The following is a 56,099-nucleotide window of genomic DNA, read 5'->3' as shown; positions in this document are numbered from 1 at the left end:
TATCTTCATCAGTATTAGCTGAAACCGGAGAAGAGCAGAGCTGCCCAGCTTCCCTCTGCAGACACTGCTGTCACCAGGAACCTATACAACGGTATTACAAGACCCACACAGCGATGCTCAAGAAATCCTAGGAGGACCATCTGTGGCTCCACACACTAAACACTTTCTATATATGCACAATACAGCAGGCAAGTCAACACCCTCATATGCCTAAGTGCCATTCCCCTAAAGGGCAAAGAAGTGCTTCCAGTCACTGAAGAGAAGGGGGTATCAGTCAGGTCTGTCTTCTGGGTCATATTCACATCTGGAACATGTAGGATTGGAAATATTCAGTGTTTGTAGTTTTATGAACAAAACTGTTCTAGGCTGTTCTCAGGTAGCAACAGAAAGCGTCCTTTCCAAGGGGTTTCGGGTTTCCAACTGTTCCACGATAGGTTTAGGAAATCCTAAGGAAGAGAGGAAAAAGCCATGGCAGGCAGCCAAGGACTGATTTGCAATGACCATCCCAACAGCCATGGCATCCAGGTGCTCGGAAGGAAGAGGAGGAGGCATCATGTGAAGGGGGCTGCATCGCCTCAGGCGTTGAGGGCTTTCCAGCGGTCGCTGTCCATGCTGTTGATGCTGCCCACATGATAGGGCATCGAGGCCACATCATCCAGGTAGGCTGCAGTGTCGATCTGAGTGCTCGAGTAGAACGCGGAATCCATCCCTTCTTTCTTGGCAACGGCGTAGGGGTGGGGTAGGTGCACGTCTACATCATCAGGTTCATCCACTTGACATTTGTAGGAGAAAAGGATCTTCGGCTCAGACCTGGAGGCATTAAAGATTTAAAATCCTTGTTTAAGCAAGGCAGTATCCCATTGCAGCCACCCATCCTTAATTGCAACTCAATAGCAGAATAAGAAACCCTACACACAGGCCCCAGAGAAGTCTCTGCACTTCATGGCAATTATTGCACTAGGTAAATTTCAGGATTAGCTAATGCCATCTGTGGCTTCAGACCAGGCTACCTGGGCAAAATAAAAATAGAAGAGTCCCGACTCCTTTGTGGGAAGATTAGCTCATCCTTGGTAGTTCTCAATTACCAAATACATCCAAACACCACTGGACATCATGACAGCCTTGCTACAAGGGAACAGGATTTTGCCTCAACCACCAGCCATAGGCATCATGAAAACCAAACCACAAACATCTGAGCATCAGCAGTTCCCATCTTTTAACACCTGAAATCAGAAGGGAACTGTGTCTGCAGACTGTAAGGCACATTTGGACAGGCTAGAGGTACTTCATGTTCCAGCCTATTTTAAAGCCTACTGTTTCTTGCTCATCATCAATAAAAGTTAAAGCTTCCTACACTGAAACACTTTCTCCTATGAAGATGCCTCTCTCCTGAGTAGCCACACGGTGGCACTTCGGACCCAAGGAATCTTGCTTCCTATTTACCAATTTGACACTTTCACAATGTGTCAGAAACCCACACATTATTTAGAGAAGCCTCCAGCCAAAGGGCTGGTAACAGCCACTGGGCTACCCAACTGCCAGAGCTGTCACAAACCCTCCCAGGAGACCACTTAATCATCCAGAACTCAGTGTCTCACTAACCATTTACTTACCAATTTCAGCAGCCAAACCTTTGCTTAACAAATGCAGATACCTGAGCACTGATCCTCCTGAACATTCAGGAGGAATAGCTACCAGTGCTACTTCACATACAAAGGAGTCATGTAGAATTGATCAGCCCTAGGTCACACAAGGAAAACAGCAAGGAGAGAAAAAAAATGGTTCTCCAAGTGGCCTTCTAGTCACTGTTTTACTCTATAAAGGGGAAAGACTCAGGTGCAGCATAGTTAAACAATATATACTTCACAAACTCCCGTTCCTGGCTACTTACCCAAAGAAGCCTTTCAGGAAGGCCACATAGATAAGAGGTGCAAAGAAGCTGAAGTAAAGGAATGTGGTAACATCAACACAGCTGGCAAAGGCAAAAGAGAATATGAAGGAATTCAGCATTCACACATAGTACGGCTAGATAACCCCAGCCACATCCACCCAAAGGACATCATCCCAATTCCCTCTAGAGGCTCTAAGGACAGCAGAAAAGTATTTTGCTAAAGAAATGTAGAGAACACAAAATAATAAGCGCTGCTATCAATGTGTTGCTGCTCGCTCCTAGATAGTTTGGGAGGAGACCATGTCAATCCCAAGGTTTGATCAAGAACAGCCTCAGTGCTTCCAATTTAGACCACAAAATGTGATGTTGGTCCCTGCAGATTCCAGATACAGCAAGAGGCATCCACACTATTTCTAGGAATAGAAATCCACCTCCTGCATTACTAACTATAAAACTTGAACCAATAAAACCAATGGTCAAGTTATCCCCCTCCCTCACCACCTCAAGGGTAGAGTATGCAGCTCCACAGACCTCCCCACTCTAAGTTTCCCAAGCACTTTAAAGTCTTTAGGCATAAGAAAAAATAAGACCCAATAGCTTTATTCCTCCATAGGAACAGCCCCGATTGTTTCCCTGGGAGAGGCAGTGCTGAGGAGCACTGTGTTCCATGGGCACTCCTCCCCCAGCACACCTACCACAGGCCCTCTATGATATCCACACAGAGGAGGGCACTGCCCAGGCCCTGCAGCAGGTTCAGCAGAGCCAAGATTCCAGCATAAACATAGAAGCTCTTCCTGGCTGCAAAAAAAGACACAGACACAAGGATGAAGCTCAACTTCACCAGCATCAGCCCAGCACAAGGTCCTGTTTAATGGAGATGGCAAACACAGTAAAAGCATCTTGCCATCTGGGCTGCTGAGACATTCCTGAGGAGACAGGACTGCATGTTTGTCCCATGTGGCCAGAACAGATATAATGGGCTCCGTCGTGCTCCCCTGTACACGTGGGCATATGTGCACATACATAAGGCACAGAGATGGGTCTTAAGGGCATCATGCCAGTAGAGGCAAAGATGTTACAGGCAAATGTCTGGAGCCATTGCCAGCCACATGCTCAGATAAAGGGTGGTGCTATCCCCCAGCTGTACTCCAGAACACCGTACAGTCACTTACAGGGCAAAGAAATCCGGTCTTTCAGAGGAGTTTTTGGAAGAATCACCACCAAGGAATAGACCTGTTGAGAAAAATGACCAAGCGTTCCACGGCTGTTTGGTAACTCAACTCAACAAGCCTTGCAGGATGGCCTGGGCTGCCAGGCCCTCCCGCGTGCTCTGGAGGAGCGCAGACACCCGAGATCGCACCCAGTGAGAATACGAAGGCCCCGCACCTCAACCCCATAGCATAAAGGCTGATCACCAAGAAACTAGAAAGTGAAAGATACCTAAAGTTCAGCTGGAATTCAATTGCCAAAGTTCCCATCACCCCCCAGTACTAATCTGCTTCAGCTTCCCTGCCCCATGAGAAGCATCAACGCTCCAGGAACAGAGCATGTGCAAGGGGGGAAAAATCTATGCCCTTATCACGCACAAATCATTCTTTGTTCCATTTACAAATTCTAAGAGTCAGTGTGACACATGCTTGGTATTCACCAGAAAGAAGAAACAAGAGCTGGCAAGCCAGAAATGTCTCCCTCCGTGGCCATAGATGTTGAAGTCTTCTGCTGAGAGGTGGGAATCGGGGTACAGGATTTCCAAGGTCCCCTAGGAAAGAAGTACCACCATCAGGAGTCTGTTACAGCCAGCACCCTCCCTACCATGGGCAACTGCACAAAGGCGACTACGTTTAAAGAAGTTCTGATGACCATTGTCTCGGCCTTCTCACTAAGGTACCATTTTCCTGCCTAGGTCATGTCAAGTTCATGTAGAAAAAGTGCAAGAAACTTCAGAAGTATGTGGGAAAAGTGACAGGAAGCTGTCTGTGGGGAATGAGCATCACTGATATCCCGAAAGGGAGATGGAAAAGAACAGAGCAGATAGAAGCAGCCATCCTGCTTTGTCTGGAAGGGTTAGAGATTTCCAACACTCCATCGCCAGCTCTAAATTAGAATTTTCATATTTGCAAGTCTGGAATATAAACACTAGAATTCATACAAAAATTAAGGAAATCATTTCATTCACCTGTTACCTGAAAAAAATGCATGAACAGAAGCTAAGATACAGTGTAACAAGAAATGCCCTTGTATGCAATTACTGCATATATGGCTCACACGTTTGCTGTTTAATTAGACTCTTCCAGAGCATCGTGTGCTAAGAATCAGCTCGGCCCTGCGTGCAAGATCCTGGCCACTGAACAATGATCTGTGTGTTATTCTGGTGCTGCTTCAGATAGAGGCCCAGGGCTGGCCACTGACATAGCAAGAATAAAGCCAGACATCCACTGCATTGTTTGTGGAGAGCTGGAGACAGGGCTAATAAATGAGCTAGCAGCCTGGCTGCTAGTCTGGAGGGAAACAAGAGCTCTCAGCTCAGAGAGGCTGCAGACAAGAGGCTGGAAGGGCTCACTGCACTGCCCTTCTCTGAAGAGGGCACTTGGTGTCTCGCCATCTGATTTTGGTGGAACCTGAGCTACAGTCAAACTCCTTGCTCAGATATGAGCAATTCTCACTTCCGTTTAAAACTCAAAATGGGCAATTTGCCTAAACCTCATCTCACTTCTGAACCCTGGCTGGGCTAAGTCATACCATGAAGAGGACAGCTCTAGTCTTGTGCATGTTCTGGGGATCCAGCAGCATCCTGTCATTGCCCAAAACCTTCTCCAAAGAAGAAAGCTGCCATTTGTCCCAATTCCAGGCAGGAATCCTGCACCTAAACATCTAATTCTGAGTAAAGCTCTTCTTTGCGAAGACCAACTTCTCTGCTCCAGTTTACTCACCTGGGTGACAGAATATGCCAGGGACAGCACTGTAGTGATTGCCAGAACACGCTTCACACTGGACTTGCTCTCCAGATGACCTGGAAGTAAGGAATATAGGAGTGAATCAGAATGTGAACTCAAGCCTAGTAAAAAAAAAAAAAAAAAAAGTGAAAAATCAAAAATGTCTCTAAAACCAACATAGAGGAAAAGAGAAAAAATGCACATACAAACTCTGAAACTACTCAAGTCAGAAGAACTGTGAAGATTAGAAATGGCTGTCAGCCATTTAACAAACATCTGTTGAATTTGTCCTCTGGATTTGTTCTAGAGATTTTCCACTTTATAGGATCAGCACTCGCACACACTTACAGACACAGCCTCTGTGGAAAGCAGGGGAACAGGAAACATGCAAAGCACTCAGCAGCTTCCTGACACGTACCAAAGGCAAGGCCTAGAATCACCACGCTCAGCTCGATCGCCAACAGGAAGAACCTTGTGATCTCCCACAGGATCTGCAGGGTAAGAGAAACCAAAGAGGTGATCACAAGGACTGTGGCATCAGCTGGAAGTTAATACAACAAAACTCCACTCTCTGCTCCAGGAGATGGCAGCCCCTGAATGGAGCAGGACATTTCCACACATGGTGCTTGTGTTTTGTAGGGTGCCAGCTGTGTGCTCGCCTGTCTGCCCCAGCCTATGAAAACTGCATGGCAGCGAGGGGACAGCACAGTCCTGGAGAGGGGACGTCACCCACGTCCCTTTCTGCTCTCCTCCCAAGCACCACCAGCCCAGGAGGATCTCAAACGTAAATGGGGACAGTTTCTAACATGGCAAGTTCTGCAGTAAAGTCATGACTGAGAAAAGCCAGTACATTGCCACAGTCAGTACTTCCAAAATGTAAAGCAAGCTACAAAGCATTTCCTACTCCCAGTTGGACATTTTCATTCTCATGTTTCATTTAGTGAACAAAAGCCAGTAAACAGCAAGTTAGGTGATTTTTCTGAAAGTTACACAATAAACTAATGGCAAACTCAGGGTAAGATCCCCAAAAACTTGGCTCATCAATCCTTTTGCTCTGAACAGCACTCTTAAGGATATACAGTATTTTAAAAAGCATTTGATGGGATACTTAAGAAAACATAATCACACTTTTAACATATTAAAAACAAATAGTGCAGTAAAATATTTTGAAAGGTAACATGAAAGAAGAGGGCATCACACTGACCCAATCAAATAAAGACTAGAAAACTCTGAGGGTGCCCCCAGCAGCTCAAGAATGACAAAGCTTTTCGTTTTAGGTGATATTCTGCTACAAGTCAAATGCCTACAAAAGAGAACAGCACGTACAAAACTATTTCCTGTTTGCTAAAAGGTTTGCCCTGTGCTCAGAGTGGCTGCAAGGACATTCTGCTATCAGGCTCACAGTGGAATTCAGTTCTATTTGCTTTCAGTAAGAAAAAAATATTTTTGCAAAGGCCACAGAAATACATGCAAGAATGACAGAGACCAGGTGTTGCTTCTCCTCTTAAGGTATCTGAATGTTTAGTTTGTGCTAAGAGCCATTTTCCAGCTTCACAGGAGAAAGTTTCACTGCTGCTACTGCTGCTATTTCCATGTCTACTTTTGGAAGTTCATTGTTTTACAGCCTTGGACATTATGATCATTTAGACACAGTTATCAGGGCAGGATTCCACAGTACACATATAGCTATGAGCAATGCAAGCGAAATGTTCCTCCTGAGTTCCCATAAAAAGGAAGCAGGAGCAGATTGCTGTGACTGAACTGCACGAAGCAGAGCTGCTGGAGTCAGGGTTGCACCTACCTTATCAGCAACCGTGGCAGCATCCGAGGCGCTGACAGTCATGGAGACGACGGCCCGGGCAATGCCAACCAAAGCCACCACAAATACCTACATGAAAAGATACCCAAGTGAGATGTCAACAGGCAGATAGGCAGCACTTACCAGAAATTCCTTTGGAAAACGATTTCTAGGCCAGCTTTGAAACCTGATAGCAGGGACTGGGGACTTCAAGCCACAGATTCAAGCTAATTTGCTGGAACTCAAGAAGATTCCTCAGGCCTGCTAAGTGTAGTAGCACCGACTTAAGAGTCTAAGAGGGAACAAATTCCCTCAAGTGTCAGATAAAACAGCTCTGAAGAGGTCTCACCCATTCCTCATAATAATGTTGTGAAGGGCAAAGAGCCTACACACCCTTCAGCCCACTGTCTGGGGAAGGAGAAAGCTAAAGCAAAAATACATCCCTCAATTATAAGCTCAAATGCTCGGCATGACTGAATAAATCAAACGTATCAGAGCAGCAAAGCTACTTGACAGTAACTACCACACCTAGATCTGTAATAAGGGTCAAGTCTTCCTCTGCTCAGCACTGGCAAAGCTCAGGAATGCAAAGGATAAGTCAGCTGCAGCCACAAGCTTGAAAGCCTCTTGCCCTGCAGTGCAAAGATACCCCAGGCAGCTCATGCACCACTTAAACATGACAGCATGGAGCTCAATCAGGCTAACATACCAGCCCCTGTGCTGCCATAGCCACCCTAGCAATTAGCAGCTCAGGTGGATGCATCTTCCTTCTACTGTGCAAGAAAAACTTAGCCTCTGAAAAGAGTGATTTTTCCAGATAAAAATTGAAAAACCACCACACACCAGAGTCATGGAGTAGCTACATTTATCACATGTTCGAAGGAGTCTAGATTGACTCCAAGCAGTTAGAATATCTATAAAGAAACCACCTCCAGCAGAATGTTTCCCCTTAAAGGAAGAAGGAATGAAAACAGCTCGAGACAAGAACATGACATTCCTTTCCAGGGACTTGCACCCCAGAAGAAAGCACTTAAAAGTCCCTCAATACAACTCTATTCTATACTCATTGGTGAAGAAAACATACCTTTTTTGTTTCTTCTCTAAATAGGAAGAGACTCTTCCCAATCTATTTACTTAGTTTTAACCAACTGGCTCCACAGGAAAGCACTCCTTGAAGATGCGACAAACGGCTGTTTGAAAGGAAATGCTCACAGAACACATTTACATTCCCATCTCCCGATAACATACTCCAGAAGACCAAACTGAGTGAAGAGCATTTCCCTCCAAGACTGCTGCAGCACTTTCTGCTTCTCAGTCTGTTTGCAAAAGCCAGCAGCATACAGTCAGCTCACTTTTTCCTTTTAGTTTCTCAGGAGTTCAGCCTTCCAAAACTTTTGGCACTAACTTTTTACTTCATTATTGGAAGCATATTAGAAAATTCATATCCATTTGAAAATGACTAATAGTATTTCTTAAGAGTTTGAAACATTTTATGTGCCTGGTTATGCACAAGCCCAACACCAATGTTCTGGGAATGCAACAGCCAACAAAGACTTCTCACCAGCCTGGCACTGTTTTTGTTGTACCTTGGGTTTTACCCTGCACACAGGCTGCAGAAAGATACCACTTATCTATTCCAAGTCAGACACACATTTACTTTCACAATCTGCATTAATTTCCTTGAAAGACGAGGCACACTATGTTACAATAAGACAAACTGGGTCTAAAATACACCCTGATAAGGTTTCTGAAGGATATTTCTACGTAAAACCAGGTAGGTCTTTACCTTCACTCACTGCCTCCTGAGCAGTATCAGAATGAATGCTCAGATTACTATAGACATCATCTGAAGTGAACAGAGGCTACTTGCACCTTTTCAAAACTGGTAGAAGGGAACAAACAAGAGATCTTACATGTCCGAGAGCTGTGGCTGTACTGCCTACATATTCTGTTTCCATTTTAAGTAGCATTTGGAACATTAATGGGAAAGAAGCTAACAGGGCTTGGGTTCTATGTGCCTGGACTAGAATACAGCAGATGAACCAACTTGCCAAGAGCTTCACACAAATCCATATCCACTGTTTCACTTTCACTATCTCAGAAAGAAGCTGGTTTCGTTTCACATGCAGCTTCATTTTAAAGATTAACCAAAAGCAAAGCAAAGAAACACCACAGCAGAACAAAATCCACCCAATCCAGACAGACATTCCCAGAATCTATGAAAACTGGAGTTTAGACAGTGGACACTGGGGAGAACACAATGACCGTTTCTTATAAAACATCTACATCCAAAAACTGCCCTTTTTAAAATCCCTGTGGAGATCTGATCTATGAAGTGTCTTGCATTTCAGTGATACTGTTAGTGAGCAGTAACAAAAAACTGCCACTCCTCCAATCAGTGCAAAAGCACACAGTGGTACTCACTAGTATGTAGAACGTGGTGAAGATTGGGCTCGAAGTGGCACGGATTTTGGCCCTGGCAGAGGGCAGCTTCCACAGAAGAAATATAAAGAAAAGCACATTGGGAACCAGGAGCAAAAGATCCCAGTAGCGGACTCTGCAAAAAGTAAATAGATCAGTATTTTCCCCATCTTCCACATCTGAAAGACAAGGTACCAGCTCCAATCCCTTCTGACCCAAACTCAGAAAGTTCCTTCCCCCAGTCCAGGGTGAGTCTTGGGTCCCAACTCTCCCTTCTCACCTGGATTTCCCAATGTCTTCATAAAGCAAGAGCAGGCACTTGTGTGGCACAGTGATGTTGGTATCATTTATCGCCTGCGTCGTTGCTGGGGACAGCGTTGTCACGTTCTCCAGTGCTGTCACCAGGGCAGTAGTGTGTGTGACGTTGTCGTACATGGCGACCCTCATCGCAGACATCACGGACTAGAACATCCTGCCTTCTCTCTGGCCCAGGTCAAGCAGAGCACAAGCTAAGCAGAGACAAGAAAAGCAACATTAATTCAGTTGTGAGTCAGAGTTAAACACATCCCCTCCATCAGATCCCAGCACAACTGCTTCCTGCTCGTTACAGCAAATTACCATCATCAGAAAGACTGCATTATACAACGGAGCAAGTGGCACCTGCCCCTGCTCCACACAGAGCCATTAGAGCAGGCAAGACCAAAAACACTAGCTGGTACCAGGATAAGAAGCACTTTCAAAACGGTGCAGTACTAAACTACATAGATATCAGGATTTTGAGCTTTAGCAAAACCACAGAAGAAATCAAGACTCTGCAACAAGATCAGTGGATAAAGATAGAAAATCTGTACAAGAGCATTAATCACCTTTCTAGCTTTCTAGGCCAACAGAAATTATGGTCAATGATTTAATTTCAACTATCCCCAAGAAAAAGATTGAAGGTCCCTACCTAAAAACCGCACAGTCTAAGAGCGGGCAAAGCCTGACATATTTTTACATCAAGGGATTGTACAGACTTTGCCTTCAGAAACCAACAGCGACAAAAGACAATATTAAGCATCTTTTCCTCCTCATCCTCTGCAAGGCACAACTGTTCTGATCTTAGGCACAACAGTAAGACTGCAAAAAGGCAGCGCCTTTCTACAACCCTGCCTCTATAAGGCTCTCAAAGGTCTCTACATCCACCCATCTTGACAGCACAGCGCTTCGCGACCGTCACCTTCAAGATGCACATTGCCAGAGAGCACTTGAGCAGCCTGTGTGCTATAGCTAATCCTGGATTAACCTCAAAAAACCCACAGCCACTAACAAATAAATGGGAAAAGAAGCGACAAAAAATAATTTGAGCTTAGGCCAGGCTGGCATGGCATGGCAAAAATGACAGCTTCATTGAGAGGACTCCAAAGGTAGTTTTCCTGCTAGGCAGTGGATGACTCATAAGCAGCAAAATAAGCAGCACAGCCCTGTGTCATCTACGGAGCTTGTGCAGTTGAGCAGCACCTTCCCCACAAACCGCTCCCACCGGCAGCTACAGACTCAGGCTCTGCAGAGGCTGCGACTCTTCCCAGATGCACTGGGGTGGAGGGGACGGTCCCCCTCAGTGACACCCCTGTGCTTTGAGCCCTCCGTGCTGGCGCACACTCGCTGGGCCCAGCCTTTCCTTTGCGGCTGCCGAACGCAGCGCTGGGCTGGAGACGTCGCGTTGAACACACACACCTGGAAAGATCAGCTTCGTGCTGAGGTGCAGAAACCTGGGCCAAACCCCCCAGGATGAGTAGTGGATTCAGCAAACAGCCTTCCTACAGACTTCTCTTTCCTCCAGTTTCTCACTTCGAATTCTTATCCCTGATTTCCTAATGACTCTCCTCCACTCTCCTATCTGAAACTTTGCAAGGCTCTGCCTGAGCAGCAGCAGGAATATGTTCACACTCAGCAGCACAGAGGAAAAATCTATTGCTTTAAAAGAGGTGGGAAAGGATGGAGAAGCTCACAGGGACCACGTACAACATCAACAACTCTGAGCCATGGCACCTTCCCCCTGGAACATGGAATTTGTCCCACTGAAAAGAACTCAAATACAGAGCTCCTAGGGAATTCCATGGGAAAGAAAAACTCTTATGAGGGCAAACAGGTGCCTATTCCCTCCTGCCTCTAGAAGCCACTACTATCACAAAACAGCAGTAAATGGCTGATAAGGAGAGGAGTTGGCCACGTGTAACTGAGCTCCGGTCACAAGTTTTCAATGGGAAAAACAGTCAAGTTTGCCTCAGCCAGGCTGCTTGCTATGGCCTCGTGTGTCAACATGAAAGATAAAAAAGGCAGAGCAGCAGAACATGCAACGTGATTCTAAAGGCAGTCAGAGCCACCAGACAGGATAGTTTTCATGCTTTCCTAATAGTTAAAGCCTACAGGAAGGATGTGGGGAACTAATCGGTTCCTGTTGGAAAAGAAAATTAAAAAAAAAAATAAAAAAGATCACAGCACAAACTCCAGGGCAACGGGACCCCGAACGCGTGGCAAGGATCAGCTGGGTTCCACCATGCCCAGCAGCAGCGCTGCGCACACAGGGCGCATTATCCAAACGCACGTCCAGCCCCTGCCAGCCCCTCAGACCCAGTGCCACGATCCCGGCCGTCTTGTGACACCAGAGGGGTGGGAGAGAGAGAAAAACAGATTTCTTCCGCACGGAGCTGAATTACACACCTCGTCCGAGCGCCCGCTTTGAGAAAGATGGGGCAGTTTTCTTCCTTTCAGAAAGGCGCATCAGAAAACTTGTTGCTATTCCTATCAAGCTGAGCTTGGCACTGCTCCCGCGATAAACAACCAGGACCAGAAAACAACCCACACAGGGCTGTGCTCAGCAGAGAGCCGCACTGACCTGGCCCTGCTTAAACAGAACCCTTATCTCAGCAAGGAAGATTACGACCGACGCGCTTGTTTCTATCTTTTTTTTTTTCTCTCCTCTCCATTTCTCTTCTCTAACACAACTTTACAAGTCCCACACTTCACACGCCTTGGTTGAACCAGCTGCTTTTCCCCACTTTGCCCTTAGAACAAACTCACACGAGAGGGGTTTTCCAGCAACAGAGGACTCATCTCTCACTCTTCTCTCCAAGTTTCATTATCACTGACTTTAAAAGAAAGGAACCGCATAAATAAATAATTGACAGAAAGGAACCGAAAAGCAAAACCAGAAGCACAAGGACTAATAAAATAATAGTAATAAAAACACGGGGAAGGCCCCCTCGGGAGCAGTTCTCAAACACCCACCCGGGGTGTTTTGGGGGGTTTTGCAGGAAGATGGAGCCCGTGAGAGGAGGGCAAGCGACGCCCGACCCCAGGAGCCCGCAGAGGGGCACGAGGAGCCGCAGCAGAGCGGGGACCGCGACGCTGCCTCCACGCCGCCTCCTTCGGACCCGGCGGGTCCCGAGGCGACGCGGCCGCCGAGAGCAGCGGAGCCGTAAACGGAAGGAAGCGAAAGCGAGAGCAGCAAGGCGAGGCCTGCGGGGAGCGCGGCCCGGGCCCGCCGCTCGCCCCCCGCGCCGCCCCGGCCGCTCGTACCCGCCGCCCGGCCCGGCCCGGCCGCCGTCCCGCCGCTCAGGCGCGGGGGCCCGGCCCCGCCATGGCAGCCGCTGCCTCCGGCCAGGGAGCGTCGCGGAAGAGCGCGCCCGCGGGAGAGCCGCCGAGCGCGCGCGGAGAGCGGCCCCAAAGAGCGTGCGCGCGCCCGCCGCCTCGCTCTTGGGAAACGCTCCCTGGGAGGGGTGGCGCTTCGGCCAATCACAGGCCTCGCCAGGGAGGGGGCGCGTCAAAGAGGCCCGAAAAAACAGCAGCTCCTGCCAATGGGAAGCGGCGGGAGGCGGGACTTGCGGGGCAGCCCTGCCGGGTTTTAAAGGAGCCACGCGCCCGCGCGCGGTTTCCAGAGCCCGGCGCTGCAGGCCCCGCCGCCCCGCGTCGCCTATAGCCAAAGGCGCGCGGGCCGTGGCTGGGCCCGGCGGGCTCAGGGCCGCCCTTCCCCTGCTTCAGAATGGGTGCGAGGAGGAAAACCTCCTCCAGGGAGCTGGGGCTGTCCAGGGAGCAGGTCTGCCCCGGGCGTGGGGGACACCGCAGGGTAGACCTGGCCTCCGCCCCAGCCACCCTCTTGACCACCATCGCGGGCGGTTTATGGCCATATTGGCCTCCAACACGCAGACCCTTTTGTACAGCGTTACCTGCAGAGCTCCCAGGGGAGCCCGTGCCAGTTTTGGGGTGACCCGAACACAGGAGCAGGCACATCCATGACCCAGACGTCCACATCGACGAGCATTTCCACGGCCGAGAAAGCACAAATTTTGAACTGCCCCGTGGAGGAATCAGTTCCTGCGAGGTGGCGGGTTAATAATTGCCTTCCCGGACGGATCCTGCAGTCACCTCCCCGCCCGGGGAATGATTAAGAGCCCGAGAGCTTGACGTCCAAGGGAAGTTTCCTGTTGGCTGAACTAACTCGGCACAGCAAGGAGCAGCCCCAGGAAACGTGGCACCTAATCAGGGGCGTTGGGAAGCACAAATACCAGGCAGGGAGGAGAGATGTATAGGAAGGCAAAGAGGGGTGTAACTGGGGCAAATGAGGCAATATTGAGAAAGGAAATAACTAGCTGAATATCATCAGGTCACTCAGGGCAGTTAGGAGCTGTTTGGCTGTGAACACGGTGCAAGGGGATGATAGCTGCCTGAGTCATTTCAGAAACGGGAGGATAACTTCTGGCGTAGTTTTCTACCTGTAGTTCACCTGAGGCTCTAGGGGTGGCTTCTGCAGAGAAGCAAGGCTTCTGCTAAGCTGAAATGTGCTCTACGAGCTCCACACCTTTGGAGAAGATCCCCATATCGTGCAAGTTGGCATGTCCTGCTTTAAGATACAGGCAGCACGAGGTATCTTGGGATCTCCTCCAGCGTGTGGTCCCCAGCTGAAGTGTGGGTGATCCTCTCCTCAGGTTCAGCTTCCCAGCTTCGCTTCAGTAAGCCCCACAGACAGGAGCTACGCTTTGGTCCCTTCCATCACGTTTTCTGCTGAGTGGAAGCAGGTTTTTAGGTAGGTGTCATGCTATTGGAATGACAGCTGGAGAATCCGGTCCTTAGACCATCTTAGCCCTCTCCCATCATCATCCTGGTTAATCATATGTTGCGTGATTTTGGCAGGATCTATTCATGGATCCAAACTCAAAGGCTAGGCAGGTGTCACCATCTCTGAGCTACAGAAGGCACACTCCTGTTTAAAGAGAAGAGGAGCTCCTGCTTAGAAGCATAAGGTATCTCAGTAGCAGAACAGGGAGTAAAATCCATGTCTTCTCCCTGCCAGCCTCAGACTCAGACTGATTGAATGTGGTGCCTCCCATGTGACTGTGTCGGAAGGAAAGATCCTGCCCCCCAATCCACCTGCGCTTCCCATCTGATGCACTGTGGCTGGGACACTAGGGCTCACAACTGCCTCTTAGACAGAAGGCTGCTGAATGCCACCACAAGGACCTTGAGATTTTGATCCTGCCTTCCTCATTGCCTCTTTGAAACACAGAGATATTGGGGAATCCACCCACATCCCCAGCGTTAACAATCCCTGCCCCTCAGCACAAGTATGGGATGTGTTGGTAACCGCGTGGAGCCCCCGCAGCCCCACGTGCATCAGCACCAGCTCTTATTTTATGTGATTAAGATACTGCAGCATCCATCATATGAGGAAAGACTGAGCAAGCTGGGCCTGTTTAGCCTGAAGAAGAGAAGATTGAGAGGGGATTTGATCAATATGTACAAGTACCTGAGGGGTGAATGTAGGGAGGATAGGGCCAAACTCTCCTCGGTGGTGGCCAGTGACAGGACAAGGGGTGATGGGTACAAGTTGAAACCCAGGAGGCTCCATCTCCATGTGAGGAAGAACTTCTTTGCTGTGAGGGTACCAGAGCCCTGGCACAGGCTGCCCAGAGAGGCTGTGGAGGCTCCTTCTCTGGAGATCTTCAAACCCGCCTGGATGCCACCCTGTGCTCTGGGTGTCCCTGCTGGAGCAGGGGGTTGGACTAGATGGTCTCTAGAGGTCCCTTCCCACCTCAGCTATTCTGGGATTCTGTGATGTGCAAACACAGCTCTGCGCTTCCACGCTCGCAGCACTGCCCATCTCCTTGGTTGCGCAGCTGAGAACTGCCGCGCTCCGTAGCCTCTCCGTGCCCTGTGCTTGGTGCTGGCAGGGCTCTCAGTTCATCCTTGCTCTGTCACTCATGGTGTTGCTAGGCCGAAGCAAGACAAAAGATGATATTTGGCAGCAATAGTATCACACTGAGGACTCCAAGGAAAGGTGGCACTTGATGCTCTACCTGCTCCAGTCTGCCATCCCTTGGCAATCTCACCTGACTTGCACTCGTCAGAGGCAGAAAGTGCGATCACGTTTTCTAGGACAGTATTGTGCTTTCCTATCTTTGCCAAATTCCACTCTCCAAGGATACCTTATCTCTCTAAAATACTCTTCCTGTTTGTGTTGGATCAGGCTGCTGGACAGGATATTATTTCCTGGCCTGAACTGCTTTGCCGTGCAGGTGCCGAGCAACTGGAGAGACAGATGTGGTTGTGTTGTCTCTACTTAGCTACTGGTTTCTATTATTAGGCATAAATTTGTTCCACAGGATACAACATGGGCTGTATTCCTGTGTCTCTACCCTCTGCGCAGCAGGAATGCAGTCCCCGGTGCTCATGCTGTCCTCTCCTGCTGTAGCAGTGGGTTTGCAAAGTCCAAGTGTTTTGATACAGTCAGAATTTTGATGCTTAACGCACCAACAGCTCATGCAGGACCCTGGGTAGCTCCGCAGCAGAGTTCAGCCGTGTCCTGGCCAAGACTGCTCCTCAGCTGTCACCCGGAGCACGGCCTCGAACACAGCAGAAAGAGCCCTGCTCCGTGGATGGCAACTGTGTCCAGCAAGGGTTTTGGCTGCTCAGACGCAGCAAACCCAAGCTGAGCATCCCACCTCAAGCACAAAAGAGCCCAAAGAGCAGGGAAAACATGGACACAGTGTCCTGGGAAAGGAGGCTGGCAGGAGATGGGACAGAAAAGCTGTCCGTCCTGTGCCTGCAGAGACAGTGGCACCCCGCGGTGAGGCCATGTCATCGCAGTATGTCACCTGGGCCTTGCCAGCACCCGCCTCGCCAGCGCTCCGGTGTTATCCTTATGAGCCATGGGGATGCCCAGGAGCCGAGAGGCAGGGGCATTTCGGGGGTCACGGGGCCTCTGGTTCACCCTCGGCAGCCGCTGGCACGCGGCAGGTCCTGCCTCATGCGTCAGGGGACGGGGATGAGCTGCTCCCCTGTTTGTATCGTGAGGCTGCTGCTCTGCTAGGTTAGTACCAGGCTGAATCACCCAAGGGCGCCTGGAAGAGGCACTTCAGATCCACAATTGGCTCCTTAGTCACTTTAGCTCCTGGTGCCGCGTGTTCCAGTGTTGCTCTCCCACATTGAGTGCTGCCAGAGGCACCCCCTGATACTAAAAGGTTGTCAGATACCCTTCAGAGAAGACACATCTCCAAAATCCAAACCATCTGCAGTTGTGGAAGAGCCTGTAGCTGGAATGCAGGACTTTCCAGTCCATGCCCTTGCAGGCAGCAGCCCATTCGTATGTTTGGTGTCTTAAAATTGCTCCTTGGGACAGGTGCTCCTCTTTGCTTGCTGGCTGATCAGCATGGATCACCATGTGGGCACTCAACAGCTGTGCTATGCTGTCCCCTTGTGATTCCCATCCCTTGGAATTTCAGCGTGACTGTGCACGGAATACAGAGGATTCGAAGGGGTTTCACCACAGGAGCCAGGGCAATCCTGGCCAAGCCAGGCTGTTTTTGAAATAAAAGGGGCAAACGCTCAGCTATTTGCATGCTAACTCACATCGGCATTTATCCCTTGACTCAAATTCCTGGCATGACAGCCTGGCAGGAGCAGCCGGGCGGCACAATGCTGGATGCAACAGTGCACACCACACGGGAATGCCGGCACGTGGCCAGGCCCTGTCCCCAGAGCCTGGGAATGCGGCAGGGGAAGCAGGGAAGGTGCCAGCATCCCCCGGGGATGTGGCATCCCACATGGCCGCCCTGGAGGGCCAGCTGGGGCCGGGCTCACACTGCCCCTCAGGGCATGGAGACCCCAGCGCCCGGAGTCACTGGCTCCCTGTCGGGCGCATGAAGTGGCCATGGCCCTTGGCCGGGTGTCCCTAGGGAAGGGCTGCCACGGATGGTGTGTCCCTAGGGATGGGGTGTTCCGGGGTGGGGTGTCCCTAGGGATCGCGTGTCCCAGGATAGGGTGTCCCCGCGCGCCTCCTCCCGCCCGGCCAGCCTGGCGCCCCGCCTCGCCTCAGGCAAGCCCCGCCCTCCCGCCCCGGCGCGTCATGCATATTCATGAAAGGGGAGTGGCTTATTCATTATTAATGAGGTTTCGCGCGCTTTTTCTGATCACGTGGTTCACTTTCGCGCGGAATCTGGCTGGGGCAGGAAGAAGAAGAAGCAGCGGCGGCAGCAGCGACGATGGCGGTGAGTGGCCGGGCCGGATCGAGCCGGGTCGGGTTGGATCGGATCGGATCGGATCGGATCTCCGCGGGCTGCGCGCAGCTCCCGCTTCCCCCTCGCCTCGGGCGGCTTCGCACTGCGGCGCCGAGCACCATCGCGCGGGGTTCAGGGGGTGTTGGGGGGTCTCCACTGGGAACAGTCCAAACGCCCTGGAAAGGCCCCCCCGGTGCCCTGCAGCGGAGGCCAGCGGGGGCGGGTGGTGGTACCGGAGCCTTTCCCTCCCCGCTCCGGCTGTTTTAGACTTTGGGGATTCCCTCCCCCGACTCCGTGCATCTCCGTTGTCGTTTGCGAGGGGGGCAGACGTGGCAGCGCCGAGCCCCTGTCGCCCGCCCTCACGCGCTGCCCTTGCAGGACTCCTCCGAGTCGCAGGCCGCAGCCACCAGCCCCGTGCGCAGCTCGCGCCGCGGGGACCCCTTCACGTCCAGCCCCGGGCGCGACCTGCCGCCCTTCGAGGATGAGTCCGAAGGGCTCCTGGGCACCGAGGGGCTCCCCGAGGAGGAGGAGGAAGGCGAAGAGCTCATCGGTGATGGGATGGAGAGGTAAGAAACCCCCGGCGGTGGTGCCTGGGGGCGGGTGGGTTGTTAAAGGGGAGGTGGATGCAACTGCTGACATGGTCCGTAGTGTGGTGGGATGCCTGCGCTGTGCTGGTGCCTGCCCTGAAGAGCTGCAGGAGAGGGGAGAGGGACCAGGGTGACAGAACAACTGAGTCCTGGAAAAAAAACAATTTTCTGCTTGGGAGCAAAACACCATTTCCTTCAGTGTGGTTAAACTTGGATCTTCCCTGGGTGGGCCTGCGTGGGGCACATGCAGCCAGCGCCGTGCTCTTGCAGACGAAAATTTGGCTGTTTTGTTGCTGAACGTGTTCAGTCTGGCTGCAAAGCATGTGCTGTGACACCCGTGCAGTAGCATACAGAGAGGGGCAGGAAACCCGGAGCCCGACCTGACCGGGTGTTCTCTGTGTGTGCCAGGGACTACCGGCCCATCCCGGAGCTGGACGTCTACGAGGCCGAGGGCCTGGCCTTGGACGACGAGGACGTGGAGGAGCTGACCGCCAGCCAGCGCGAGGCCGCGGAGCGGGCCATGAGGCAGCGCGACCGCGAGCTGGAGCGCGGCATGGGCCGCATGAGGAGGGGGCTGCTCTACGGTGGGTACAGGAGCTTTTGCAGGTGGGCTGCTCCTCTGGGGCTCGCTGTAACCTGGGCGCTGGTCTCTCTCACCATCACAAAAGTGAGGAGGTCTCTGAACCTCCAGCATCTCAGAGTATGTTGGCTTCATAGATTCATTTCTGGCAGCAGACTTGGTTGGACTCCCTAGGACACTGCTTTATTTTGAGCTTCTTGTTGCTGCTGAAATCGAGTCAGGGTCCCCAGCCTGTATCAAGGGTTTGGGATGGTACCTAGTTGATGCTGGGGGGAGTGCAGGGGTTGCTGCTGCAGAGACTAATGTGGTTGCCTGAGAGGGCCTTTATTGCACCTGGAAGTCCAGGCCTTCCTCTTTCAACCTATTAATGAACCTTTGTGGATACTGTTGTGTAAGAATATTCTCCCCCCGCCCAGTAAGGTCTATAGCTACATTATGAAACGTGGGAGCCAGGCTAGAACTGAGCCTGAGTGTGGCTGAGCCTGGGATGGCCCCAGGTTTGTATCCCAGGCTTCGACCTACCTCTTTGCTCCCAAAGCCCGTGAAATTCAACTGTGACTAGACCAAGGGGTGGGAATGGGAATCCCAACTCTGACCAGCTTCTCCTCCCCACCCTCAGATAGCGACGATGAAGATGAAGACCGCCCCTCACGGAAGAGGCGGCTGGCAGAGCGGGCAGCCGATGGCATGGAAGAGGAGGATGAAGATATGATAGAGAGCATTGAGAATCTGGAAGACATGAAGGGGCACTCGGTGAGGGAGTGGGTTTCCATGGCAGCTCCCCGTCTCGAGATCTACCACCGTTTCAAGAACTTCCTGAAGACCCACGTGGATGACCATGGGCACAATGTTTTCAAGGAGAGGATCAGTGACATGTGCAAAGGTAGAGCTTGGTGATTACAGGCTCTCTTCTCTTTATGTGGGTTGCAATACTCTCCAGTGAACCGGTCTATAAATGGATTTTCTGCCTGCCCTGTTTATCCCAGACACTGAGTCAGCACTCTAAAAAAATTCTGATGCTGATGGATATAAATGAATAATGGAAGCATCTCTACTATCTTCTTTGGATCTGACTTACTAATTAGAAGGCTCTCGGCACCTGCTGCTCATTAATATTCATATCATACAAACGCTGGCAAAAAATATGTGGGGCAGCAGACAGGGTCTGCAAGCTCATGATCTGACAGAGACAACAATTACTTGCTGTCTGTGCCAGTTACTTTCTCACACCGGAATTACCCAGGGAGGGGACATTTTAAAATGATGTCACTGTTACAGCCATGTATTCTGACTAGGAACTGTCAAAAGCAGCAATCTTTAAGGTTGTCACTGATAAATTTTAAAAACAGAAATTGTCACATCTAAGAACTGTTCATGTAACTAGCTTCTTGTATTCTTTATATTGAGGCAGAAACTTCAGAAGCCTTAGTACCAGATCAAGATCAGTGCTGTACAGCAAGACAATAAAAGCTGTTTGTCTTGTTTCTCCCCAGGAACATAAGAGACCAAAGGTTTTTGCCAGCCATTCAGCACAGTTGTTTCTCCTGTTAATTTTTATTTATTGGAGGTCTGTGGTGGAATTATGAATTGGAGTGAAGCTTTTGAGTCTTAGAAACACTGAGCCCAGCAAATACCTGGTGAAGAATAATCAGAAGTTAGGTACTGCTACAGCATTTAGCAGAAAAAAAAAAAAACAGTTTTCCAACCATTTCTACTTCTTTACCTCTGAGATTTTTTTTCATGGAGGTCTAAACATCAGCAAAACCTGCAGAAAACAGGCTTGTATGTTCTGGTCTCCTGCAGACTGAGGGGTGTGCAGTTTACAAATAAAATTCACCTCCTCTTTTTTTCTCCAGAAAACAGAGAGAGCTTGGTGGTGAACTATGAAGATCTGGCTGCCCAGGAACATGTCCTTGCCTACTTCCTGCCTGAGGCCCCAGCAGAAATGCTGAAGATCTTTGACGAAGCAGCCAAGGAAGTGGTGCTGGCCATGTACCCCAAATATGATCGTATTGCTCAGGAGATCCATGTCCGTATCTCCCACCTTCCTCTTGTGGAAGAGCTGCGGTCACTCAGGTAAACAGGAGAGCTCAACTGCTGGTAAAGCCCTGGGTAGGTCCATCAAGGTGATGGACCATCAAGTCCAATACAGGAAAAAAAATCAGTTTAAGGATTAACTTCCAGTATCCCCAGAGGTAAAACATAAACCTCAGGAGAAAACTTACTGATGACTGTTACCTATTAAGCTTCTATTGGTCGTGCCTTGTAGCAAGAATGCCTTTTGAGTCTTCTGCCTTCCTCTATGCTCTGCAAGCATCCAGCATCTCTCTGCCTTTCCTTAGGCAACTGCACCTGAACCAGCTGATCCGGACCAGTGGGGTGGTGACGAGTTGCACAGGGGTCCTGCCTCAGCTCAGCATGGTCAAATACAACTGCAGCAAGTGCAGCTTCATCCTGGGACCCTTCTTCCAATCGCAGAACCAGGAGGTGAAACCTGGCTCCTGTCCAGAGTGTCAGTCTCTTGGTCCCTTTGAAATCAACATGGAAGAGGTAAGAGATGTGGGCACCTGGGAGCCTCTTGTCCAGACAGGGCTGTCTGCTTGTCCTGCTGAAGCTGCCGTGTTGCCTGTTCTTCCCACCTGGCCTTGGCTCTCTCCCTTTGAACAAGCATGGTGTTGAGAGCAGTAATGCTAAATGCAGAGCTTAAGTCCTGCCTGTTTGAGATAATGACCTGAATCTGCCTGATCTGGCACCCAAAGTCCTTTACTGTCTCTTCATAAGTGTTTGAGCTGAATATTTTGCCACATTCCTCTGTGGTACATAGTGACCTGTCAGTATGGTAGACATGCAGAAATGCAGAAAGAAAGCACACAGTTTTCCTCCTTCTCCAGCAGTCTGTATTCCCTGGCCTGTCAGTTAAGGAAACTAGAGAACAGTAATAAAATCATTGATGTTGTGATTCTGGCTTTCATTTTTTGCTGCGATGCTGTTGATCATTACAAGCATGGTGTCCCTCAGGAACCAGACCAACATTTGGGTAGAACTTGAAGGCTGACATGCTGAGGCCACGTGTGGCAAAGAACTTCACTGTCCTCACAGCTGTCCTCACACCCTAGATTTGCTCCTAATAACCTCCGTCCCTTCATGCCCTTAGTTAGTATCCAAGATCAGTCTTCAAAGGGATTGTTCACAGTGAGGTGCCTTTGAGAAGCACCAGCACTGCTGATGCCAGCCAGACTTGCTGGGTAACTTTCATTTTGTTGTTTCAGACAGTCTATCAGAACTATCAGCGCATCAAAATCCAGGAGAGCCCTGGGAAGGTAGCTGCTGGCAGGCTGCCCCGCTCCAAGGATGCCATTCTCCTCGCTGACCTGGTTGACAGCTGCAAGCCAGGGGATGAGATTGTGAGTAAATTGTTAAAAGTTATATATGAAGTGACTCAGAGCTTTTTCAAGCATGCTGTCAATGCAATAATATCACAGGGACCTGGATAGTTGTATCCAGAAGAGACGTGGGGAGGGGTTATCCTCAGACATGTTTGGACAGCCACTTTCAAGATTGGTATCTTAAAATGGAAAGAGGGGGCTGTTCTATTCTGTATGGGAACTGATACATCCTCTCCTGGTTCCAAGGAGCTAACAGGGATCTACCACAACAACTACGACGGCTCCTTGAACACTGCCAATGGGTTCCCAGTGTTTGCGACTGTTATCCTGGCCAACCACATTGCCAAGAAGGACAACAAGCTGGCCATCGGGGAGCTGACGGATGAGGACATGAAAGTGATTGTGGGTCTGTCCAAAGATGAGCAAATTGGGGAGAAGGTGAGTCAGCCTCAAACAGGCCTCTTCCTGCAGCCAGCCAGCCGTCACCTGGCAGCTGGACTGGAGAATGATGGAGGTATCAGCTGGTGAAACAGTGGTCAGAGGAACTTTCAGAAATCCCACTCCTAACTGAAAGCATCTGGTGTTTGTAGCTCTCAGCTCTTGAGGAGAGTGAGTTACAGGAAAGAGGTGCATAGGGCATCCTCTGGCTGGCATCTCCTTGTACTTTCTGGGGTCATAATCTGTGTGTCTCCTTTCTATGAGCAGGACAGAAGGCACTTGGACACTATTTATATATATGATTATTATTCTCTTCGCCCATATCCTGAAAGCAAAGGGAGAGGGGACCTCATTCTGTTATCTTGGTCACACACTTCAGTATTCACTGTGTAGTTCCTGTGGGTATAGCAGCTTCATCTGAGTCAAGACCAGTCTAAAATCAGTAGGCTCCAGCATCGGGTTATTAACAAAATACCCTCGAGAAAGCACATCAATTGTTTATAATAATGAATGCTTGACTCTGGTGGCAAATCATGTGCAGCTCAGAGCATCCAGCTACTCATGTGCAGGCAGCAAGTCTCCAACTGAATCAAGGTCTCCAGCTTAGCAACACCTGATAACAGGCACAGCCTCTCGGGTGAGCTCTGTGCACAACAGCAGTACGGAGGCAGTGTCAGGAGTTTCCAGCACCAGATCTCATAACCTCCAGTGGTCCCTACAGCACCATTTTTTGAAGCAGCTTTAGTAGGACACTGGATAGATAGTTAAATCTGAAATATCTCCCTTTCAGTGGTTAAAGGACCAGTTGGAAATAGCAGTATCTAAGGGGAACTGTAGGCACTGCCCCTTAGTGCTTTTCATGCCATATTCTGCCCAGATGGAGCATTGCTATTCTCTGGATAACTTAACTGTTTTCCTTTCAGATTTTTGCCAGCATTGCCCCATCTATTTATGGGCATGAAGATATCAAGAGAGGCTTGGCTTTAGCTCTGTTTGGTGGGGAGCCCAAAAACCCAGGTGGGTGTCACTTGTATTTGTTTGCAAATGGTGCTGTTTCACTCGGTTGAAAGCAAATGGATTTGTGGTTGTCTGTGCTATTGCAGTGAGAGTGGTTAGAGTTGGTGACAGATGGGGTAGCAAACTCTGCAATGGAAGGGACTGTTTTTATCACCCTTAAACTTGGTGTAGGAGTTGAAATGCTAAGACTGAAAACAGTTCCTGTTGCAAACCTGGGTAAATTTTTCTCCCTCCAGCTCTAGGGGGTCAGGTTTTGTGTTCCTGCAAAGGCTCGACCTTCTGGCATCCTGATTTTCAGTGAGGGTAGAAATCCTGCTTCTCACCTGTACTTTAAAAAATGCAGTTGCAGTGGGAAGTGAGAAGTTCTGCTTTGGATTCTGCGTGCTTACGTGCTACTAACTTTCATCCTTTGTTACTTTGGTCTTTCTGGGTGCTCTAAACTAACAAAATGTGACAGTGTCCAAAGCTGATTTTCCCTCAGCCTCCCTCCAGAGTCTTTCCCCTGCCTGTTCTTTGCCTTCCCTTCAGCCCTGCAGCTTCCAGGGCAGAGTTTCTGTCAAGCTGTATGCAGAGGACTCAGCTGCTTTTGTGTGTCTCCCATTTCTGCTCTAGGTGGCAAACACAAAGTCCGTGGTGACATCAACGTGCTTCTGTGTGGCGACCCCGGTACTGCAAAATCCCAGTTTCTGAAGTACATAGAGAAGGCATCTAGCAGAGCCATCTTCACCACCGGCCAGGGCGCCTCTGCCGTAGGTCTCACAGCCTATGTCCAGAGGCACCCGGTCAGCAAGGAGTGGACTCTGGAGGCAGGAGCCCTTGTGCTGGCTGACAGAGGGGTCTGTCTGATCGATGAATTTGACAAGGTGAGTCCAGCTTCACGGTCTCTGTGGGAAGGCCAAGCTGTGCATGGACTGGCTGTCACCTCTGCAGTGCGGAGGGACGGTAACTGAGGCTGCCATCCCCAGGCTGACTGGGGTTCCTGTGGTTTGGTTAGGCCCTGGGCTCGTGCAGAATGTACTGTGCTCTGTTTTCAGAGCTTCCCGCACAAGCTCACTCCCCTTGGTGCATTGGATGTAGACACAGATTCACTTCAGGTCATCCTGTCTTGCTTTCTCATAGATGAATGATCAGGATAGGACAAGCATCCACGAAGCCATGGAACAGCAAAGCATCTCCATTTCCAAAGCAGGCATTGTCACATCCTTGCAAGCCCGTTGCACTGTAATCGCTGCTGCTAATCCCATAGGTAAGTGCTGAAGGAGGACAGGACCATCTCAGGCCTCTTACCATCAGTTAGTTGTCACAAGAACGGCACCGTTGCTTCCCCTGCCTCTGCTCGGTTTCTGCAGTCTGGAGCAGAGAAGCAATAAAAGCTACCTGTGCAGGAGGCCTGTGTTTGCTTCAGCACCTCAGCCTTGGAGTCTGTTTGACCTTGAGATTTGTGTTTGTGATCCAGGTGGGCGATACGACCCATCATTGACTTTCTCGGAGAATGTAGACCTGACAGAGCCCATCATCTCTCGGTTTGATATCCTGTGTGTGGTGAGAGACACAGTGGACCCCGTGCAGGTACAGGCTGGGCTATGAACCTGAGCTTGTGTTGGGCTCATGGTGATGCTGTTGGGATGCTCAGCGGCAAATGGCCACTGTGTTTTGCTGTCCAGGGAGTGACTTATTTCCCTATTATTCCACTGCTGTCTTGCAGGATGAAATGCTTGCCCGATTTGTGGTGGGCAGCCATGTCAAGCACCATCCAGGTAATAAGGAGGCAGTGAATGGGGATGCCAGTGAGGTGATTCTTCCCAACACATATGGAGTTGAACCCATTCCCCAGGAGATCCTGAGGAAATACATCATCTATGCCAAAGAGAAGGTCCACCCCAAACTCAACCAGATGGACCAGGACAAGGTGGCCCGGATGTACAGCGACCTCAGGAAAGAATCTATGGTGAGGATGTTGAGAAAAGCAGGGAGGAAATATGTGTCCAGAGTGCAAATCAGCCACGGACTGCTCCAGCACAGGTTGACGCATTCCAGCTACTCGTGTCACTGGAGTCTGTGCCACTTTTTTGTGAGATAGGCAGATACAGCAGTGTCTGCTGAATAGCTAATTCTTGATCTAATGTTAATAATCCAGGGATTGCACACGTGTCCAAGTGCCTGCTATTGCAGCTGAGTTTGGCAGGCCTGTGGGAGATGCCAGTATTAGCTCAGCTCAGCCCCACATGCTCCTTGTGCACTGCAGAGAACCTCTTCTGCGTAGAAGAGAAGAGAACACCCTTTTGTTTTTGTCATTGGGATCTCTTCTATCCTTCCCCTCCTCTCTTATTCCAAAAAAGAGGAATTTGTTAAGGTCAGAGGGAAATATTTGGAACTTGGGCAAATTAGGTTTCTGTGATTCCTTTAACTCTCCAGTAGGTAATGGGGATTCTTGTACCTGGCAAGGTAGTAAACACTGGCAAAGAGGGACCCAGAGTAGCATTCCCTGAATTGAATTAGACATGAATTAAAATGTTGGAGTGTTTGCTGCTCTGTGCAGATGTACCAGCAGGTGGCAGAGCCTCCTTAGCCTGGAAAAGCTCCTCAAAAACCTAGGAGTAGCTCTGTATGGTGGCAAGTATGTTCTGAGCCAGGCTAGCCACCTTTCTAGTGCTATGCCTTTCCCCTTTTGCAGTAAGGAGTTACTCCCTCCTCTTCCTCCCCAGGCGACCGGCAGCATCCCCATCACAGTGCGTCACATCGAGTCCATGATCCGGATGGCGGAGGCGCATGCCCGCATGCACCTGCGGGATTACGTGGTGGAAGATGACGTCAACATGGCCATCCGCGTGATGCTGGAGAGCTTCATCGACACGCAGAAGTTCAGCGTCATGCGGAGCATGCGCAAGGTGGGTGTGCACCCCTGCAAAGAGGAGTGTGCGTCTCTGCACGGCGGGTGTGCATCACTCAAGGGTGGTAGCTGCACCCCAGGGATCGTGGCTTCAACTGCAGCCTCTTTGAGAAGGGACCTTGGCTTTTGCAGCCATGGGAAGGGACTCATCCAGGCCCAGCATGGTTGTGCCCTACAGGGCAAGGTGGTGACCTTGTGTAAATGGAGTGCTGAGAGCCTGAAGGCCTCACGGCTGCTCTCAGTTGGTCTCTGGTGGGGCACATAGCTCTCTGAGGAGCTGTGCTCTGTTGAGACTGCGAGGTGATGCATGAAGGGTGTCCTGAGTCTCTGTATCCAAACACTGCAGTTGCTCTCCTCTTTTGACCCCTTTTCTCCTACTTTGGCACAGGCCTCCTAGTGCTGCAGCCAGATAGTGGTTATTGAGACAAGCGGGCAGCCAGTTTCTTTGCTGTTTCCCTGCGTGCAGCTCGGGTTCCTCAGAGGACAGTTAACCACGGAGCAGCCCTCACTGTGGCTCTGCCCCTTCCTCCCAGTGGCAGGGCCTGGCTCTGAGCAGCTCTTGGCTGGCTGCAGCCTGGCACTTATCCCCTCTAGGAGCCTGCCCTCAGTCTGGGCAACGCGTGGCCTCGCTCTTTGCCAAGAGCCGGCTGAGTGTGAGTGTCTGCTTGGGAGCCACAGGGCAGTCTGAGCAAAGGGAAGCTGCTCCTTCCCTACTCCTTTCCCCAGGGCCTGTGGGATGCTCCAGGGCTCGTTCCTGGGAGTATTTACCCTGCTTAGTAACAAACAGCCCCTGCAGAGACCTCGTACAGTGTTATGTTTGAGAGCAGCCAGCAGGGAAGTGTCTTGGCTATTGTGGAACTGCATGTGCAGGTGGCAGCCTGGCAAGGCCCAAGTCCCTCAGGAGATGTTACAAGTGCAGGTGACAGTGGTGTCATTTGGCTCCCCTTGTGCTTTTTGGGAGGCTGGTTGGTCAGGCAGAGAAGACCTGCAGTGCCTCACTTGGTTCCTAACTCTTGGCTCCTCTCATCCTCCCTCCCAGACCTTCTCCTGTTACCTTTCATTCAAGCGAGACAACAACGAGCTGCTGCTGTTCATCCTGAAGCAGCTGATTGCAGAGCAGGTGATGTACCAGAGAAACCGCTACGGGGCCCAGCAAGACACCATAGAAATCCCAGAAAAGGACCTGGTGGATAAGGTATGGGCTTATTGTGACAAACCTTTATGGAGTTGGTATCTGCTATCTGTTTGCGGTCTCATAACTGCAGGGTTGAGCTCTCAAACTTGTAACGTCATCTCCTGAGTTATGACACCAGAAAAGCCTTGGGTTAATCAACCTAGAAATGGGACTGCTTTATCTTGTCAGGGAGTGCCATCCTGTTCCACCTCAGCTTTTCTGCACTCCCCAGGCCTTTGTGAGACTGAGCATAAATCCTGCAGTATGTCTATTGCTTGCAGGCGAATGAGGACATGGGTTCCCTGGCACTTGCATTTAAAGAAAAAAAAAAAGAGAAGAAAAATCTCTGCTGGTGTGAACTTTCCCGGTTGATACCAGGGCTCACGCTTCTCTAATGCATTCTCATCCCTGTGCAGGGGATGCATTCCTGGCCTCATGCCATTCCCAGCGGTGTAGTTACCTTGCTTAGTAATGGAGCAGTATTTACTTCCCTAGTTCCCACTTTTCCACTCCTCATATTGAGCATGCAGAGTAACTGCCCCCTCCAGAGCCGCCCGCCTCATGCTTGCCTGCTCGACCTCCCCCCAGTTAAAGGTCTGCAAGACTGACTCCCACTGGAGTCTGTGGGCTCTTGAATAATAGTTGAGCTTTAGCTTTAGTGGAAGCAAAAGGACAAGCTGAGAGCAGGCGGATGCTGAGCCAGCATCCTCTCTTTGCTCAGCTCAGCTCTGCCAATGCTCCTTCATCCTGACCTACAGGCTCCCCTGCTACTGCAGTTGTGGCTCCTGCTGAGCAGAGATTGCTGACTGTCAGATTGTGTGAGGCGTCTGCTAGGGAAAACCACAGGGCTCCTGTTTCTTCTCATAAACTTCTCTTCTCCCCGCGCTGCTCGCAGGCCCGGCAGATCAACATCCACAACCTCTCTGCCTTCTACGACAGCGAAGTGTTCAAGATGAACCGCTTCAGCCGCGACACGAAGCGGAAGCTGATCGTGCAGCAGTTCTGAGGCTGCCGCTGGAGTCGGCCGCGCGCTCCCACGAGATAAAACCTCTGTGCTGCCACCCGGGAATGCTACAAAGCAGATCATGATCCAGAGGGACTAAGCTGCACATTCTCCTGCTTGTTTTGTGCCTTATGGATTAAGGGAGTGCTGAGCTGTTGAAGACTTTGTAAATAGAACAGAGTTAAGTAGTTAAGTGCCCAGCTAAGTCTGTTTAGCAACTTCAGTCACTGTTTTGCCTTATAGCTGAGCCCAGTGGGGAGAAAATTGCTGGCCACATAGATGGCATGTTTGCTCTTTGCTTGTTCCTAGTTGTTATGGGCTCATCTACAGGAGGGACAGAGGGAGCATTAGAAAAGCATTTGTCTGCCTTATTCCTTGGATTGTGAGCACCCTCAGGGATTCTCTTTTCCCATCTCTGGCAACTGCAGCCTGCTGAGTGATAATTGAGCCTGCTTTCAAACCTCCATGAAGCACCAGCCTCTCAGCTCCAGGCCTTTGTGCCTGACACTTGACATTTCCCCAGGTGCCTGCATGGGCTGACCTTGTGCTTGGCTTCTGCAGGGAAAGGGAGAGGGAATGGGGGTAAACAAGAACTTAAATAAAATCTAACTGTTTCTAATAATAGTGGGGGCAGTGGAAGCTGCTGCAGCACATCCTGAGGCAGTGTCCAGAAAGGTTAGGGGAAATGCTTCCCTCCTGTATTGGGTGCCAGCTCTGCTGCTGGGAGTAAATGTGAATTTGCAGCTGCATCCAAAAGCTGGCACCTGAACTGAGCAGCACCTCCTTATCCGCTGTGCTGAGGGTAGTGGTGGTGTTTGAGATAGATGGAGCAGTCTAGAGCTGGAGCTGTTCCGGGTGGTCAGGGTGGGCTGCATGTGGGCAAGAAATTCCCTTGTGATGCACATTTTAAATACATTTTTTTTTCAATACCCTTGTTTCCTTCTCTTCTGGAAACTTCTGCAGCTACAGAAAAGAAAGTAACCTGGACTCTAGAGCAGCTGTTTGCTCATGCAGGAGGCATGTTATACTCTAGGTTTCCTTTCTTTGCTCTTGATATTATAGGAAATGTGGGAAGTAACAGAGGAGGATAAATCCTGCCTGTGCTGGTTTCGGCTATTGCACGTCCTCACCGAGCAGGGATGCCATGGGATGGTTGTCCACAGGACTGATGAGCACTGCCCTCCCCATCCAGCACCTGCAGTGGATCCTTTCCCATCCTAACTGTTTATCAGAGCAATAATCCTACCGTAGGACTCTAGCATTGCTAGTGCATGGCTCCCACCTCCCTCCCTTTCCAAATCTCTGTCCAGGCAGCCTTGATCTCCTGTCTTGGCTGCCACGGGGTTCCAGTATGGGAGCAGCAGTGACCTCTCCCCAAGACGCCGCTGCGGTCGGTGGCGAGGGCGCTTTGCCAGGCCTGCCCTGCAGGGCTGCAAGGCACCTCCAGCCTCCTCCCACCTCTGCTCGAGTGGGTTTGCGAGCTGGATGCTGCAGCTGTGGGCTGGCCAAGCAGCCCCTGTCCCTGTGTGCTGAACACTGGAGTTTGTCACGCTGCGGTGGGTGTGTGTCCGTGCCCTCCGCGTGGCTGTAACGCGAGGAACGGGGCTTGGACCCGGCTGGGGGCTTAGCACATGACTCTCAGCCTGGAACCGGCTCTGCGTGTTGCCTTTGCTGTCTGCCAGCTCCCTCCTGTGTATTTGTTGAACTGTTTTGGCTGTTTTCTCCCTTCCCACTGGGGCTCTGTCTACCGGGGCTCGCTGCAGACAGGCTGCAGAGACACTTTCCTGGCACGTCCTCCCTGGCCAAGCTGGCCCTTTGCTGCCCGCGTGTGCATGTGGGTCGGCAGTGCGGGTGCTGGGGAGGGAGAAGAGGCTCTGTGCTGTGCTAGAGAAACACAAAGCACTTCCTAAACGCTCTTGACATGCAGACACCTCTGCTATGTCTTTGGTGACCCACAGGCTCACCTACACTGCCAAGCACATCACTGCAACCACAAGGAAGTGCACAGTGCAAGGAGTAAGTGGGAATCCTGGTTTTCCCAGATCTTTGCCCTATCACCAGACCCTGCTGTTGAGAGTCACCCTTCAGTTTTGTCCTACAACACACCCCGGCCTCCTTTGCTCTGGCCCCCCTCACTTGGCACAGGGAACGAGCAGCAGCAATAAAGAGATGCTGCTGTTGGAACCACCAGTTTGTCACTCACCTCGTCCCTACAGAAGCAGTTGTGACTTCCCACCTCGGTGTGCTGCCAGCATCCCGCAGAGCAGTGACTTCCTGCAGCTGAGCCCTCGCTGATGTTGGCAGCAGCAGCTCGGGGGGTGTTGATGCCAGTCTGAAGGCATGTTCCTCTTGCCACAGCATAGCAGCTTCCCTGGAGCAAGTTTTGCCTGTTGACAGCATTAGGTGTCTGGTCAGATGAAGAGGTGCAGGTTTAAACAGGGATGGTCCTGCCAGGGGACTTGTTCCAGCTGAACATGGCAAGAATTTTACTGCAGAGCCCGGAGGTGAACGGGGCAGACACCAAGCTCCAGAGGAACAGGGGGCTGTTCCCGGGATGAGCCGAGCTCCAGCACACGGCTCCGCGCTGCTGCTCCTGCCTCTGCCAACACGGAGCAGGGACAGGGGCTGGTCCGTGACCAGCAGCACCTGGGCTTGCAGGGGAAGATGCTGGGGATGTTCCTGCAAACCAATGTCCTCCTTGGGAGCGTGGCTGCTGGCGACTACTGACTCAGGCTGCCTTGGAAGAGCTCCTGGCTTTGGAAAGGGCGCAGGGGGCTGGTCCCTTACCCCGTTTAACTTGAACGTGCTGTATGCAGCCTCCTGAGGACTCTATTACTCTCTAAGTCTCATAAAGGGATCTTTGACCTTAGCTCAGCATAGACCATTTTGAAGAAATGCAGAATAACCCTAATACTCTCTCTTGTTTCCATGCAAAGAAAAAATATTTCTGGGATGCTCAGGCCACTCACTTAATATACTTCAATTGCAATGACCAGTCTCACCTGTAGCCTTTAAACCCACCCACACTCCTGAGTCCAGAGCCCCATTTAAGCCCAGCTTTCATCAGCTGCTCTTTGTTCTATGCTATAGAAGTGCTAGTTTTTTGCTCTGTTTTAGTGATGCTCTGTCTGGCCACATCCAGTGCTGTTCTACAGCTTAATTTGCAGACCAGCTTTTTGTTTTATCCCTTTTTGTTCCTGTGATTCTTTTTTCTGTTTCTGGATTGTGTGGGACTCTGGCTGCTTGGGCTCATTTCCCACCTTTGCTTTGTGCTTGCTCTGGGCTTGTCTGGTGATCTAGATTCCTAGTTCAAATTCCATTCACTGAACTGTCCCATTCCTTGGGTTATGAGGGATCCTGCCCTGGCTTTTCCTAGGAGAGCTTGGTTCCTTGCCCCAGGTGCCTCTGTTAGATGTTTATTCTAGCCCCTTAATCAAATGCAAGGTGACTTTGTTTTCCTGTGCCCCCTAGGAGCCTGCTGGGCTTTGCGGGAGAAGGGCATGTTAATGCACCTCTGCTTTAGTGCAAAGAGAAATGTGCAGCTTCATGGATGGAAGCAGCAGGGGCATGTGGAAACTGGGAGGAGAAGTCAAGAACAGCCAGTGCCTGCTCTTCCACTGCTCCTTACAGCAGGCAATGGGACACATGCAGGACTAGTGACACCCCCACAGACCAGGCAGCAGCACAACTGCTTCCCCGGGGAAGGAAGCGCTTGCACAAAGGTGAGAAATAATACAGAAAATCTTGCTTCTGCTCTTGGGCTCTACACAGAGCAGATTCTGTTCTCCTCTAGTTACAGCACATCCTGGAAGCATTAGTTGCTCCAGATCTCTCATCCTGAAGTGTTTATTATCCTTCCACATACACACGCTTTTTGCATGAGCATAGGAGCTCTGGGCTGTGCCCAGTCATGGGAAGGACTGTGCCCTTCACAGCACAAGCGCCGCAAGAGCGGGTACCTGCCCCTGCTTGGTACAGTTAAATCATTTCAGTGTCCCAGCATTAAAAAGGCTAAGTCACCAAATAAGCTTATAAAATGCTTACTGGGGACTCTGAAATAAACGCATGTATGCAGCAAAAAGGGGGATGTTAATTCTCTCCTTATGCTTTGGAAAAGATGGGTTGGACAGGGTCTAGCAGAGCAAGCCTTGAGCCCGCCCAGGAAGGGGGACTAGATGCCAAAATGCTGGGCAGCCTTGCAGCAGATCGGGACAAAGTGCATGGGGTGCTGCAAGCCTTCCCCAAAGGCACAAAGCTAAGCAAGCTGCAGAGTCTGAGATGGTCTTTCCTTCTCTCCTAAGAATGGTCATGGATTATTTTTTCCATCCTATGTGCAAATGTTGTGTGCAAAGAAAATGGAAGGGTTAAACCTTTTTCCTGATACTAGTAACATCTTGCATCTCTAACACTGCGAGATCCTTGTGTTGGGGAGCATGTTCATATTGCTCATGCTTTCTTTTCTGCTCAGCTGGGCAATGCCAATAGACTGCTTTCACCTTTGTAGGTAAATTAAGTATTGCTGTAGTTGGGAGACTAAAACATCTTAACAGCATATTTCAAATAATGCGTTGCTTTTGCATTTTTTTGATATGGAATTTCAAAACAAATTAGACTTCTGTTGACAATAGACTTTGCATTTAATTTCTTTTTAATTAGCAAGTCTAAGGCACCGAATTCTTTTCCTTAGCTATCACCTCATTCCTCAGTCATACTTGTTTGCTAGTGTCTTAGAACAAAACATGACCCTTAAACTGGAATCAGAAAGCTGGCTGAAATTCCTGAAGGCAAAAAACTGTTTTGGTAACTTACTGAGGAAGACAGCAGAAGGGTATTATGTTTTTGTCAGGTTAAAATACACCCTTGCTTTCGGATTCAGTATAATAGGCATAACCGTGAATTGAACAATTTGGAGGAAGAACAGAAAAACACAGACAAAGGCAATATGGGGGGAAGGGGGATTCTGCTTTTCAGAACAGTTTTGGAGCCGCTATAAAAAAAGAAAAAGACATTTAGTGCAAATGCAAAGCCCTCTTTTTTTTTCCTTCTCTCTCTCTCTCTTTTTTTTTTTTTTTTTTTTTTTTAAACCAGCGTACTAAACGTGGTTTGAGAATACACATCAGGTAGGGAAGCTGGAGAAGATCAAATGAGGAGTGATAATCCTTTGCCTATAAAGTTGTCAACATCTTAGGAGACTCTAACTAGCCAGACCTGTCCAAGGTAGCAAAAAATGAGAGACAGGGGCTATGTTTAAGTTCCCGCTCTCTTGAAAGATGACTGCTATTGCTCATCCTGGCTGCTTCCTGCTATGCGGGCAGTGCTGGCCTGGCTGATCGATGTTGCTGCTAATTTTTATTTCATTTTCTTGCCTAAGATGCCGCTTCTTTTTATACATCTCCTTTGTGTTGCTCAGTCTGAGACCAATGTGCAATGTCAAAATAAATCCAAGCAGCATGAGGGAGCTCCGTGAGCCTCTGAGGAAGCACGCACAGTGCCATGCCCACGTGGTTTCCATCCCTCTGATCTGAGGGCATGTAATACATGAGGGCGTCTTTTTTTTTTGCACTTTCTTTAATGTGATTAGGATGCTGAAGACTCTGGATCTGACTTCTAAGACTTGGGGGTTGATTGTACCAGGGTGAGGATATTTGAATGGCTTTCAGTTGCCCACTTGTAGTAAGCCACCTGCATGCTAAGGGAGCCAAATTACCAGCAGAAAAAGTGAAAAATGACAAGAGTGTTCATTGAATACTGTGCCCGGACTAGGGTCTGAATGCATTAAAGTGTTTTTATCTCCTCTAATGGCTAAACTACAGCCCAGTATTTCCAGCTGCATTTCCTGCTCCATGGGGCTAGTGGCTTCATTGATTGCAGGATGAAAAGGATCTTCAGAGCACTAGGAGGGCTCTTGCTGAAACAGGCAGAAGCGACCGCTTTGTTGCAGGCTCGTTACCCGACATGGCAAGGCAAGACGAACCCGAGCCTTGAAACCTGCCCCTGTCCTGCCCTGGGTAGCTGATGTGCAGGGGGATGGATGGGAAACACCCACAGGAAAGGGGAGCACTTGCCCAAAGGGGTGACCTGTCCCAGTGCTGGCCTGCTAGGAACCAGGAGGGCTGGCATGGATAGCTCGGAGCAACCACAGCTGCTTGGTCGGGCGATTGATTCCCCAGAGGGTCCAGCATGGCTTACACAGGGCAGGGGCTGCAGACACCCTGCTCTGGTTTGGTGTGGAATAGGCTCAAATCCAGAAAAATTCATGCTAGAAAACTATACCACCAGTATTACCCAAAGATTCCTAGAACTAAACTCTTTAACCACATGAGCTTTCGCTCTTAATGGTGGTGGTGGGGAAGACTCTGTTGTGAAATATTTTTCATGATCTCTTAATTTGGTGTTAAAATGCTTGAACTGGAAATCCTGACTCCCTTTAGATGCATGTCCCATGTCCTTGGCCCCGAATCTGTATCATCACGTGGAGCAGGAGGCCTGAGGAGGCAGGTGAGCTGCTGACTTGCTGGGGCTGAGCTGATGTCCCTGTGTCACCTTCCCTGGCTGCCAGGCAGGTGGTTGTGAGCGGGCACCCTGTGCTCCTCAGAGGTGCTGTTGGATGTGCTTTGAGCTCCCTGTGGAGAGCACTGCGTAGAAGGTGACTTGCTGGTTCATGCTCGACCCAAGATGTTCATGATTTAAGAACAGGCCAACTCTGCATGCAGGGAAGGACACTGGGAGACAATGGCAGGGCTCCTGCCTCTTTACAAGGGCTTGGGGATATCCAATCTTAAGCACCCCATGTCCAACTGGGAAAGGCTAGTGGTAGCAAAGCTCCTCAGGGAGGCGGCAGGCACTGAAGGACAGGAGGACCACGGCTTGGCCCAAGGTGAAGCACCTGGAGCAAATCAGGTGTGGATTTGGGAGAAGGAAGGTGAGATGCTGCCCCATTAGGAGCTACTATGGTGATACCAGCAGGCAAGAGGCGGCCGGGGTGACTGTGACCGTGGGGCAGTGAGTGTGACAAAGGAGAGGAGGCCACAAGGATGCAGGGAGGCTCTTTCCTCCATGGGGTTCAAGAAGGCCTTGGCTTGGGCGGCCCCGCGGCTGGACCGGGAACCGCGGCTGGACCGGGTGGTCCCCACTATGTTGGGGCCGAAAGCGGGGCCGGCATCCACGACTGGAAGGGGAACTGCAGCTGGACCGGGAACCGCCGCTGTCTCAGGTGGCCCCCCACCGTGTCGGGGCCGAAAGTGAGGCCGGTACCCCCGGCTGGACCAGGAACCGCGGCTGGCTCGGGTGGCCCCCCACCCTGTCGGGGCCGAAAGCAGGGCTGGCACCCCCGGCTGGACCGGGTGGTCCCCACTATGTTGGGGCCAAAAGCGGGGCTGGCACCCACGGCTGGAAGGGGAACCGCAGCTGGACCGGGAACCGCTGCTGGCGCTCGGGTGGCCCCCCACCATGTCAGGGCTGAAAGTGAGGCCGGTACCCCCGGCTGGACCGGGAACCGCGGCTGGCTCGGGTGGCCCCCCACCATGTCGGGGCCCGGTCCGCGGCCTCCGCGAGGCCCCGGGGCAGGCGGAGGCCGCTCGCGGCCCCCCCGAGCGGGCGCGGAGGGGCGGCGCGGGGAGCCCCCGCCCCCGGGCGCGGCGGCGGCGGCGGGCGGAGGAGGCGGCGCGGGCGGCGGGCGCGGGGCAGAGCGCGGCGGGGCGGCCCCGCGCCGGCACGGAGCGAGGCGGCGGCGCGGGAGGGCAGCGGCCGCCATGCAGCCCGCGCAGCGCGTCCCGGCGCTGCCGCCGCTCCTGCTTCTGGCGGCCGGTGAGTGCCCGCGCCGGGACCCCCCCCGGCCCCTTCCTCCCCATGCGGGCACGGCCGGGGGGCAGCGCGGCCCCGGGACCTCCCTCCTTCCCTCCATCCCCCGGGGTCGCCTTTCCCCTCCATCCTGCGGGTCCCCGTTGCGGGCGCGGGGCGTTGGGGTGCGGGGGCGGACAGAGCTCCGGTGCGGCTGCTGCGGCGGCTGCCCCCGAGCCGCCTTCCTCCCGCTTTGTGGCCGCTTCTGGCGTCGCGGCAGTTTTACCGGCTGCTGCGAAAGCCTCGGCGAGGAGCGGGGGAACCTCCAACCTCGCCGTGTTCCCCCCCGGGAGCCTTGCGGTGAGATTCGGGGGAGCGCTGGGGCACCCGCGAGAGGCGGCCAAGTGCGGGAGTGCTGATGCTGGAATAGTTAGGAGGGCCCTTTGGGGAAATTCCCCAACAAAGAGACCCCTCAGAGACCCAGCAGGCTGTGATTGCCCTCTCCCTCCACGCCGCTGTCGCTTCCGTACAGGAATCTGGTCGAAGAGAGGCTTTGGATGGGGATGCTTAAAAGTGTGGGGGAGTCTTTGTCTTGAGTCACTCGGTTGGGAGGCAGGGCTGCTTTCCCAATGAGTCGCCTCTCGCAGCGTGGCTGAGCCGTGCTACAGTCGCATCCAGCTCCCCGCCACGTCTGTCTTATCACCCCCATCTCCCGAAAACCTTCCCCGGGAGCCGTGTTGGCTCCACGGGGCTGCTGGCCGTGAGCTGGAAAGTCAGCGCCTGGCCCCGGTGGTCTGGGGCTCCCAGCGCTCCCTGAAGAGAAGGGGTAAAGCCTTTAGGTTTGTAAACAATAGGGAGCTTATAGAGCAAAATGGATCAAAAAGTGCCTCTCGGGGTCTTGTGCCAGCGCTTTGTGGCACAGAAGCACCGAGTCTTTCCCGAGGGAGCCGGAAGCCAATTCTGTGGCATCCTCGAGGCAGCCTGTCGATGTTGGGAAAACCGCAGGCGCAGCTGGCGAGGGTCCCTCCACCACGTCTCAGCGGGAAACCTGCGCCACCGACTTTGCGCCTCCTCCGTGGAGGGGGACAACGTGCGTGGGGAGGAATCGTATCCCCCTGGTCCCTCTGCCCGCACAGGTTGTCACCGTAGCTTGAAAGTGACATTTGTTCTGTGGAGGAAGGAGAGGGACCGCGCTGTTGTTCTAAAGTCTGGCAGCCAAAAGGACTCCAGCTGATGCTGCTTTGCCGAGAGGAGGGTGTTTCCTCTTCTGGGGATGCTGCTGGAAGCTCTCTAGTGCTGCTGTCCAGCTGGTGATGACACCAAGGAGCTGGGTCCTCGCGCTTGGCTGTGCTCCTCAATCCTCTCCTAGCAGGATGCAATACAGGGGTGGAAGGGGAGCGCTCAGTGCTTAATCCAGTGGAGTTGATAACCCTGGGGGGCTGTGGGGGCTCTGGGTGCGCTCATTTGTCCAGGTGCCTCCAGAGACCTGGAGTCCCCCTCGACCAGAGGTCAGGAGCAAGGACGAAGAGTTCTGGGAATTTTTCGGAGCGCCCCATTTTGGTCAGCAGCCCTGAGCTCTGCTCAGCAGTTTGGGAACTCTTCCAGCCTGGATTAATTCCGTGCGCTCTGGCCTCGCTCCTCCAGTCGGTCCAAACCCGCAGCTGAGTGCGGCCGGCCTGCGCTGCGGGAAGGTGCGTGTCCCAGCGGAGCCTCCCGGCCTCGGCAGCCCCTGGGATAGGCTGCAGTGGGGCGGGACGGGCGCCCCGGCAGGCAGCCTATGGGTTATGTGAGAGTCTCTGCTTTTGCAAGTAGGAAAATGATGTGGTTAAGAGCTGGGAGAGAAGGGAGGGAATTGGATCTTTTCCCTCACCTTGTCTCCCAGGTGCTTGTCTGCATGTGGGCTGCTAAGGAAGTTTTTTCCCTTCTGCCCGCATAGACAATTCCTCGTTAGCACCATATGAATGAGCCGGAGCTGAGCGGGTATAAATCAGGGTGGATGCAAATTCCCTGTAGTCAATTTTGCCTTGGCCTCTTCAGTGCCATAAGGAAATGTTCATTTAATTATAGGCATCAGGGGTAGAAGTAACTCCATTAAGGCCCCAAGGGAAGCTGCAGGCACGGAGCTGCAAATCAGAGCGCGCAAAAGTTTTTTTTTTTTTTTTTTAGTTTTTATTTTTTTTCCTCTCCACTTGGTGTGGGAAGCGGCTCCGGCATTTTGTGGGTAAATAAGCAAGCAGCAGCAACAAAGCTGGCCGTGCGCAGGGCTGCAGAAGGTGCGTTGGGCGGTGGGACTGTGGCCGGCGCTCGCTGGCCATTGACACACGTAATCCCAAAGAATGGAGAGCGGCTGCTCGTCAGCGCCCGGACAGCGGCGCGCGGAGGCGAAGCGGCACGTGTGCGGGTGTTTAGAGGGACAGGGATGCTGGCAAGGAGCAGAGGCGCCACCAGGACGCCCACGAGCCCCGTGCTGTCCGCGTGCTTGCTCCAGCCCGCTGTGGGTACCGGGATTCAGATGGATGTTCCTGTGTGGACCTGTGGACTAGCGACACGCGGGACTGGTGCTTTTAGACTGGGTGAACGCGTGGGGAAAGCGGAGCCCTGGGGGTGCAGGGTGGTTGCTGGAGCGGGACGTGTGCCCCAAGTTGTGTGCAGTGAGTTTGGGAGCCCGTCGGGTGAGCGGGACGGGAGGACCGTGTCCCCTCGGCGGGAGCGCTGGTCCTGTGTGGGCAGGGAGGCTGCCCCGGCTTCGCTTTGCTGTGCTGGAAACAGGGCAGAGCAGCCCGGGTCGTGGAAACGGAGCCCTGGGCAGGTGATGTTGTTTCCCAGCTGACAGCTGAAATACTCTGGAGCTGTGGGAGGGCAAAGGAGGCTGTGGCGGGTTTTTTCCCCCCTCTTTTAGATCAGTGTGTTTCATCCTGTGGCCTGTTAACCCCCGGGTGCTGGTGGGTGGCCGTGGAAGGTGGCTGCTGACGAAAGCAAATTCACTTTGGCCGCGTGCAGCTGCCTGCCCTGATGCTGCTTCGCTGGGGCTGCGTCTCCCGCCAGACCGGGAGCTGCTGCTGCAGCGCACGGAGGAGCGCGGCCGCTGTGCGTGAGGGCTGTGGGTCGCTGTGGGGAGAGCACGGAGGGGAGGCAGCGGAGGGAGGCGGGCTGGGAGCCTGGATCCAAGCGGAGCCGCGACTCCTGGCGCGGGTGGTCGGGCAAGGGACGATGCGGGTGGCCGAGCTGCCATGACCGGTGCACGCGGGGCCCTTTCTGTGGTGACGTGGAGTGCGCTAAGTGTGGAGGTAGTGCTGCCCCGAGTAGAAATGAGCCCCGAGATTCAGGCCCTGGCTGAATTCAGAGGTGGCAGTGGGCACGAGAGCAGCGAGGCTGCGTTGGGAGCTGTGCTGGAGGGAAGGTGCGTCCTGGCTGGAGTGTTCCAGCTCGAGGGTGGTCTGTAACTTTGGATTGACACCAAAATGATGTGGTGATACCTGGCTGTCCTGGGCGCTTCCCCGTGCAAGCAGCTGAGTGTCTGCGAGGCCGAGCTCCAGGTGAGAGGTGGGAAGGGAGCTGGGACATCCCTCAGCTGAGCCATGGGAAGTTTCTTCTCTTCCTCCAGCATCTGTGCCCAGGATCCGTTTTATTATTTAAATTAGCCCTGTGTTTTGTTATGTTCTGCAAGCGGTTAGTGCCGTTGGCTGTGCTGCCCCCGGGCCCCTCTCCTCGCTGCCCTTGGGCCTTGCACCCCAGCCTCTCCAGGCGCGGGGAATATCCCTGGCAGATGCTTCCCTCATCTGGTCATTGTGTTTCTGTCCTAAGTGATTATCAGTAAATGACCCATTCCTGACCCAGCTCTCCTAGGAAATAAGTGTTGGACAACTCCTGCATTTGGGGCGGGCTTGGGAGGAAGGTCAGCGGCAGCGGGGCCAGATGGACATTAGTGCAGCGGCCGCGTTGGCAGTGCCCGGCAGCGGTGTTGCCCGTGCCCGCCGTGCACCCGCTCGGGCAGCGTCGTTCGGCCCCGCTCGCTGCAGGGGGGAATCCTGGCCCTGCTGCAGCCCAACGAGCCCCGGGGCTCGTCCTGCCGCGGGTGGCAGCGGTGGCCGCGGTGCCCAGGACACCGGGGACGGGGACGGGTTTGCAGGGCGAGCGCGGCTGGGGAGGCAGATGACACGCGCGGCCCCACTCTGCGCCCGGGCACAGCGCCGAGGTCTTGAGGGATGCGGATGTGCTTCCGTGGGGAGAAAACCGAGGTTTACTTGTTAATTAAGGAGCAAGGCATCTTTAAAAGCTGTGTGACACTTCCACAGCCAGATTCCATTTCAGCTCCCCAAATCCCTACTCTCAGTTCATGTGGATGCAGAAATAACTTATTTCCTCTTTCGCTTCTGGTCCATAGGCCAACTGGGAGCTGTTAAACAGCTGTGCTGACCCGTGGAGAGGTGGCTTGCCTTCTGCCAAAGGATGAAGCGGTTCTTGGTTGTTTAATGTAGAAAATGCTCTTGGATTCTTTCAGAATCTCTTCGAAATGCAGAATAGTTCTTATTCACTGCAATCTAGGAGGTGGCAGATATTTTCTCCTTAGATTCTTGGGTCTAAGGGCTTGACATCTCCTGCTGCTGAGCAAAGCTCCCGCGTCTGCCTTGGTTGGACATCGACCCCGCTGCTGAGCTGAGCGCCTTGGAGCTGGAGGTGTTTTCTGAGGGGCCTCTGCAACTAACAGACTCATTTCATGCATCTGCCAGACCCCAGCCTGGCTCTTTTTCCAGTGGTCTTAGATGGGAACCAATGCAGCGCTATTCCCTGGCGTTAAGAGCAGCCCATTTCGCTCCTCGCGGAGGTGACCACCTTCCTCAAGGTGTCACCTCCGGGGTGCCGGTGCCCGGATGGCTGAGGAGCTCGCAGCTGCCAAGGCGCTCCCAGCGCTGGGTTTGCTGCTCGCTCCCTGCCTTTGTTCCCTCTTTCCCCTCCGTTTCCCTCTCCCCCCTCCGTTTCTCGCCCTGCTCTCTGCGCTGGGGCTGGTTTGGCCGCCCTTGCCCGGCTCTTTCCCCAAAGGCTTCCTGCCCTCTTTAGCATGCACAGCCTCAACCGCTCCAGGTTACGCAGAGGTGCCGCAAAAATAGAAACGAGACACAAACGCCCCATTGAAGCAGCTGGCGAGCCCTGGCTCCCTTCCCTGCTCCCTCCCATTTACATTTGCAAGGTTTTATTCGCTTGGGTTTGCTTTTTTTTTCCCCCTATTGCTGGATCTGACTTCTAGAACACCAGACCAGGGGGCTGATGGCAAATGGAAGTTGCCCGATCCCTGTTGCTGTTCTAGGAGGAATCGCTAGCCGCAGATTTTTTGGGTCTTGTCTGTGCCCCCCTGCTCCCAGCTGAGCTTCTGCTTTGGTTCTTTCTTTGCCTCGGCGCTGGCGGCTGCGCTGAGCTCCGTTATGAGATGCTCGAGGAGGGTGGCGGAGCTTCGGTCCAGGGCTGTCACCGCTGCTGCTGCAAAGGTGTGACAGGCGACAGCGGTGCTCCCAGGAGAGCTGCCGCGTTGTGCGATGGCTCAGCTAACCCCGCGGCTTTCAGCTCCTCCAGGCCAAGCTCGGCATCCCTGTGGATCAGATCCAGAGGTGTCATCCTACCCTTCCCCCCCATGGAGACACCCGGCTCACTCAGGCTGTGTCTGTTGATGACTGCACTGCGATGGTGTCGCTTTATCTGGGGCTGAGGAGAGCAGAGCATCCCAGTAAACAAGATAATGCAGCTTAGGGGTTTTAAAGCGGGTAAACACCTCAGAGTTAAATGAGGGTAAGCGAACTCCGAGGAGCCGAGCGTCTCGCACGGGTGGGATTAGCTCTCCGGGTGCCCAGGTTCATCTGTTGTGATGTGTCACCTGTAGAGGTGCAGGACGGGTTGTGGCTGAGGTCTGGGGACAGCCCCAATGGTGCAGAGCAGATGGAAACCAAGAGGCTTGACCCAGGCTTCGGAGCCGGGGCAGGATTGTACTCCACAGCTTTTCCCTTTGCCCAGGCGGGTGGGAGCCTTGGGTGCGCGTTGTGACGTGGTTGCAAAGATGGGCAATCTCATCGGCCAAGTTTCTGCTGGCGGAGGTGGGAGGAAGCTGAGGTATCTGGGTGATGAAGAGCTAAAGCAGGATCCAGGCAGTCAGTTGTAATCCAAAATCTTCCATGTGGGCTTGAGCCCATCGTGGTCTTTCTCCGTCCTCCTGCTTCCCCTTCTGCTGCCTCAGTGTTCTGGAGAGCGGGGCTGCCCTGGCTGGGTCTCTCTGGTCGGGTCTCTCTCCTTGGCCTGGAGTAGGAATAAGGCTGGAGAAAAGCATTTCTGGGCCACCAGCATTCCCAGGACAGGTTTGGCAACCAACCCTGTGAGCGAGCTGCAGTTCCCAGGTGTTTTGCGCTGGCAATCCCGTGTTTCCAGCGCACGTGCAAGGTCCGGTCCGGTTGCTGCTTCCCCACAGCTCGTCCCTGCACCTGCCCTGCTCCGAACTCGTCCTCCTGGGACGAGGAGCTGTACGTGGCAGCGGAAGGTCTTCCAGTCCGTGCCCTTGCCTGAAGGCAGCTTCAGCTCTGCCTTATCCATTTCAGACCACGTGTTTCCAAATCTGTATGCAGGATCCAGGTGAGGACTCAGCAGTGCTTGCAAAAGGCATTAATATATAATTTTTCTAATACTTCAGGATTGTGCATGCATTTTCACAGCAGCATTCCAGTGATAACGCAGAGCCATTCCCAATACAGGAATTTCTCCTCTTCAGATATCTCTAATGGATAGTTTCTTATCTTATAGCAGGAATGTCTGTTGTTAATTCCCAAGATGATGACTTTGTATTATTTCTTTTCATAACATCTCTGTTTTTTCCATCCTCAAGATCACCTAGCTCTATCTACAGTCTTTCCGTGCAGCAAAGATATCTCCTCACTTTGTGTCTCTGGCTAATTTCATTATCATGTTCCTAATTTTCATGCCAAGGTCACTTAGGAAAATATTAGAGATGATGAGTTCCAAGGACCGACCTTGAGGAATAGCACTAATAGCCTCCCTCCAGCACAAGCCCCTGTCGTTTTTCCTATAGCTGCTGCCTTGCAGTTTTTCTATTCATCGCTGTCTTCTTTTGTAAATCTCCACATGACACAATATCAAATATTTTACTGAAGTCTAGATAGATCTAATGCATTTCCTTGTTAGAAAATCAGATATTGAGGAAAGTTAGGAAATTGGTCTTCATTTTAAGTTTATTCAATTAGTTCTGTTCAGTGACTAGTTCATTAAAAACCAAGAAACTTGCTATGACCTGAGAGAGCAGAAAAGCTTCTCCCTTTTCTTTGTTTCTTTCTCTTTTTTCCTTTCTGATCTGTGAATAAAAATCACCTATGAGAGGACGAGATCTAGCTCTTATGTACTGAAGCGCAGACGCCCAACAAGCAATTACTTTTTCACTGACTGCAGTTGGTTGTTTCACTCACTCACCAAAACAATTTTAAACGTGTTTTGGTATTTTTTTTTCCCTTATCTCTCCATGTTTATGATGGTTTTTATAAGATGAATGAAGCCAAGTTTCAGGTGCCGTTTTCTTGCATTTTAATTGAATTTCAATATGCACGTGAAGGTACCTTGACACAAATCACAAAATCTCATTGAGGAAACAAGGAATGTCAGCCAAGCTTTCTAATATAAAGAAATGGAAATGCCAGGTTTATAGTTGTTTAAGTCTGCTAAGAATTACCCATCTTTCTGCTTAGTCTTAGGGAGATACATTTGCTATTACTGTATTTTAATTCTTACCAGAGACAGTCAGCCCTTGCCCATGAAAACAAAAAATGTGAGTGCAAAATGAAGTTCAAATGAATGACTCGGAAATAGATTTTTAGCTTGCTGATTTGAAATGTGATTAAATTTGGTGATTTAATCAAATTTGGTTTAAATCGATCTCCCTGCATATGATATAGGTGCAGATCAGGAACTCTTGGCTGTGTGACAGTGAAGTTAAAAGTTTCATTGACTTGACAGAGCCAGAATTTCACACCTTAAGTGCGGAACATGCCGCCTCCCCCCCAGGATGGGTGATTTATCAAGGCACCCCCTTCTTTCAGAGAGCAAAAAGCCTCAGAAAGGACAAACCAGCCCTGCCCCGTTAGCAGGGGTGCCCGGGGCCGGTGCGGGTCTGGTCCGGGATGCTGTCTCTGATGCGGGTTTGCTGTTGTTGCACAGGGACCTTGTGCCTCTGCCTGGCCTCCTCGGAGGAGCCGACCGCCGATGGCCTCACCTCGACCTCCCTGCTGGAGTTTGCCATGATGTCCCACCTGGAGGCCCTGAATTCCCAGGAGCAGCCCAGCCCCGAGGCCCCGGAGGCCGAGCTCAGCCCCGGCTCCCTGCACGCCGCCCCGGGATCCGGTTTTGCCAGCGAGGAGAACGAGGAGTCCAAGATCTTGCAGCCTCCTCAGTACTTCTGGGAGGACGGGGGAGAGCTCAATGACTCCAGCTTGGACTTGGGACCCGCAACAGGTAGGTTATTTTTACCCCCTTCTCTTCTCTGCTGGGGCTCTGGGGAGGCAGAGGGATGCAGGGATCTGTTTTCCTGCTTTGACACAACTCTTGCTAAGAGGGTCTGAGATTAAACGTCAGCTCTGCTTTATCACCTCAGTGCCTGACGTGTCCCCGGTGAACCCTGAGCAAGCACAGGCTTTAGAAAACAAGTTACAGTTGAGCCTTTATTCCTGAGCTGCTATGAAGTTCCCTGAGTTGGGAGAAATTTCAACTTCTACCTGCTGTCGTTTGAGTTATCCCCTTTTCTCTCTTCCTTTTTACTGCTGCTGTCCATTAAGCACTATCTGAAGGTCTCAGGCCCCCAGCTGAGAGGTCAAGGCCATCTCAGGATCTGAGTCCCAGCTAAATTCCCAAGGTCAAATTCTGGATTTCTCATGCTCTGGCTGTAGTGGGGGCTCGATCCAAGTGAAGACAGCAGGTTTTCTCCATTGGGTAGCTGCCCTGTCCTGTCTACTGGGGAGCCTGGCCCAAAATGATCTTCACAAGGTGTTTGAACTTGCTTTCACCCGTGGAACAGTTTTGGGTGTCCCTTGGTTCTCTTTCCCGAGCCTCTCAGTGAGAGGGATGGGGGGAAAAAGGAGACGTGTTTGCAGGGTTTCAAGTAGCTTAGGAGATTACTCTGCGTGTTCCTGCAGCGAGTGTCGTGCGAGGCATGTGTTCAGTGTCACCGGGGCCGAGCTTTCAGCCTGATCCCTCCTCCCTCATCTTGTATCACTGCCTCCCTCCCAGCAGGTCTGCCTGAGGTCTGGAATTAGAAAGCACAAGTCTAGTTTCGGTCTTATCTTCACGCTCATTTTTGTGACCTTAAAAAGGCCTGTGTGTGCGGCGCGCTAATCGGCAGCGCTGACTCCGGCCGCCCGCTGGGGCCACCACCGTCCCCGCGGAGGCGTCGAGGCCCTTCGCTCCCTCGCGCTGCTGCTGCCGCCCCGCTGCTCGTGCGGCCCCCGGGGCACTTGCAGGTCTGGGAGGTTCCGCAGCGATGCCGGTGGCGGATGGCGCTTGTTCCCGGCGGCGCATCCTTGGGACAGGCCCATCCCGAGCCGCTCGCCGGCGCTGGCAGCCGCTCAGCGGCGCTTTTATTTGCGTGCCAGCAGGCACCTGCAGGCGCTCGCGGCTCTGGACGTGACTTGGAGAACAGCGTGTGCTTGTGCATTGAGAGCGAGACGCTGCGGTCCCCGAGCAGCCTCGCCTCCCGCACGTGCCGCGCTCCATTGCCATGCGGAGCACGCTCGGCGCCGCTTCCGCTGCCGCCTGCCGCGCGCTCCGGCCCGCACAGATGTGGCTTCCAGCTGGCCTCCGCGCGGACCCCGTCCGTGCCCACCCACCCACCGCAGTGCTCCCAAGCGCTGCCTCCCCCGGCCCTCGCTGTGTCCAGGGCTCCCTTCTCTGCCCTTTCAGGACCTTGGTTAATAGATCCCTTTGAATTATTCAACAGCTGGGAGCGCATTTCTACTTAAAATTTAATTAGAAACCTGCTGTGTGTCATTTTACAATAAAAGATATTGTAATAGCATCCCTAAATTGGGCAGCCTTCTCCTGTCAGGCGAAGTCTGTACATCAGAGCGAGACGCTCGCCCGATGGGTCTTACTTGCTGCATGTGTGACAGATGCCATGTGATACCTCGTGGAACTGTGTAATGACATCTGTTAGGTTATTTTCAAAAGCTTAAATCCATTAAACAATTTCAAACAGTTGTTATTAAAAGAAAAAAAGAAAAAAAAGGTAATATGTAAGTTCTCCTCAAGTAGGCTTTCTCTCCAGGTGACAGTGGCATATAGCCCGTCCTAGCTGATTGCTCTGCCCCAGGCACAGCTCCGAGACGCGGAATCAATCAAGGTGCCAAACAGGATTGTTACACTCCTAGGGAGAGAAAATACCCTGCTTTGAAGAGCTGTGTAGGCCTGGGCTCCTTTCCCTGTTTGGCTTAAAGATACTGGGCTTGGGACTGCTGGTCTTGTTGCAGATTGGCCAGGTCTCCTGAGATCCCAGAGCTACATTAGTCATCTCTTTTTTTGCTGTCTCTCTGAAGCTGGTGTGGGGAGCCTGCTCTGCCTTTGTGCCACTTTGCAGCCTGTGGGGGATCAACAGGAATAACACTCTGCAGCTGCCGCACTTTGTTTTAAGTGCTTTCAAACATCCTTTAAAAAATAATTCTGGAAAACATGTGGCATCTAGGGCCACCTGTTAGTCCATTAGAAAGTGAGGAAAGTGTGAATGAACTCCCACTGGCTGGACGCAGCGCGGCCTGGGGCGCTCTCTTGAATAATGTGCTTTTTGCTGCCTTATGCTATGGGTAAATCTGTACTGACATCAGTGAGCGGCAGCCTGCGAAAGCCCTGGGCTTCGTCTTGTTCTGTCTGTGAGTGTGCACAGGGGTGCACGCTACCACCCTGGTCTGCCCTGGCTCTGCTGCTCGTGCGCTGCTGCATCGGGAATAGTTGGATCCGGGCCGGTGGGTGCCGCATCCTTGGGGAAAGACGCGGTGAGTGACTCCCACCTTAGGTCAGAGGAGCTCTGAACCTGCCGCGTCTGCATCCTGCCCCTCTAGGACTTCCAGGGAATCCATAAACCAGTCAAGCTGTGGTTTGAGTTTGGTTGCTGCTTCTCACCTTTTCTGTCCAATTGGCCTGAAGCAGGGTCAGTCCTGGGCGGAGATGAGGCCCTGCAAGGACTTGAGCCTGGTCTTTCTTGCTCTCCTTCCCCTTCCTCCCATCTTGTTTTGCCTGGAGACTCTAATCCTCCCTCATTTATTTCGTGGATGTGACATCTTTTCTAGCTTCAGGGGTAGAAGGGAGCCATCAGGGCTGCTGGTCCCTGCCAGGTGCAACCCCCTTGTCTCCCTCATCCCTAATTTTGTTGAAGGAGGTGCTGTGGTGCTTCCAGCATGATATAGGCCCTGCTTTGCACATCCGTGCTCCCCCTTGGCTAAGTCAGAGCCCAATGCCCCTCACCTTCCTCCTGTAACCAAGCCTAAGGGCAGAGATGGCTTAATCACTAGTGGGACATGGGGTATCCCGAAAAGTGATCCAAGATCTGGGAGGGACTGGCAAGGGAAGGCTCCGTCTCTTCCTTGCCCAAAGGGTTGGGGGGCATCATCATGTCTTCCAGCATGGTGGTGGGCTGGCTTGAAGCTCGCTTCCGTACTGCTCTATTAGCTCCAAGGCTCTGCCTTTGAAGACCAAGGAATAGCTGTGCCGGGAGCTGTCAAATCCAGAGTCATGAGTTGGGAATTTACTAGGGTGGCATGTGGCACTTTGGAGGAGAAAAAAAAAAAAAAGGTAATCTTTTAATTATTTGTGGTAATTAGTAGAAGGGATTTCTAGGAGAGTTAGGATGTGGGACAGCAGGACACAAAAGCATGCTGCATTCAAAGAAAAATAAGCTTTCCAAGCAGCTAGTGGGATAAAGCCTCTCCCACCCTCAACCCTTCTTTGGCAGTGAGATTCCCTTCCTTCCATGACGAGTTACTCTGTGGTCAGAATGATCCCAGTCCCTCCAGCCCTGCTGAAATCTGCTCCTCTTCATCCAGACTGACAGCAGCCCTGCAGTTCTTAATGCCATCTTCACGCAGGCATTAATGAAATGAAGCACCTGGTAAAGACTGTCCCCGTAAGAAGCTTAGTGCTGAGCAGCTCCCTGCCTGGGCTCAGCGCCGGGATGCCTCTTGTTTACGCCCCGATTTAAGGGACGCTGACGCATTGGGTGATCTGTCTTGGGACAGGCCATTGCTGGCCATGGTGACCTGTGACCAACAGGGTTTCTCTGGGCATGGAGTTGTTCTGACAGAGCTATTGCTGACCAGCGCTGTCACCTGGGAGGCGGGTGACTCGTTCTGGCCTCTCGCAGGTTACACAGAGCAGGAAAAAGGTATTGGGGCTATTTGGGAATAGCCATAGCCCTTCAAATCCGTGCCCAGTCTCCATCTGAAGCAAATGCCAGACATGGGTGAGATCTAACACTTTATTTCTTCGGGTCTGTGTTTTAAATGTGACCTCTCTTGTGTGTGTGCATGCTTGTGTAGGGGTGCATGCCTTGAAATCCCACATAGTGACTTCTCCCAGCTCTTCTGGGTATTGATTGGGGTATTAACCCAAGCTGGCTCAGTGCCAGTGCTGGTAATTACATTTTGCCTCTTTGAAATCCCCCTGCAGTTTTAATCAGGTGTAGTGTTCCTTTTTGCAGTAAGTCTCGTTACTTGCTGACTTGCAGTACGGAGCGGAGAACGCCCCAGAACAGGCTGTGCTTTAAGCAGCAGTGGTAAAATCCACCTTGCACTGCATGAGCTTGGTAGCTAGTGCAGTGTAACAGTGCTAGTGAGCTGCGTTGTTGTTCCCATGGGGGCTAGGAACGGGCACGTCCTTATCACAGTGCCTTCTAGTTACCAGTAATTCAATCACTGGTTAACATGATCTGCTTTAATCCAATAAAGACCTTCTGGTCATGTTATGTTTACTAAAAATGATGAGGGGCAGCCTTAATTCTGAGCTGTCACAGTCACTTTAAATAGGTAATAGTGGCAAATATAGGCCAGGCAGCCTTGCAGGGCATCCACTGAGACCAGCTCTTCTGAATGAAAGAGAAATAGAAGTGTAATGAATTAAATGTCTGGCTGGGGAATTGTGCATTGGCAAAGTGCCAAGTCTTGGCCCATCTGGTGTCAGGGAAATTTTGGGTTTGATTGCAGAGAGAGCAGGATGCAGCCTAAAGGACAGCTCTTGCAGGGGTTCATAGCTCATTTTCACCTCTTCCAGGGCAGCTCATGCCCCTAACCAAGGGAAATGGATCTGTGCAGCCCAGATCGAGGTGTGACGGGAGATGTGAAGGGCAGACCTTGAGTGGCAGGAGGGCTGGTGAGATGGTTTCTGTGGAAAACAGTGCCTGAGGGTCTTTGCAACAGAGCTTGGGAGGGAGAAGCCAGTGCAGGGCTGAAGGAGCTGGATGCTGTGGTGTGAGTAATACAACTGCGAGGAGACAGCATTAAGGGGATATAGCTAAGGACACGTAGAGATGAGCTTGATACAAGGAATTTTGTGTTGGTGAATCAGATTCCCGTGGGTGTGACGTGACTGTAAAACTCTGGGAGGGAGCGGGACATGGAGGTGGTGGCTGCCTGTTGGTCTGCTCTGTCCCTACCAGACAGCTTTGCCAGGTCCTGGGACATCCTCGTGGCTCCGAAGGGCAGCTCTCCTCCTGCGGTGGGACTTGCCTGCCCTTGCATGTGGTGCTGGGGAGCAGTATCCAAGCACGCAACATTCCCGGGCATCCACACATTGTGCTCCAGCCTACTCTGATCTCAGTGGAGACCAGCGGCGTGGACCCTGGCGGGGAAGGAGCTGGTGGTGGGTGTCACTGCTGCCTGCTCCCTTCCCAGGCTCTCTGCCCCCTCCCTGAAATCTGATGAGCTGATTAACCAGCCTGGCGAACATGGCATTTCAGCCACCCATGTCCTGTAGTGCAAAACCCTGCCTCGCTTCTGCATGGCAGCATGAGTCACCCGAGTCAATCTGGCCTCCCTCTTCCAGGCTTCCTCTTCTCATGAACCTCCATGAAAACTGGTGGGGATGGGACTGGATAGCGCTGGTGTGGCATGGTGAGAGGGTCTGTGCGTTCCCAGGGGCATGGGAGCCTGTTGTAGAGGATCTGCTGAAGGGAGAGGGCAGCAGGGGGGCCTGTGGGTCGCAGGTCTGACAGCCCCCTCGCTGAGGGAGAACTGCTAGCAAAATGTTGGAAGGGGTCACTAACGATGGGGAATGTTCTTTGAGTTGTCCTAGAGCTGGGGGAGGGAATTATCAAGGGAAATATTGAGAAGACTCCCTCAAAGAGGAAGCTTTTAGCTCTGGATTGCAAACAGATGAATGACAGACACAAACTTTTCTAGAAAGCTCTTTGGGAAAAAGATTTCTGGGAATGGTTTTGTGGCTAGGGTATTAGCAAGGGGATGTGTGGGGTGAAAAAGTCTTTTGAATTGTGGAAGAGGCATGTAAACTAGAAGGTGAATGCCTTAAAAGATTGGATCTTCCAAAGTTGGTGAATACTGTCTTTGGAAGTGAGATCATGGGAAGACAATTCCTGGCCAGAACAAAGTCCCCAGCTGGGAAGCTTGGAAGGAGAGGCTGAATCATTATTCCTGAACTTCTTGACTTGGGAAGCAATTGAATCGCCCTTGGGAACTGAATTGTACAGAGAGCTTCTCATTTTAAGGAGAACAAAGCAGCACAGCTGTGACCAAAACACCTTGAGTTTCAGCATTTTCCAGGCCAATGTCTGCATTTTGCATCTTGCCCCATCTGCGAGGTGTGCAGCTGAGGAACAGTCCCCGCCAGATATGAGGGGAATTGAGGCTATAATTGATGGGGTCTTACTGAGCCAGGTAGGAGGAGGATGCTCCCAGATTAGCACGTAGGACAGCAGGGAAGCCGGTGGCAAAGTGGGAATGTTAAATCAATTAGCAGTGAGCACGAGGGCTCCTGTGTCTGCTTCCAGCTCGCTGACTCGGTGCCCCAGAGAAGCAGCCGAGGTTTCGGGTTTCGGCTCCCTTGCAAGGCAGACGCCTTCTGGGCGAGCGTGGGAGGCTTCCCCGGAGCCCCGGCACCAGCGGAGGCGTCGAAGCCTCGGGCCCCCCTGCATCCTGCTCATGGAAGGTGACACGGCTGCACCACGCGGCGCTTCTCCCCTTGGGAGCCAGCGCGTCCGTGGCAGAGCTCTCTAAGGGGAGGCTGACTGCTTCACTCCGGAGGAGAGCTGACAGGTCGGGAGCGTTTCTGCCTCCCGTGGGACAAACCTCTGGCTGCTTTTCACCCGGTCTGTCTTTCTGCTGTGCCCTGCTGCCAGTTCTTGCTATCCTCCTACTGGGGAGAAGTGTGGGGGAGAGAGGAGCTGCGAAAAGCTGAGCAGTCTCCAGGCACCAGAGATGGCAGAGTGGATCATTAGTCCTTTAAAATAATGTCCCATCTCATGGGGAAATTACATCTCCCTTCCAGCCTGTGGATGCAGAGCAGGTCGGGCTCCCGGTGAGGCCAGTGTGTTCAGCACAAACGCAGCAGCAGGAGGAGCAGAAGAAACCAGGAGTGGCATTAACCCTCCACCATCTGTTGAAAGAGGGTCCCAACCCAATGTCCTCAATCCTTTGACCTGTGGCCATCCCTGCTGTTAGCCAGCATCTGCCTAGCAAGGTGGCTACTTTCTAGGGATACTGGAGCACGTAGCTGTTGAAGACCTTCGGGAAGGCCAGCAGCAGAGGGGCCGTGCTCTTCCTCTGCCTTTGCAGGAGGCGGTTGCTCTTGCCGCCTTGGTGGCCACCAACAGAGCATCACCAGGGAGCCAACAGGGTACTAATAATCTCCTTTAATCCCCAGGGTCCCCGGGCTGAAATGAGTCTCAGGTTGGGTGCTCTCTAGTAAAACGCAGCTGCAGAGCAGGTATATTCTAGAGAGGAGCTGCCTGCGGTGGTCAGTAGATCTCAGCGGCCTCTTTGCAGCCTGGGAGCTGCCCCGTGGCAGCCCTGAGGGCCAGCAGCCGTGTCCAGGACACGGCAGGAGCGAGGTGGTGGCTCGGGGAAGCGCTCGCTGTGGAGAGGAGCATCTTTGTGCATCTGCTGGGGGCGGAGGGAGCCGCCTGCTTCTCCGTGCGGGAAGGACGGGAGGGGAGGGAAGGCGCTGGGTTGCCAGAGCAGCCCTGGTTGCCAGGGAATATCCAAGGCAATGGAAGTGTTTGTCTGCGTGGCCCTTGGCACCCGCTCTGACAGCAGCAAGAGATGGTTTGGGGAGGCGATGGGAGTGTGGAGACCCCTCATGCATTTCCGAGGCAGCCCGAAGGCTTCTGCCTCTGTGCTCGGTGAAGCATCTGCTGTGGCAGACAGGCGAAGGGACGGAGGCGTCGGGGATTTTAGGCAGTTGCTTATTAAAAATGGAAAGCCGGGCAGGGTGCTCATTTCTGGCTGCAGAGGGACCCTGTCCCCTCCATTTCTTGATCGGAATGTGCTGTGCTCATCTCGGGGAGAAAAGGAGTTACTTGGGATGTAAACCACTGAAACAGGCTCCCCAGGCAGTTTCTTGAGAAAAGTGAAGACTGATTGATGCCTGCAGGAACTCTCCGAGTTCCAGCTTAGTGTGTCTGGCCTTATGGGTCCTCTCCTTACCCTGGACTGCTCCCCACTCGCAGGAGAACCCACTGCCTGCTCTGACCTTCTATTTGTGAGGTGCATCTTCTCCTTCAGCGCCTCCTCCTAGCAAAATCACATGCAGCAAACAGTGGTCAGAGCCACCGAGGCTGAAGCTGGAGAGAGAGCAGGGTTGAATTCAGCTCCTTTCTCTGGCCTGCTTCTCTGCAGCAAAACTTCTCCTTAGTGTCATGGGAATCTCGTAACTCAGGTATTTGAGATGCCCTTTCTGCTGTGAAGCGCTGCACAAACCAAAGTGTTGCCTTTGAGATGCCCAGGTTGCTTCAGGTTTTGCTGCTGCTTGGACATGCCATGGAGCAGGATCTGGTTTTCTGTGCTGCTGTTCTTCACTAGTATCTCCCGCTTTGTTAGTGGTTGTAACCCCATGTCTGGCTAAGCCCTTTGTGAAATGAAGCCCTGTGTCCAAGCTTGGTTTGTAATGCTGTAACCTCACTTTGAGATGCAAAGTCTCAAAGAGAGGGGTCTGCGACCCAGCTGGCAGGTCTGTGAAAACATCCTTAGCACAGAAAGAGGAAAAGGCCAACATGTGAATTATCTATGGAGAATATGGGTTCACTGGGGTAGGGAGGGAGATTGGGGGGCCGTGGGAAATTGCTCTACACTTATCGCTTGGGATTGTTCCCCTTTTTGGTAGCATGCCATGTATAATGGGGACATGTCCCAATCTTTTGGAACTCTTGTGTGCTTGGGATGTGACACACTGTCTTTTGGATCTCTTTTTAGACTACAGCTTCCCTGTTTCCTCTCCAAAGGCCGTGCCCAAAGGGAATGGGACGCAGGTGAAAGACGCCTGGGAAAAGGGCACCCTGCAGCCGCCGGCAGAGCCCGCGGAGCTGGACGGGCGCGCACCGTTCTCCAGCGCGCTGGAGGAGGACGAGGGGCTGCTCCCCATAGACCCCTCGAAGGGAGGACCCGAGATCCTGCAGCCCTCCGAGCCGAAGGACACGTCGCCTGAGCCAGTGGGCCAGGAGGACTCCTTGTTCTCCGACCTGTTTTCCACATCCTCTGTAGGAGCAGCCGTCGTGACCGAGGCAGCCGCGGGGATTCAGGATGAGGACTCTGTTCCTCCGGGCTTAGACCTCGGGAGCAGCATGGGGCCGGGTGTTCTGCCTGTGTCCTCTGTTTTCTCTGCTACTGCTGCGGGGTCCCCTGGTGTTTCAGAAGAGCCCTTTGAGGTGACAACTGGGGACACGTGGGTTTTCGAGGGAGCAGATTTGGAGCCAACTGTGACCACCTCAAGAACAGAGCTCACAGAGCCTGCGGTGGAGCCTGGTGGGAGAGACCATTTGTCCAGAGAGGAGTTCCCAGAGACCACGGTGGGGTGGGAGATGCTGGAGCCCACAGAGCTACCTGAAACGGAGCAGACACTGGAAACACCTGTGGGGACCCCCTCTCCCAGCAGCAGCTCCTCAGACACCCAGACTTTCTCTGATGGCGACCAGCACCCCAGCTTCTCCACAGCAACGTGGGTCACGTCCGAGGAGCCAGCCCTGGATCTTGCCTGGAACGACACAGAGTTGGCCACGGAGATCGTGGCAAGAGAGAGGAGCTTGTCCCCGCAGCCCGGGGATGCCCGCATGGCTGTGCTGCCAACAGAAATGCCCTGGAATTCACCACAGGTAACGCACGAGGAGTGGGAGGTTGCAGTGGAGATGGTGGGTACTCATCTCCCAGGAGATGTTTAACCCTTATTCTCACCACCCACTATGTCCAGCCAGTTTAAATAGCATTTTCTGCTCACTCCCCCAGCCAGTAAATTTTGAGGGAGTTGTTTTGTTCTTTCTTAAGGGCATCCATGATCCTTGGAGAAAGACCTGCCCACCTCCCATCTGCCCCCATGAACTGCTGCACAAAAATCCTGCTACTAATAAATACTTGTCCTTTGGGGGCACAGACAGCAACACAAGCTCCTTGCTTTCTCAGCCTGCATTATTGGAAGTGTCAAGGCATAGATGGCCCCAAGGACCACTAGAAAGGGAGTGAGAAGCAAGAACTATTGCTGCTGCTGCTGCTGCCGTAAGCTGCCAGGGCGAGATGCGGAGCAGGTGGAGCAGGGTACGGCCACCTGGGAGGATGTTGTTTAGCAGAATTGGTGGCTGGGGGAGATGCAAGGTGAATGAATCTAGCAAACCGTAGCTGGCCAAGCGTAGATAGGTTGGAAGAGCTGGTTGGTGAGAAAGTACCAGGGAAGGTTTCTTGTTTTGCTCACTGCCCAAAGTACTTGGGACCCCAAAGAAGTGGCTTAGTCCCTCTGTACTTGCTCGCAAAATATTGCCCTGTCCAACCAGTTTGTGTAAGGACCGCAGAGGCTCCTGTTTACGTTTTCTGCTGTGCTAAGTGCTAGTCACATATGGGCTAAGGTTCCAGGCTAGAGAGAGCTTTCCAATGACTACTTGAGTCCTTTTTGCTGTAGGTGGAGGGTAGAGCTGGGCTATGCTGTGCTGGCACAGTACCCTTGTCCCTCCCCTGTGTGCTAGCACTGCAACAAAAAGAGCTGGTGTCTCAGCTTCCAGATGGAAAGGTGAATCCCCCTGAGTGCAAAGAGCTAGAGAACAGTTACTTCCTTTGGGAAGCACATCCTGGGTATGGAGCCCCTTCCCTGTTCGCCTCCCTTGCATGTCCTGTGCTTTCAGCAGGAGAGCTGCGTTTGCTGACCAAACTCAGCTCTCTTTATCCCTTGTCTTTCCAGGTAATCTGCAAAGACTGGAGCAACCTTGCAGGGAAAAACTACATCATCCTGAATATGTCGGATAACATTGACTGTGTAAGTCAGTCCAAAGAGACTTGATGGCGTGAGAAGAATAGCACTTAGAGATGCTGAGGCAGGCGCTTGCTGTGTGCTCACAGTACAAAAAAAAAAAAAATTAGAAGCACTAATTCTCAAAGTCCCTATAGAGGTTGTGGAGAGACGGGGGGTAGGACAGAAATATTCTCATTCCCCAAATAGGGA

General features: G+C 52.3%; 3 protein-coding genes across 3 annotated transcripts; 2 read left to right on the top strand and 1 right to left on the bottom strand.

The window, feature by feature from the left end:
* Positions 1-486: 486 nt before the first annotated feature.
* On the bottom strand, positions 487-9,526 carry TPRA1 (transmembrane protein adipocyte associated 1). The gene is made up of 10 exons (XM_088528184.1): positions 9,324-9,526; positions 9,047-9,179; positions 6,626-6,712; positions 5,243-5,315; positions 4,822-4,901; positions 3,540-3,650; positions 3,064-3,124; positions 2,587-2,689; positions 1,892-1,972; positions 487-810 (listed from the first exon to the last, which is right to left on the bottom strand). The coding sequence occupies exons 1-10, from the start codon at positions 9,497-9,499 to the stop codon at positions 576-578; spliced, it is 1,140 nt and encodes a 379-aa protein (XP_088384310.1). The 5' UTR covers positions 9,500-9,526; the 3' UTR covers positions 487-575.
* Positions 9,527-17,562: 8,036 nt separating this feature from the next.
* On the top strand, positions 17,563-29,545 carry LOC148594018 (DNA replication licensing factor MCM2-like). The gene is made up of 16 exons (XM_088528320.1): positions 17,563-17,568; positions 17,956-18,143; positions 18,573-18,748; positions 19,364-19,627; positions 20,601-20,820; positions 21,087-21,294; positions 22,014-22,148; positions 22,377-22,568; positions 23,492-23,585; positions 24,198-24,448; positions 24,705-24,831; positions 25,042-25,154; positions 25,291-25,533; positions 26,291-26,473; positions 27,515-27,670; positions 28,545-29,545. Exons 1-16 carry the CDS (start codon positions 17,563-17,565, stop codon positions 28,653-28,655), a joined length of 2,667 nt encoding a protein of 888 aa, XP_088384446.1. The 3' UTR covers positions 28,656-29,545.
* Positions 29,546-36,403: 6,858 nt separating this feature from the next.
* Positions 36,404-56,007, top strand: LOC148594017 (podocalyxin-like protein 2). Its single transcript, XM_088528324.1, has 4 exons — positions 36,404-36,458; positions 44,634-44,927; positions 53,873-54,768; positions 55,839-56,007. The coding sequence occupies exons 1-4, from the start codon at positions 36,404-36,406 to the stop codon at positions 55,935-55,937; spliced, it is 1,344 nt and encodes a 447-aa protein (XP_088384450.1). The 3' UTR covers positions 55,938-56,007.
* The last annotated feature ends 92 nt before the right edge of the window (positions 56,008-56,099 follow it).

The sequence above is a fragment of the Tinamus guttatus genome, unplaced genomic scaffold, assembly GCF_059628265.1.
Source record: "Tinamus guttatus ecotype Peru unplaced genomic scaffold, ASM5962826v1 Tinamus_guttatus_pri_ptg000307l, whole genome shotgun sequence".
Taxonomy (NCBI): domain Eukaryota; kingdom Metazoa; phylum Chordata; class Aves; order Tinamiformes; family Tinamidae; genus Tinamus; species Tinamus guttatus.
Note: the sequence above shows the minus strand (reverse complement) of the source record. Positions and strands in the feature narration are given on the sequence as shown.

What these genes read in the sequence shown, in the direction of transcription:
- LOC148594018 (XM_088528320.1), top strand. An exon ending in GAGGAGGGGGCTGCTCTACG is followed by an intron (nt 18,749 to 19,363) that starts GTGGGTACAGGA and finishes CCCCACCCTCAG; the next exon opens with ATAGCGACGATGAAGATGAA. An exon ending in TGATCGATGAATTTGACAAG is followed by an intron (nt 24,449 to 24,704) that starts GTGAGTCCAGCT and finishes GCTTTCTCATAG; the next exon opens with ATGAATGATCAGGATAGGAC.
- TPRA1 (XM_088528184.1), bottom strand. Translation starts at nt 9,499, where the DNA reads ATGTCTGCGATGAGGGTCGCCATGTACGACAACGTCACACACACTACT. An exon ending in GAAGACATTGGGAAATCCAG is followed by an intron (nt 9,180 to 9,323) that starts GTGAGAAGGGAG and finishes TACTTTTTGCAG; the next exon opens with AGTCCGCTACTGGGATCTTT. An exon ending in GATTCTAGGCCTTGCCTTTG is followed by an intron (nt 4,902 to 5,242) that starts GTACGTGTCAGG and finishes CCTTACTTCCAG; the next exon opens with GTCATCTGGAGAGCAAGTCC.
- LOC148594017 (XM_088528324.1), top strand. Translation starts at nt 36,404, where the DNA reads ATGCAGCCCGCGCAGCGCGTCCCGGCGCTGCCGCCGCTCCTGCTTCTG. An exon ending in GCTCCTGCTTCTGGCGGCCG is followed by an intron (nt 36,459 to 44,633) that starts GTGAGTGCCCGC and finishes GTTGTTGCACAG; the next exon opens with GGACCTTGTGCCTCTGCCTG. An exon ending in TGCCCTGGAATTCACCACAG is followed by an intron (nt 54,769 to 55,838) that starts GTAACGCACGAG and finishes TTGTCTTTCCAG; the next exon opens with GTAATCTGCAAAGACTGGAG.